The sequence below is a fragment of the Galendromus occidentalis genome, unplaced genomic scaffold, assembly GCF_000255335.2.
Source record: "Galendromus occidentalis unplaced genomic scaffold, Mocc_1.1 scf7180000077431, whole genome shotgun sequence".
Taxonomy (NCBI): domain Eukaryota; kingdom Metazoa; phylum Arthropoda; class Arachnida; order Mesostigmata; family Phytoseiidae; genus Galendromus; species Galendromus occidentalis.
This window is the reverse complement of record NW_003805419.1, coordinates 238,941-306,240: the sequence shown is the minus strand read 5'-3', so window position 1 is coordinate 306,240 and position 67,300 is coordinate 238,941. Positions and strand designations below refer to the sequence as shown.

At 52.7% G+C, this 67,300-nt stretch overlaps 1 protein-coding gene across 1 annotated transcript; it reads right to left on the bottom strand.

Annotated features, from left to right (window-relative positions):
* Positions 1-10,412: 10,412 nt before the first annotated feature.
* On the bottom strand, positions 10,413-49,557 carry LOC100900206 (protocadherin Fat 4-like). Its single transcript, XM_018639312.1, has 39 exons — positions 49,500-49,557; positions 49,129-49,289; positions 45,990-46,142; positions 42,924-43,019; positions 40,305-40,424; positions 39,505-39,636; positions 38,574-38,673; positions 36,315-36,424; positions 35,136-35,309; positions 34,513-35,030; positions 34,025-34,154; positions 33,673-33,843; positions 33,071-33,511; positions 30,973-31,212; positions 30,377-30,740; positions 27,290-27,542; positions 26,446-26,624; positions 25,539-25,961; positions 25,318-25,457; positions 24,504-24,683; positions 23,452-24,383; positions 23,058-23,277; positions 22,559-22,810; positions 21,793-22,053; positions 20,526-20,714; positions 18,630-18,804; positions 18,126-18,509; positions 17,626-17,855; positions 16,834-17,025; positions 16,635-16,751; positions 16,094-16,484; positions 14,891-15,805; positions 13,869-14,518; positions 13,366-13,757; positions 13,067-13,135; positions 12,747-12,941; positions 12,189-12,377; positions 10,844-11,038; positions 10,413-10,656 (listed from the first exon to the last, which is right to left on the bottom strand). The coding sequence occupies exons 8-39, from the start codon at positions 36,372-36,374 to the stop codon at positions 10,413-10,415; spliced, it is 9,465 nt and encodes a 3,154-aa protein (XP_018494828.1). The 5' UTR covers positions 36,375-36,424; positions 38,574-38,673; positions 39,505-39,636; positions 40,305-40,424; positions 42,924-43,019; positions 45,990-46,142; positions 49,129-49,289; positions 49,500-49,557.
* Positions 49,558-67,300: the final 17,743 nt, after the last annotated feature.

The following is a 67,300-nucleotide window of genomic DNA, read 5'->3' as shown; positions in this document are numbered from 1 at the left end:
GTGATATACTTCCGAAACAGTTCTCTAAGAAATTTCGGGGAAAGAATGGACGGCGGGGACGTGGAGAAGGGTGTACACTGGTTCGGACTGGATCAATCTCCGTAGAGCCGAATATGATGAACACGAATCTCGTCGGGAGTCGGAAATTTTCGTGCTGATAACGTTGTGGGGCAACTCGTGCGCAGCCCTCATTCTGATGCAACCCTGAGGAATTGGAAGCGAATGAGGCATGCGCTCGCCAAAGCCCTCGTAGAGTGGAGTCTGAGGCGCGCCGACATTTCGGTGCGTGGAAAACGGACGCAGTGACGAACAGATGGTTAATGTACGACGTGGCGCGGATCACAAAGCGGCTGACTTGCTGGTCGGTCGTCCGGTCGGCTTTCGGTGTTTGCAGAACATTAACGCCCTTATAATCATCATCTCAAGTCCACTCTGCGAGTCCAAGAGGGTATTTAAGTGTAATGAGCTCATATATAATTCAACATTGTCTTTTCAAGCCTGTTCGTGCCCCTCGGAGAACACGCAAGCCACCAATAGGGCACTCATGCTCACTGTCTCGGGCTGTGGAGGCGTTTTCTGAGACCTCTCGCACAGTGAGCATGGAACAGAAGACGATAGGCTGCGAAGCTTGAGATCCGAGACAAGTTCGAAAATTAGTCGTCGAGTAATGAGCGATATTTTCGCTCGAGATCCGCTCGCGTTCACCGCCCATGATTTCAGATTAGTTCTCGCCCTGATCCACGACTCGACCTCTTGGTTCGGGGCTCGTTAATCCATCTGAATTAGGCGACCGAATTCACATTGGGACGCCTAAACGCAGCTGCAAGAATTCGGACGGATCCCGACTCTCCGCCAACTTCTAATCCTCATTTTGTCGAGCGCTCGGTCAGGTTCGTGGCGGACTGAGCTCCGCAGGCTTGCACGAGCGATTCGTGGAAGGAATGACATATGATCGAGATCTACTGGAGCGGAATCGTGTCTTCGCGAGCACGGAACCAGAACAGAAGCTTGCCAGGCTTCATCATGTCGCATTAGGCTCTGCGGCGGCAGCGTGCTCTCCGTACACCTCCACACCCTCCAAACGCAGACCGGACTCGACCACCGTGAGGCAAGCTCGAATTCCATGGGCAATGTCAACAACGCTTCACGCTGATGAGCAGCACAAAGCCTCGATGGGGTATAAGGGAAGTTTCTTTTTTCATTTATTCAAAGCGATGCTTGATCCCCGGCTCGAGAATCCTGCTGAATCGTAATCCGTCGACCCCCTCGAGAGGGCTCATCATCTCGACCGTGGGCGAGTAGAATGATAAGTTGAGCATTGCTTTGACAAAGGGGGAACGATACCGACCGCTATCGTGGAATGAATCTCTTCTCCTCTGGAATAGAGGGCCTTCTCGTTTCGGTCTAATTTGACGGAGTTGAGCGCGAATCCGGAAGCCTGGGAATATCGTGGATTCCTGCGGGTAGATTATTCCCATCCGGGTCGAGCATCGAGTCGAATCGTCCAATTGCGTCCCTCATTGTCTTCCCGCATCTCTGCTATCGGAGGGGGGTTGAAGAGGGGAAGGGGCCCTTCGGCGAAGCTCGCTGTAAGGACAGATGAACCATGACGTTACCCTCTGAATGTCGCGCTTCCGCCAGCATGTCTTCGAGTTCGGGTGAGCGGAGGAGAATCCGCTCCGGAATTGAAAAGTTTCCATTCGGAACTCGCCTTCCCCGCAGTTTCCTCTCGGCGGTCCTCGATGCCGTTGACGAGCGAGTACGAACGGACGGAGGAAGATCGTAATTGATGGCCTGTTCGTCGAGCAGAAGGACGAGTAGTGAAGGATGCCTCGAGACAATCACAGCACATCTCGACTCTCGGCCGTTTTTTGGCCAGTCCCCGAGCACTGCCCTCGATCTACGCGTCCTAAATACCCGGCTCCATGTCCCACTCCATTTCGAAAAACAGTCGGGAAGACTCGCTATCCAAGCAGCCGGGATCACAAAGCTAGTTTGGTTCTAAACTTGAACTCTCGACTCCTATACGGCGCTAGAGCACGCGATCAGAGATGTAACGCGCTAATGTTGGCCAGTGAATGTGAGGCTCATGTTGGTAGCTCACCTGAATTATTATCACTATTACCTCGATTGGACTCGCTTTGAGAACTGCCTCGGATGATGAGTCCCGAGGACATTCATCCCTGGATCCCGAAGCGCTGAGCGCCGTTGGCCCTCCGATTTCTCCGGAGCCCAACTCTCTGCATGGGCGGAAGCCTCCAGGAATCGCTGATTGGCCGGTTCGCGGGAGCAAATGTCCATGGGAAAGATGTCAATAATGAAAGGAATTCATCGACGGCGCCAGTTGGCAAGTGTTGAAGTCTTGTCTGAGCCAAGATTGACGACGCAGTGCTACAGCTGGTGGCTCAGTCATATTTCTTGCTGCTGCTCAGCGCTGTTTCGGCCGTCTGCGCTTCGACTGCTACTTTTCCTCCCTTACGGAAGGGGGAGTGAGCCGTTTCTTTTGGGTAACGTGTGTAACTAACACACGCTGGCCGGCGTGCAGCGAGCTCGAAGAAAGTGGGCAGCAGGGGCAGCCACCCGTCCCAGCCATCGAATTTGCCACTGACTGAGTCGGCAACGCTGCTCGCTCCGGGGAGAGACGGAGGAACGAATCACGCTGGCAAATACACCTCGACCGGCACCAGACAAGGAATACTTCGTCGATGTTCCCTTGCACGCCGCCTCCCCAGCCTGATTTAATTCTTCCTCTCGTTCCCTGCTCTCCTCCGAAAAGAAGGGAGTCTTCCGCAGAAGCGAGAAGAGTGGTACTTTAACTGACAAGGGAGGTACCAGAACTGCCCCCTCGCGATTTCGAAGGGATAGTGCGGGATTTGAAGGTCGACTCGAGTCTAGAAAAACGCCATATGTACTTGCGGCAGGTGGGCCTTTTTGACCGAATAACTCGACCACCTTCATTCTGGGTTTTCTATTGAAAATAGCCTATTTTCCATAGATTTTCTCTATAAGCTGCCTCAAAACTCAAACCGCTGTCATGGAAGCTGTATGAATGAGCTCGCTCAGAAGTGAGACCTAGAGCCGCGACCTAGGCTTCTCGACAAATCTTACGTCAAACGCTTCAGAGAGTACAAAGAACTCAACGAGGACGCTTCCTCGAGGTGTCGAAATACTACAAGGAGATGTTCGATTTCGCGCGGGCGAATGGGTGCATCGTTCACGACCGCACGATTAGGATGTGGGCTTTGCAAAAAGCCAGGGATCTCAGATTGACCCTATTCACAGCCTCCCATAGTTGGATAGCAAAATGGAAAGCTACCTATCGAGTCTCATCGCGGAAGATCGTCAAGTTCATCACCTACAAGCATCAGAGGAAGCGGGAAGAGATCGAAAACGAAGCACTGGCTCTCATCTTGGCTCACGTCGATGAGATACACGGGGGATACGATCCGGATGTCCGGATGAGATATTCAATACGGATCAGTCTGGCTTCAGACAATGGAAGGACTTCGCCAAGAGACTCACTGAACATTGCCTTCTCTTCAACTTCAGAATCGACCAGAGGCATGACGTTCTACGGCTGCATTCGTTAATATTCAATCAGTTCCAGCACCCGGCCTTCCGGCAAATGTAGCTGTGCGGTTGGCGACTTGGAGGCTTCGAAGTACCCAAGGTCGGGTTCCCATCTCTGTCAGAAATGTTGCTCGCTTTCTCCGAGGATTGTTCCACGTCAGATTGCAAATCAGCTCCATTCATTCGATTCATTCACTGTGAGAAAGTTCTGTGCGCCCGATGTTTTTTCGTGTTATATTATTGCTGTAATCTCTTCCTCGCATGAATTGAATCCTAGTTGGAAGCGAATAAAGCTTCTACAAGGTTGTACAGTCTCCATAATCGTGGTTTTCGATATCGCGAAACTTCACAGAGTGAACAAACTCTGTAAACGACGAAAATTGCACCGAATTCAAATGGCGGGGCCTATCGCGGCTCTAGGTCACTCTTCTGAGCGAGCTTATCATCCAGCTTCCATGACAGTGGTTTGAGTTTTGAGGCAGCTTCTAGAGAGAATCTATGGAAAATAGGCTATTTCCAATGGAAAACCCAAAATGAAGGTGGTCGAGTTATTCGGTCAAAGGGGCCCACCTGCCGCAAGGACATATGGCGTTTTTCTAGACTCGAGTCGACCTTCAAATCCCGCACTATCTCGTCGAAATCGCGAGGGGGCAGTTCTGGTACCTCCCTTGTGAGTGAGACCTATTCTCTGACGAGATTCAGAGGCCTCAACTGACTGAGAGCTAGAAAAGAAAGGCTGATATTATGAGGCCAGGTCCAGAGGACGGAAAGGACGCTGAGAGCATGACGATGCGTCTCGGAGGCTGTTCCCCCTCCCCGGGGTAGACCTTCAATGAATCACAGCAGACTAGCTGTATTTCTTTTTGCCGTAGCCTGTTCGCCCTCAGTGGCTCCGCTCTCTCATTGGTGAATTGCCAAGAGCTGGCCGCTCGCTCGCTCCCGAATGGGATGCCGGGGCCTGAACGAATTAAACTTCGCGATTTCCCCCCTCCCCCGAATTTTGCGAAACCTAACAGTGCTCCCTTGATCCAATCCGATTTCCATATCGCATGGAGGATCGCGGGCCTGCTTTTCGCCATCGGTTTCTCGAAGTTTTCTCTATCGGGACCCCGCTCGCGGAGGCTTAGTCCCTGCGTGCCCCAAAATGATGCATTCGCTTGCCGTATTCCCCGGGGACTCTGCATCCGGACGTCGCTCGGGTCGGAGTCATTGAGCCAAGGAGCGTCTCTGGAATCACATGTCCTCGGGGATGGTTTCAAGCAAAGCCACTCTCACAATCAACCAATAAACTCAGACGGGACCACGAGCTTATTCTGCTCGTGCTCCCGAGGAAACCTTCCAGTTCTCCGCTGTTCTCGATCCAATCCTAACAATCCTCTCGCGAACTCCGGAGCAAAATCTGACATTTCAACTCGGGAAAACTCGCGCCCCGCTTCAAGAAAGAGGCTACCGTTGCGAGGAGAGAGGTCAGTTCCCCTCGGGCCACTGGTAGGAGAAATGGAATCCTTGACAAGTTTGCAAAAGAACTGATAAGGGACAACTTTATGATGTATGCTCCGGAGAGCCAGATATGATATTCTCCTGATGAGGGATTCCTCAAGACTACCCGCGTTCACCTCGAAGGGCGTTTTCGGAAGTCTCCATTCACGGAGAAAATCTCATCTAGCCTGAAGAGAACTCCGACCTTTTGTTATTCGAGCCGAGGCTCGAAATTCTTGATGACGTTTTGTATCGAGTCCGGACGAACTACTCATTTCAGGAGCCGAGAGAAACTTCGCGAGGAGACTTCGGGTACGAGCAATGGCTGGGATTTCGCCATGATCCTGGCGGACTTGCGAAAATCTCCCGAAATAGAGACGAGAATCAGAGGACTGAGTCTTCATTCTGGAGGAGGAAGGTCATTGAAACCAAAAAGGATCTGGGATTCTCCTATCCCGCTTCGGAGGCAGAGTCTTCCGTCGGGAGCGTTGGCCCGCTCGCCCTGCTCGAGCCGCTTGCATGGTGGGGAAGGAGCGATATGCCATAGAGAAAGGAGCACTGTAATTGCTTCTCAATCTTCTTCAAAGGAGGAAGCGGAGACGTATACTAGGTCAGACGGACCGAAAGATCGCCCGAGCGACCGAGACATGCAGACAGATGGGCGTGCGGACGACTGGAGTGAGGGAGATATGAACGAAGGAGGAGAAATTGATTGAGCTGGAGGAAAGCATCTTTTTATTCAAGTCGAGTCGACTTCTCGCCCACTTGGGTTCGGTCGGGATATGCCACAGTGTTCAATATTTAACCAACGACTTCTGCAGCGTGCGACCTACAAACTCCGCGGACTTTCCCCCGCTGCCAGTCGGATGTCCCTGCCAGCAGCGAGAATATGAACACAGCGATGAAAGTGCGCATTCAAGGGTGTAGTGGCGCTGGCGGCGGGCGCTCAAACAAATGACTGTTGTTGAGAGTTTTTATTTTGACTCTACGTTGGCCCGATCCGGCTTGTTGAGTGTAACGACCTAGAGCACTTGTACATACAGCTCAGTTCGATACTCGCCGCGCGCAAAAAATTCAGTTGGAGCTCAAATGCTCCGCCTCCTCCTGGAGAAACCTCATCAGAGTCTGCAAACAGTTAGAGCTGCATTCGTAGTCATTATCCATAATTGATCTGACATTGGAAGCTCGTGGAGTTCGTCGCGCGTTCTCGTCCAAGGATGCAATTTCAGACTCGCGCGGGCGGTCTAAGTGAATCCGAGAGGTGGAATAACAAAACGATGTATGAACAGAAGGAAAAAACTCCGGTCGAAGTCCTCTGCGAAACAATTCTTAGCGCCATATACGACGTGACGCGGTTCGTCCTCGAGCGGTGGCTTTCGAGGACTTGCACAACGTGAGACCATGCGGGGGAATCGAAGTTTCCCGATGCGAGAATGAGTTCTGAGAGGAGCCAAAGATGTTGTCGCGTGCGAGCGGTAGAATGCCCGAGAGCTTTGAGAAAACTTCGAATCAAAATTTATTTACCTCGAAGCAACGAGCGCGTTGGCGAACGATGTAACGATGAATGGATGAAGGAACGAGCGGACGGGAAGGCAGGCTCTGAGCACGGAAATTTAGGGTCTGCGTCATGAATATTTCGTCTCACCACACTCCCCGTCCGCTCGCCAGCTTGCACGATGTGGCCTTGTGTTTTATCTCAGCTAGACCGAATTCATCGTTCTACGCACGCTAAGATTCGCCCGTCGAGGATGAAAACCTGTTCGCTAAGGGCATTGGCTGCGGCGGCAGCCGCCGAAGCCGCCCGCCGAAGACTCCTTTTACGTAGTCGGTAACGAGTTTTGGACAAGGATGGAGACTTCGCATAAAATGCGAGTTTCAAGATGAAGGAATTCTCGGGAACTCAGAGCTCGCCGGCCATCCCAAGGTACATATATGTGAGGCTAGGGGTCCACACGAGCAATCGGATTGAAAACTCATGATTCGTTCACCCTTGCGTTGTTGTGGATATGGGATAAGGGAATATCCAGCGATTGGTCCCGCTATCGACCTCCCAATCAAGCGAGAGAGCTGGCAAGCATCCCAGGATCCATCGATTCAGGTTCGTATTCAGAGCCCGGCCATTCCGCAGGTTAGAGGATCCGGAGAGCGGAACGGATAATACAGAACCTTCCGTTCGTGGAGAAATATTGACTGGTCTGACTATCAGATGATGACTCGTATTCGGATCACGTCAGGATGGCGGACCGAGCGAGCGACTCGGCTGACTGACTGACTGACGGACGGACGAACTGCGGAGATAAAGCTTCGCACCTGTTCTCCTTGTGGGAGTGCACGAGAGCAAGTTTTGTTCCAGCGAGTTCTCCGGAAGCAGAATATCGTCGCGGGGAGCACATTCATGCTCAAAGGCCCTACCGAAGTCATCTTAGGGTAGCAACTCGGATCCTCGAACGCAATCAGTCACAGCCATCACGTGCCGCTCTCGTTGAAGCCCCGAGGTGCTTTGAAGGTGTTCCTTTGTGCAAAAACTTACCCTGTCCTCTCACAGACGAAGGTTCCACGGCTGAATTTTTCTCAGGAGCCCCGATGATGGCCCCGCCATTGGACACTCCGCCCCTGTGGTGAGAAAATCGAGCTGGTCCATTGAGAGCTCGCTTCCATTGATGGGCTAGCGAAATCCGTTCATTGAAGATGCGACCGAAAGAGAATCGCCATGTTTTGTCGAAATAACTCTTTATTCAAATTTGTCTCTCGTAATTTATCTCTCACTTCTTCTTTTCGATACACAATTTCCGTCAACGGGCAGAGTTACAAAATGTCTGACTTTTTCCGTCAGCAACTTTTTGTCGGCATCTTCTCCGATTAATTGCTCCGAAACGATTCGTATCATTATTCTCTCATGGGTAGATCTCTAGTTGTTCGTCCGTTTACTTGCTCTACGCCGCACTGCTCCCACTTCAAACAAAGAATTGTGACTCCTTTTCGAACGACATGCTCGGGAATCCCAGAGCCTCGTCCTCGATTTCCAATTCTGAAGTGGGCCTACGGTACTCGATCGATTGTTGCTCTCAAACGATCAACCGGCCATCATCGTCGTCAATATTAAAATTATCCTCAGAAGTGTGTATTTCCGATCATTTCACGAAGTGTTTAGCAAAAATATTTACAAAATCACATTACACAATTACATCATGATGAGTTGTTATGAGTAGGCATCACGCAATCTTAGAGACGGTAGCACACCTATTTCTCTTTTCAAGTATTTTTACAGCCCGTAACGAATACGCCAACGACAGACAGGCAGAGGCAGCGCTTGAACATGCAAAAACTGAGGTAATCATGCTTTTTTGATGGCAAAAAGAAAGGTGGGTCACGGACAGCTGTATCAACTCGTTCTGTTCCAGTCGTTGCATGGATACAGCCTAATTTTCTCTATGCTGGAGCACCTCCTAAAACGACTATCTCTATTACGAAATGGCAAAGCTGACAGCAAGCTTCATTGGCAGCGGTGAAGGAGTAAGATTATTTGCTCATTCATCCATGGTTTGTTTGATTTCCGTGTCAATTATGATTGTAGGTAATTAATATTATAATTATTATCCTTGTTTGTTTGTGCCAGCGTCAGCAGCGAGTTGCGCGAACCCAGTCTCGAAGGCTAATTCATCAAACAGAACAATCACTCGCTCCGAGTTGAATACCTAAATTCGTGAAATTCGATGGAAATGGATCTCGTAAAACAAGAAAACAAAAATAAAAGAAAATAACAAGTCAGGAAACGAGCAAGTCAGGGTTAATGAGCATTTCCCGAAGCTTTGAGCGTCTTCCTTCTGAGTATCGCCAGATGGATTGCATTCGGCCCTTGGCATCGCAGGTTGGAAAACTGCAAGCATCCATCGAAACGCATGGATTCATCGCTCGATGGAGCGACGAATGAGCTCGATCTCGCAATTCCTTCGCGAGGACGAGAAAAATGATCAGGAAATGTTCGAGCATCGTAACGGCCTTGACGAATATATTCTCATAAATAGACTGACTCTGACTAAGGCGGCCGCTTGCTGATGAGTCAAATCCCACGCGGAGTGGACACCTATTCCACCAAACACGCGACTTGTGGCTCTTGTCGAGAAATCTCTAAGATGAAATGCTATTACAGCATGTGACTTCCCATCCAGATGTCGATGACCAACAGGCGGTAGTTTAGGTGCGAGCAGGAAATGAGTAGGCTTGCGTGGGAAATCACTCGACTGACCTTGCGGTTCATGTGTCCAACTGAATATACTCATTCTTCTAATCATTCATCAATTCATACCTCCAGAAGTTCAGAACGTACTTCTGATGTTGACACGGGCTGGGTCTCTTCGTTCATGACAAGCGCTGCGACAGCGGATGAAAGAACAGACCCTGGGCGGAAGTTTAAGGGTAAACGCCTCCCGAGGAAGCGACTATAGTTTTCTACATTAGTTCACAAATCACGCCGTCGTATACCGTCGTCTCCGTGGTGCTGAATATCTTCGCTTCCTACGTCTGTGTACATCGACCGGTACTAGCCGCGTTGCTGAACTCATCGGAGCCCTGTATCTTGTCTCTCGAAGCTTACACAAACTTTAAATATTGAGCTGGTTTAACGGTATTCAAATCATGATCATCATTATTGTGAAGCTTCCGTAGAGGTAGAAGCGAATTTCCGCATCGGCTCCGATTCCAGTCCTCGGGATTGAGAACAGATGACAATACAGTCAGCGAATGCGACGGATCCGGCGACTGCGTTCACAGTCAGGTCTATTTACAGAACCTTCGAGAACTTCCGGATGGGGTTCCGAAAGTTTCCTTGTCATTGAGAACCTTCTCGGAGCGATCTACGCTGGCTGTGGATCGGACAGACCCGAAGGGACACTCCTTTTTTGATAAAGATGCTGTATGCGACACAGTGTGCCGGTGATGAAACAGTAGCGTGACAACTCATCCGCCGTGAGTGCACGTAGGGACGATGAGCGCGTGACGCTTGGCGATGGATTTCGATCAGAACGATGGTCGCCATCGAAGAAGGACGCAATGTTTAGAAGGCACTTGACCGACGAAGACGTCGGCTCGTCGGACGACTCGAAACGCCGGTAGAGACCCCGGAAAATCTTTGAAGCGATGATGAAGTTGATGAAACCGATGAGCGACGCTGCTCACAGTTCTGTCTGTTCACGGCGGGCGCGTTCCCATGACGAAGAATATTGACTCACGGACTTGCTGTTGGAGATAGGCGAAATCAATAATGATCTGTACAGGTAACGAGGAGCATGCGATTTCACGATGCTTCCAGGTCGGTCACGATGATGACGCTCTTCTGTCGTCTCTTCTTTCGTATAAAGAGAATTCTATGAAGGATCCCCGCCCGCTTGCACCACGAGGGGTTGGGCGATCGCGATTGGGGCCAGAGGCAACTCTACCATGGCGGGAATCGCTCGCAACGCTGGAGGCAGCGTCAATACTCTTAAGTGCAAGTTACGCAAAGTATCCGGGAGAATGAGAAACAAGATCGCGTTTACAGCGAGGGCCATTACGAAAACCGACATCGCGTACACTGCTTCCGAGTCTAAGTGAGCGCCGGACACCGAGTCCCTGGTATGTTTGAGAATTTTCCGAAATGCTAAAGTCGCATTCTTTCTGAGTTTACGGATCGGTGTAGAATCGACGCGAGCTACCGATTGCTGAACTGCGACTGACTGGGAGTTAAGTGGAACGGTGTGAAATTATTATTAGTGAGCGAGAAAAAGAAAAAGGGAAGAGTTCTTACATTTTGACTTACTTGTCTTCGTCCTCGTCCATCCAACCGTCATCGTGACGACTACCGCCATGCTGCGAGTAGCGGTCGTAACGGGGGCTTCGAGGACGATTCAAGGTCGAAGCTCCATCGGGCGCGAAGTTGCGCTTCATCATTCGTGGGTTCCCCCGACTGGTCGAGTAAACCGTCCCGGCGATGCTCTGTTCATCGTAGTCCATGCTGTAAAAGCGTTGCAAATGATACATCAGCTTTACATTGGAAGTGAGATAGAACTCGAGGTTCACCGATCAGAGTGAACTTGATTCGAATGTAAAGCATGCGTTGATCATTTCGGAGTTGCCAGCAACTGAAGCGTTCGATTCGTTATGGCGGAAGGCCTTAGCGCGCTCATTCCCCTCAGCCGACTTATCAAGACCCTCCGCGTAGTGCCGGGAATACGCTTACGATCCTACGCGATTGGGCGTATAATTTTTGAGGCGTCTGCTTTTTCAAAGTGGCGATCGAGAAGTCTTGCAGTTCACTCCCGACTCGAATTTCAACCCTGCAGAGCGGAGTCCGCGCGAGTCGGCAAACTTCTTCGGACGGGAACGATGTTCGCGTCCGGCGACTGTCGCTATGCGAGCATTCCCAAAAAAATCCAGCCGAGGGTCGGTCCGTCCGTTCGCCAACCGCGCCGCCCGCCCGCTCGCTCGCTCGACGGTCCGACCATGGGAGTTTGTCGCGGAGGCAGAAATTTCGAACGGGAGAGCAGCTCCAAATTTAAGCTTCTGCGAGCAAAGCCGCGTCAAGTAGGCCTGCTAGTCAGCCAGCCGACAGTTAGACGGAGGAGCCACTCAGTCCAAGTGGAACAAGCATAATTTCAACCGCTGGCGCTGCTCGTTCAAACCAAGCCGGAGCCCAAGCCCGCTACGGGCCAAGGGCGGGGGACTCAGTCAGAGATATACATCCACTCGGTCAAAATCTCCGTAGCGATGACCTCTGGAAGTTTCCAGAGGCCTATTTTCATACACTAACTAAGCGCTCAACTTCTGACCATGCACTCCATCGTGGGCATACAGGGGAGTTGGAATTCCCCGGCTCTCTAGAGAGTTGGCGAGCTACCCAGCTCCTTTGATTTCCCGACTCCGATGTCAGTTCGTATATTTTCTGAATAACAGATCGGCGCGGGCGGCGGAGCGAGTATTTCGGGAGCGAGCCGATGCTCCGGAATAGCCAGAGCTCGTTTCGATCGATTCGGGTGAATCGTCATCGCTTATAATTAGTTTATCGTGCGCGGGAATCTAAGCGTTTCGGGAGTTAGGTACAGATTCCGAAGCAGGGAGGCGGAACAGCGAACTTGAGCAACTACTAGAATGAACACATTACGTACGGAGCATCGTCGTGGTGTACGAACTGCATATGCGACGGAGGTCTGGAGCTTGCGATAGATTGACCAGTGCGCGACGCTGTTCTGTAGCCGGCTGGAACCATTCCAATTTTCGGAGGACCAGTCATCATGGGGTTCTTGATGCTATAGAGTCGTTGTTGTTCCCATGACTTTTGACGTTTGCGCAGTTTCCTGTAACATCAAACCATCAAATGTCTAGACGACGTGCACACAAAGACCGTAATCTGATTTCCTGCTGGATCCAATGGCTCAGTATCCTTCGGCCGTTCCGGGTAAGTTCACCAATCTTTTCATGCGTCGTGTTCTTTCCCGTTACTCCGTCGGGATTTCTCCTCTGTCCGGTGCCATATTCGAGAATGATAACGATGACTTTTACGTGTCTGGGACACGCAGAGCCCGAAAGCGTTGATTTTTCATCGCGTTCCAAGAGCAGGAATTCCCGTTTGTCCTTCATTACGACGAGATTACGCCTCGCTTCTTTGAGAGAGAAGACGAAGGGAAGAAGATGAACAATCCTAAGGTTGAAGGTCAAGAACTCACTTTCTCTGGCACGAAGAACACAACAGAACGATTCCGAGAACCGCGCCGAGGAAGATGACGCTACTGAGCGCAATGATGGCAATCTCCGTGGTGCCCATCTGAGAAATTTTCTCCTGTACAGATACGCCTTGAATTCGTCGGATACGGAATGAGTCCAAGTATCTCACAATGACTTGGGAGTTCTCGTTGAATGCGCTGGAATGGACAATCAAGAAGTGAATCCCCGCAAGAAACGTATGAACTAGCCCGTATACTTCGTCTTTTCCATCTGCCTGACGATGCTGCGAGGGAGGGAAATGGGTCGTATGGGGGACACTTACTTCAACAGCGTTTCTGTGTCCACGATTTCGTTGGTGCTCTTGTCGATTGCGTAGAGGAAGAGATCCGACCTGTCGGGGACAAAATGCATTGAGCTCGATTCAGGGTTCAGCAACTCCGATCACAAGCGGAATCGCGGACCAAACAAGGTAGCGGATGAAAGGCGGAATCGAAGCAAGAACTGAGTGGGCACGTCCCGAGATTCTCGGAGCTCGCAATTACTCCAACCGCTCGGGTTTGGAGCTCTTCCGAACTCAGGTAAGCACGAATTCACAGGGAGCCTGCCTAGAGTAACACTCACGAGTCGGGGTGTTCTGTGTCCTCTTCGTGGTGAGGCTCGAGCTTGGCCATCTTGACCTCGTAATTAGTTATGTTCCCTAAATATCCGAGGATTCGGTCGATATGTTGCTCGACCAACACCGGTGGGGTGTCCGTGACGAAGAGGACGAGCTTGGTTTCCGGGAGAACGTAGACCATGATCGAGATAATGGCCGAGTTTCCACCGTCGGATCCATCGCGGTCGGTGGCCTTCACGTCGAATGTGTACATTTTCCCGCCATCCAGCGAGAAGGTCACAACCGATCGAATCACTCCCGTGATTGGATCGACTTGGAATTTGGACGACGCATCTTCTGACCTCTGGACGATCTCGTAGCGTATGTTCCCGTTGGTTCCCGTATCGGCATCTCTGGCCTGGAGAGAATTCGAAGGATTCATTATCGTCAGGCCGTGCCGAACGAAAATTGCTCGTCGGACAGATATTGGTCAGAAAAAGGGTAGGGGCTCGATTGTCGAGACATTTACCTGGACTCGGGCGACTTGGTACCCGAAGGACGCCTCGAGTGGAACGGCAGCGACGATGGGTTTGCCTCCGTGCTCGAATACGGGCGAGTTATCGTTCTCGTCTCCGACCTTTATTGAGACGACGGTCTCGTCGAAGGCGATATGCTGCATAACATCGAAGTCTTCCTCCTTCTTGTCTTTCCGTTCTCGGATAGATCTCTTGCCTAGCGACTTAGATGCGCGCTTGCCAGAGCTGACCTTGACTTTGATCAGATAACGTGCTTTGGTTTCGCGGTCGAGGCTCGAGGTTACCGAGAGGTGTCCGGATTCCGGTTCGATTGAGAAGAGACCGTTGTATCTGTCGTTGACGATCTGATACTCGACGGCTCGGTGAGATATCTCGTCGGTGGCGTTCAGGTCGAGGATGACTTGGGGCGCGAGCTGATTCTCGAAAACGAGGACCTCGTACATTCGAAGTGGGAACAGACGGACCCCCTGTCCGCTACCGACGATAATATTCACCTCGGCCGAATCAGATCTGGGCGGATCTCCCTCATCGCTGGCTTTCACCACGAGTTTATAGTGCGAGTGCTGGGCGCTATCCAAGGGTTTCGCCAATCGGATTTCTCCCGTGTTCGGTTCCACAGTGAAAGTGTTGTCCTCGTCAGAAGCTGAAAGCAGAATTACGCTCCGGTCGTAGTCACCGATTTCGTAATTTTGCGAAGCTTAGCCCTCCGTGTCTGAGCACGCAGAGTAGTTCCGTGGAGAGAGGACGCGAGCCTGCTTCCGCCAACGAGTTCTGGCCGTGAGATTACGAAAAGAGAATAAACTCGGATCTTTCGAGCCTCTCTCGTGCTAGTCGCCCTCCCCTACGGACTCAGGTCGCCTGAGTTGCGAGAAACTTCGAGCGTGGGATCGGCAACGACGTCGATCGAGCGTTCGTTCGTTCCTGAGGCTAAATTCGGAACAAACGTGCAAGCTGTCTAGCAGGGGGAGGGAAGAAGAAAATGTCAAAATGAAAAACATTCCGAGGAGCTACTTACTGACTAACGAGTAGTGGAAGTTCCCGGATCCAGCGTCGAGGGTGAAGACGACATCTCCTACTTTGGTGTTCTCGGCGACTTCGAGTGTATAAACGGACTTGGCAAAATCGGGAATGACGTCATTTCTGTCTGTAACTGTCACCCACAGTTTGGCGGTCGCACTGAGACTTGGCTTTCCCTGATCGTAGGCGATCACGGTCATGTTGTAGAACTCTTGCTGCTCGAAATCAAGTTTGCTCAGAGTCCAGACCGTGCCATCCTTCGAATCGATGTAGAATCTGTTGTCGTGCCCACCACCCAGCTTATAGAAGACGAGACCGTTCTCTCCAGCGTCCGGATCAAAGGCTCGAATCTGAGTGACTTTCTGGCCGGGATCCATGTTTTCGGGAACTTGTGCAAGATAGGGATCGGTGAAGAACTTGGGCTTCTCGTCGTTGACGTCGTCGATAACGATCGTCACGTTGACGGTGGAATTTTGAGGGACCTCGCCGTTATCGAGCGCGAGCACTTGGAAGAGGTACTTGTCCTTGGTTTCGCGATCGAGAATACCGGTCGCGAAAAGTTCTCCGGTGTGCACATCGATATGGAAGGGTAGCTGCTCGTCTTTTCGCACAAGGAGGGCATAGTCCACAGCGCCATTCTTTCCTTTGTCTTCGTCCACGGCTCGAAGAACGCCGAGGCGTCGTTTGGTCTCGCGGTAGTTGCCTTCCTCGATATTGAAGTTGTATTCGGATTTCACGAACGTCGGTTTGTGGTCGTTAACATCGAGGACGGTGATGTTCACTTGAATGACGTTGGAGAGCCCTTTGCCGTCAGAAGCGGTGATATTTAGGTTGTACACCGATTCGGGCTTAAGAGTTCCTACAACGAACAGTTCTCCACTCTGTCGATCGATCCGAATGTTTCCGGTCCCGCCTGAAAAGGCCGTCGCACATCATTGTTACAAGCTCGAATACGATCGCGATGATCATCATCATCATCATAAACGTCGTATTTTTCGTCAATGGAACGAGTTTCTGACGTCGCATGTGCGCTCGCGAGGGAAGAAAAAAAACTGCCCAAGCGATCTCGCCAGCACATCCGGGGGCAGAACGAGTGCACTCTATCCGAGTCCTCTGACGGAGAAGGGTCGGCGATCTTTCCAGTTCATCCACCGGGGGTAGGGAAGTCCCTCGGCAAGGGGAAGAGTGGGGTTGTACTCACCGGCAGTTATAGAGTAATCCACCTTCGAATTAGATCCCTTCTCATCGATGTCGATTGCCTGAACCTGTGCGACCCGCGCACCCGGTCGAGCTGTTTCCGGCAGGAGAACCTTCAGCGGTCCGTGCTGGAACACCGGTGCGTTGTCGTTCTCGTCTTCGACCTTGATGGTGAGATATGTAGACGAGCTGAGGTTTCCGAGATCTCGCGCAGTCACCAAAAGCTCATATTTGTCTGTGAGTTCTCGATTTAACGTCGATATCGGGCTGCCTCCGGTGAAAATCACAGCACCGTTATCCAGGATGGAGAACAATTCAGAGCCAGGACCCCCGAGCGAGTATGCGAGTATTGAATTGTTTCCTGCGTCATTGTCCACAGCGTGGATCTGCGGTTTCTGCGAAAAAGGAAAGTCATGAGCCTCGCGCGTTTTCCATTGCACCTCGTTACGCTGAGCGCTCTAGCGTTTTGTTCCGCCGTCCGGACGCAATCACACGGAAGTTTGAGGCTCGAGCGACTCAATGAACGACTCGAATGAATTACTCACGATCGTGACCGTTGTGCCTGGCGGCGAGTTCTCTTTGATGACTCCTTGATAGCTTTGCGAGAACGTCGGGATTTCATCGTTCACGTCAACAACATCAACGCTGACTTCACTGACCGTCTGCGAACGCCAACGAGAGTGTGAGATAAACGAATGTCAGACCGAGAATACCCCATCAGAAGCGCCAGGAGAAAATACTCACGACTTTTGTTGTCGGTCGTCTCTCCTCCAACATTACTGTGAAGGTGTATTTCGATCGCTTTTCGCGATCGAGCCCGACTTTGGTGTAGATCTCTCCGTCTTTTGTAATGTTGAACAAAGTGCGTACATCAGTATTTACAATGGAGTATCGCATTTGTGAGTTCGCGCGGGTCTTCTTCGATTGCAGTTCCACCTGAAACGCGTTCGGACAGTGTGCTTATTCAGAGCGTACGCCCGCCTGAGCTCGATAAAGCTCTGGTTGAGTGTCGAGTTTTTCCAGAATGACAACTCAAAATGTAAACTCTGTCCATGTCCGGATAAGTGTCTGGAGTTTATTGATCCCGGACGGGACGAAGCACACAAGGATTCCATGCTGGGGAAGGATTTGGAAAGGAATAACCGAGAAAAGGTGGAACATATTCGAGGGTCCGGCACGCGAGTCGATACGCGCCGCAAGGGACCACGGCGTCCGGCTAGGTCCCGGGGAGCCTCGGAACATAGGGAACAGGTTGGTCCATGCTAGGAGATCGCTCGCAGATGGCGCAATCAAGTCACAGGCACATGAGCTGCTTACCGTTTCAAAATTCGTCCTATCTTGCCTGCCGTGGAATTCTAAACACCTTCCATCGTTCAGGCTGTGTATGCATGTGAGTAGGATACAGTATATGAATACATGACAATAAGCTCATAGAAAGTTTCCCTAGGAAAATTATCCCCGACGTCCCTTCGATCAAGGCTGCCTGAGCCTGGCAAATTGTATTCTAGAGAGAGAGAGAACGATCGCGGAACTAACCTGTCCAACCACAGCTCCAGCGACGTTTTCCAGAACAGAAAACTTGTATGTATTCTGATTGAAGCGAGGATCTCGCTCCTCTGCTTCGTGCACGTAGATCTTCATCGTGGCCTGAGCATCCCACTTTCCGTCACTCGCCACGAGAGTGAGCGTGTACTCCTGAGACTCGGAAATATCAAGATGCCGTGTGACGTTAATCGCTCCACTGACCGGGTCAATCTCGAACGGTACTGGAAAACGAGGACCGTTATCCTTATTTTCAGCACTGTGCCGTTATTCCTTCCGCGCTAACGGATCGACCACATGCGCAAGAAGCATCGTCTTTGCGAATCAAATCAGACAGTCGTGAAATATCTTTGAGCACTCGAGGCGAGGGCACGTGAGGGGCCTCAGCGTCCTAATCAGCGTCACCGATGGGTGAGCCAGAGGGGACCAAACCTTCAAATTCCCCAAGCCAGAGCATTCGGACTGTGAAAGGATGCGAAAAGTAGACCACTCACTGGTAGGATCGTTTCCGGCGAATCGGTATCTCATCCTTGTGTTCGCCGCCGTATCGGGATCTGTGGCTTTCACAGTTTCCACCACGGTGCCGATGGGAGCGCTCTCAGAAATGAACTGGTAATAAGCCTCTCGCTCGAAAGATGGGGGACTGTCGTTGACGTCGTGGATTACGACAGCCACCGTGGTTGTACCCGTTCTCGAAGGGGTTCCCATGTCTCTCGCAGCCACTATGACAAAATGGAGCGCGGTGTCGTCCACCTTGTATTTATCTCGATCCAACTCAGAAACAACCTTCAGCAGAGCACCATGTTCGTTGACGCCTAGTCGGAACTGATTCTCATTGTTTCCATCGACAATGTAAAGTTCTACTTGGCGATTGATACCTGAAAGGAAGCCACAGGTGAATTATTGGTTCCGCGAAAATCTTCTGCCTCCTCCAAGATGTAAGTAAAGGAACGAGCTTGGAGTATTCGTCTGGAGGTGGGTACGAGCAAGAATCTCACCGTCATCGTAATCGGCGACGGGGAGTTGAACGAATTTGTTCAAACTAGGTCTTCCTTCCGTAACGTTCAGGAAGAACGTGTCGTTGAGGAACGTTGGCGTCCAATCGTTCATATCCAGGATCTTGACGTTGATCGTCGCACGTCCCGTGTTGTTCGCCGAATCGATGGCCACAATCTATGGAGAAAGGAGACGACTTATTTCCGCTCAGAATGACTAATGGAGTGCTTCTCCGACGGACACTGGAAAACCATCCGTCATCCGAGCCGGCACAACGTTTGCGGAATGTCGTTCGGCGACGACAATCAACAATAGGACTCCCGTCGACCTTGTGAATCGTGCGGGCCATGCTGAGGCACAGTACATGAGCGGGATTCGAGATCGACAATAAGCGATCCAGCGGAGCACACGGAGATGGCTGCGTTTCCTCAGACTGTTCGTGTCCTTGTTGAACCGACCAGCCCCGGCCGTGTCTGTTGGCAACAGCGGAGCCGATAATCGCTCAGTCGGTCCACGACGCTGTACGTCGAACGACTTCGACGTCGCTCGTCGACGGTGTTATTTTTTCCTTCTTCCATGATATCGGGCCTCGAACGAAATTAAAGCAAAGTTTTGCACAACTCAAGCAGGGAGCCTGATCGAAAGCTCGATCAATCAAGCAATCTCCGGAGCAGCAGCGAAACCATCGCTCGTCCTGGTCGACCTTCCTTCCCCTTATTGTTGTTCCAGCGCGCCGCCACGATACGATCAAACAAATCCACTGAACTTCACCAGCTATCGCGGAAAGCCAATCGGAAAGCTCGTCTCCCTCGGAAATCCGTCTCCGCTCCATCTTCCCCAAGATCGCGCGGAATGAAACAGGAGTAGAGCTAGGTAACGCTTCGGCGTTGACTTGCCGAGACAGCAGGTCTGGAGAAGTTCCTCTCATGCCGTCAACGGAATTGAAGCGAGCGGTCGCATCGATCTAGGAGCATTCTCGCTTTGAGTGACACTTCATTAGGGAGCTTCATGTGTTGACGAAGTTGATTAGTGGGGAATCTACTCTCGAGTGCTCAAGTCTCTCCAGAGACTACTCTCGACGATATTCCTCGCCTCGATGCGACAGACGTCAGATGAGCCCGAAGACACGAGTCACGGTTGGGAACCCTGAAGCTATTAGAACCGGAAAAGAGTGTCCACTCGAGCGTTCCGAGACTTTCTCGAAACGGTTCGCGATCGCTTTGCATCGAGCGACGGAAAAAAATGGATCTTTCATTCGGATCGGGATCAGCTTCGGAAAAAAATGTTTTGAAACAAACTGATGATTCTCAATGCGCTCGAGTGCGTCGCTTCCCGGCGTGTTTTCCCCGAGTGTTCGCGTCGTGCTGCAGTGACTGCGTCTAGGTGGTCGTTTGTCTGTCCCCCTGGCTCGCTCTATCGCCGACCGGCCAGGCTGGGCCGGGCCGCCCGCTCGCTCACTCACTCCGACCCAGGAAGCGGCTTCTTCGCTGGCTAACAGATCGCTATCATTTCCTGGCAGTGAGCCGTCACCGAAGGAGAATAAGCGACTGAAGGCAAGACTAGGATGGGGGACCGATGGCCTCTAGTGGATCCGTCTCGCCCCGCCTCCCGGCCTTCTGCCAGCGCCGTAAACGGAAGATTGGCTACTGGTGCGGGCCATTCGATCCGATTCAGCCGCTGTCAAGAGCTGCTGCCCTACAGCGAATCTAAACTGCAATGTACCTCGTCGAAGTACGATAGTAATCCTTCCGCAGGAATCTGGTCGACTGCGGGGTCCGCGACGAGCGAGGGTCCCCCTCCGGGGGAAATACGCAAACCTCCGTCCCGTAATGAGGGCAGGGCGATTGTAATTGGCCGACGTTCCTTGCTCTCATCATTAATCATGGGGATATGCTCACCTTCAGGCTGTACGACGGAGTTTTCTCTCTGTCGGGAATAGTTTTCACCGAGAGAATTCCTGAGCTTTCGTCCAACGTGAATTCCTCTTCGGAGTCTCCCTCCATGATGTAGTAGCGCAATTTGTTTGAGTCGAGTCCGTCCCTATCAGTCGCGGAAACGTGAACGACGACGTGTCCGGGGGGCGTGTTCTAGAACAAAGGAAAAAATAACGGTTGAATGCAGTGAGTCGTCGTCAACAGTCAGCTGCTACGCGGCAACAACTTGCCCACTTTTACTACCATTGCTTGTTCCTCACGTCGTAAATGCAAAGAGCTTGTAAGAGCGGGTAGACAACGAGCGTGTAAAGAGGAAAACCGGCGGATAAATCTACCGCAGAGGAATTCTTCCGTTCGTTCCGAAATCGGTGCGAACGACCGACGACGATCGGAATCGCTCTCCGGGAGTTGGCCGTCACGTAAATGACTCTAGAAGCTCAACGTGAATCCCCTCGAGGTTCCGTCGGAGTCTGCCGGAGTCCTCCGTTTGCGTCTCGGGCTCCGCGCGAAAGAATGACTAGTTTTACTAAACGAGGCGCCGGAACAGGTGAGGCAGAACGACCGCAATCACAGCACGTCACGAAAGGAAAGAATTTCTTTCATAGATAGTTACCATCAAGAGCTCGTCTATCGCTGAGTCCTACAATTTCCCTCAGACCATTCCGCGACGCAGCGGTGCCATTCAGAATTCTTGTCACGTCATTTTCGCGAAATTCTTGAGAGTGTCGTAGCAACGGCTTTTTTCGCGGCGAGCCCGTCTACTGCCGCGGAATTGAACGAGCGGCCGTAATGCTCTTGGAAACGGAGAATTCCCTCCCTTTGAGGTTCTAGCCGCTTAAGCAACCGGAAGGTGACTCAGCATAGGAACGAGGGAATTTATTCAACCACGAAACAAAGTGAAACCATCCACGGCCTCTAATGAGATTCACTTCCGCGCAGCTCTCGCAAGGCGATATCGAGTCCGACCGACATGGAGATGCTGTCCCACTCGATTTGCCAGGCGATCTGCAAACGACCTCTCCTCAGCCTTTGGAAATCGACGAGGCTGTCTGACCGCCGGCGGGCGATGCCGGCGGCGCGGCGGGAATCGAGTCAGATATCTTGACCTTCCAATTTTAAGTGAGTTCGTCCCAGACTCTGACTGAGAGTGACGACCGTCGAAATTTTTCCTCAGGCTGTGAAGGCAACCCACGTCTCCTGCCGCCTGATCTGACCCGGCTACATGACTTACCTCTTCCAGTTCAACATTGTACTCGGACTTGTCGAACACCGGACTGTTATCGTTGACATCCTCGATGTGGATCCGAACTCGAGTGTTTCCAGCACACTTCGAGTTCGAGGCCGCAACGGTGAGCGTGAACACGCCCTGCAGAAAAGCGGGCATGGCGTCTCGATCGACGGGTTTTTTAACTTTGAGAGCAACAACATTTTGCGACGTGTCCAGGAAGAAGTTGTCCTGCGAATTGTCCTCGGTGATTTGATAAGAGATTTGCTGTAAGCGATAGAGAAGAACAAAATTAGATGACTCGGAATCCATCAAGGAGGAAGATCCTCAAATTATGTCGATTATGAGCGTCCCGTTCCTCGGCGCAGCTCGAAATGCTAAAAATTCGTCCTATATCGACCATCAGTTCTGGGAAGCCCGGGGACCTGGCCTCCTCATTCGAGCCGGAGAGCGAGAGAAAAAACGTATCCGAGTCGGATCCGTTTTTGTGGACACCGGGCGCCTCGGAATCCGCTCGTGGACCTGGGAATGGGTCTTCGCAGATTCCCATGCGCTCACACCATGAACTCTTATCGGATTCGATTTTGACTGGATTCAACTATCATTCCCCGACTCATGAAGAGGTTAGGGGTATTAAATTGTATGCCGAAGCCATAATATCTGGCCAGAGCTCGACGAGCCGAACTGTGATCCGGAACTTCTACGGAGCGCGAGCGATTAGGGACGAACGTGCAAAGTTATCTTTCTAGATGAGCAGAATAAGTCAACCAACCTTCTCGAATTTCTCGGCATCTTCGGCGTGCACATTGGGGAGGACGATACTGTCGGGCGGAGAGTTCTCCTGGATAGAGGCAAAATATTCCGAGAAGGGGAATTTCGGACACTTGACGTTCTTGTCCATCAAGCGGATTACCACCCCGGCTTCTGTGACTTCGGCCGGGTTCCGGCGGTTCGTCGCCAAAACCATGAAGTGGTAGAGAGACTGTTTCTCGGCGTCCAAACGCGAGGTTGTCACGATGCGACCCTGGTGATAGACGACGGCGTTTTGCGTTATTACCCCGAGATCGCGCGACGCGCACAGAATGCTCTCTGATACAACGAATTGAATGGCGTCCCGACCGCAAACGTATCGGTTTCCGTCTGATGCTGTTGGTGATGTGCGGTACAACGGCAGCCGCCTATTCCACGGCAGTTATGCGGAGGCTTGCTGATGCAAGCGACCAGCACAGCTTCCCGATAGCTACGTGCCCGCTGGCGAAAGCATGGCTTACCGTTTCATGATTGATAGAAAATTTCCTGACGTGGCTTCCGTCGTCACCGGTGATGTTGTACCAAACAGCCGAGCCGTCCGGAATAGTAGCGCGCGCATCTAGAGCCGTTGCTCCGGCTTCGAGGACGCTGTTTGTGTCGATCATGTATTGCACCGAGCTGAAGGCTGGGGTTGGATTGTCGATACTTTCCCGGAATACCTCGATACGCATCTGTACGTTGCTGTGAACGACAAGGATAAATTCAAAATGACCGTACGGTGTCCAACAAGCACCTTATAGGATACCGGGACATCGGAGCTTGTCCCGATAGAGAGTTCCTCGATCAGTCGATCCAGATACGTTTCCCCGTTCTCCATGCTTCAGCTGAATTCATGTACAGCATCCAGGTACTTACTTGGCCAAAGGATACGTGGAGCTGTCAGTCGCAACGATGCGCAGGATCTCAGCGCCGACCACCAGCGGCTGTGTGGCGAATATCTGTCCCGTTTTCGGGTGGATCGAGAACCGCAGCGAAGGCGGATTCAGCTCGAATTTTATCTCATTGTTCCCGCTCATCGAGGAATCGAGATCCTGAGCTTGAACTTTGTAAACGATCTCGTTCTGAGCGGTCGACACCGGCACTCGGAGAACCCGCGGCAGCGAGAGGAATTCGGGAGCGTTGTCGTTCACGTCGTTCACAGTCACTTGGACGACAGTCGTCGCGTACTGCTGTTCTTTAGCGTCGTCTCTAGCCTCGACAAAGATTTCCAGATGTTTTGTCTTTTCGTAATCCAATGCCTGGACTAGAGTGATCTTGCCTGAAGTCTCGTCGATCTTGAACGCGCCCTTCATGCTCGATCGTACGATGCGATAGAAAACTTTTCCGGAACGGCCTTCGTCTTGGTCGCTGGCATGGACTTGAACCAGAGGAACGTTTGCGGCGTTTTCGTCGACGAACACGCTGTAGGCGAATCGCTCAAAAACAGGGGGATGGTTGAGTGTGTTCGAAACCCTGACGAAGAGCATCGAGCGACCAATGTTCGAAGTGGCTCCGTGGTCTTGTGCGAAAACCTCCATTTCGAACGAAGCGTTATTTCCCCTCCGGGCGTTCAACAAACTGGAGGCGAGTCGGACCAAACCGGTCTTCGGATCGATTTCGAAGATGCCGTGAGTGTTCTTGATCCAGTAGGTGATTTCACCGTTGTTGGCTGTATCGAGATCGACTGCATGGAGTTGAATTACCGAGCGACCCGCCTGGGAGTCGGTGGGAATGGTGACCACGTAACGCTCTTTCTCGAACTTGGGCGGGTTGTCATTTTCGTCGGTTATTTCCACCGATATCGGAACCTAGAAGAACAATTATCACGGCCACGTTACCGGTGTTCCTCGCTATAGCTCGGAGGTCCTCCCTCGACGCGAGCTTATGCCGATGAGGGGCTCAAGTTTAGCTGCTCGGGGTGTGCTTACCTTAGCATCGAACTTTCCATCCTCTGCCGACACAGCGAATTCATACGAGTCCTTGAGCTCTCGATCGAGAACTTTGGCCGTGCATATATCGCCGGTCTTCGCGTTGATTGTGAATGGAATATCTTTGTTCAGGATCTTGTAGTTCAGATGATCGACAGAGTCTCCGGACGTAGCCGAAATCTGAGGAAAAATAGAAATGTCAATTCATCTCCTCTGGTCCAGATCCCTTTCCTCTGATCTCGATCCAGAATAAATAAATGTCGAGAGATGGCAGACTCGAAGAGACTGGAAGATTACAGAGTTCATCCATTTCACGCCCGGTTGGAGCGCCTGGGACGGTCGGTGGCCCGGGCGAGCGCCAGAACAAAAAGCCACTGAGAGCGGAAAATATTCCTCGCTGATCCCGGACTGTTGGGTCATCGAAGCTCTAATCGTTCGGAAAGCACTTCGCTCTGCCTGCTCCTCTTTCTGTGTCGTGGTTGTGCGATTCGCGTTCTGTCGCTCCGAGCCTCCCGTGTTTCTCATTAAGCGACTCATTTCGCTCCCATTCAGCTCATGCTTCAATGCTCGGCGAGAAACCGCCCTTTCGGCTATTCTGCTTATTGTCAGGAAGCACAGAAATTTATCACGGGGGGAACGTCTTTCCGAAATCCAGAATGAACATTCGTGATCATTGATAATTAATTCGAGGGAGCGGAGACAGGTGGACGATCGCGACCCGTCACGGGCCCTTTGCTGCACAAGTCGTCAGACTAGGGCCTCGCATGAAGAACAATATTATCTGTTCGTGTATCGAGCAAGGTCGGGAACTTACGTGTAGGAAACAGTGGCCAGCTGGAAGATTCTCCGGGAGGGAAGCAGAATACGCGGTTTTCGAGAAAACAGGCGGATGATCGTTCGAATCGATGACGTTGATCGTGACCATCGACAAACCGATCAAAGGAGTCAGGTGAGCTGTAACGGGGGGAGCGAGTCACGTAAGTTCGTTTCCATCATCCCGTGACCGGATATCCACTGACAGAAACCGATACTCACAGTCTTTGGCCTGGACGAGCATGATGTAACTCTTCTTCCGATCGTAGTCCAAAAGATGCACGTTGTCCGGATTGACCCGGATTTCGCCTGTCACCGGATCGATCATGAAAACTTGGTCTTCGTTGCCGCTTGTTATGTCGTACGTTATGGTGTTGTTCTGCAAGTCGAGATCGGTTGCGTGCAGCCGGATCACGACCCGGTCCGTGGCGAATTTCTCCAACACCGAGCCCTCGTACGACTGGTGCGAGAACACCGGAGGGTGGTTGTTAACCTCCCGGACGTAAATGGTGACTTTCACGCCGAGACTACGGTTCGACGGAGCGCCGTCGTCGGTCGCCACAGCGACAAAGTGGAAATGAGTCCTGGATTCGAGATTTTTCTTTACGAAAACCCGTCCGTGATCTCGCTCGATGCCGAAGAAGTCTGAAAGCCAAATGCGATTCTCAATTCAGTCGTGTACCGACGTCGTGTACGGTCGTTCGTGTTTTCAGCCGAACGAGTGGACATTGAAAGAGCTCTCAAAGAGTTTTCAGGAACAGGCTCTACGATCCGAGCACGGGTATAAGAAAAATATTTACAACGATGTCCTTTCTGCAGATTCAACGAGCCGAAAAGACATATGTGACCTCTTCTTCTCTAACGCAACTATCACATGGGGGAATCGAGGGAGGCTCTTCTGAAGAAACCTTCCTCCGATATATTCGCAGTGGCTCGCCGTTCTACGAATGATAATCTTATTTTCTCGGACAAGATTTTCCACTCCGATACAGAAGGCTCCATTCCGCTCGTGTAGAATCCCGACATCGGGATCAGTACAAACGGAGCTACGCAAAATTTTTTTCAGAGCCGGCTGGGATTTCCTTGCAAGTCCACTTTGAACGCCCGAGCTTCGGATCTCGAGGCATACCTGTATCTCCCTCGGCGAGCGTGTAGGTAATTTTGTCTCCATCTCTATCTGTGGCCTGGATGTTTCCGACGCTTGTGCCTTGCGCGGCGTTCTCGGCAACTTGGAAATTGTAGGGCAGGCCCACGAACTCCGGGTTGTACTCGTTAATGTTCTGCACGGAAATTACGATTGTGGCCGACCTGGAAGGCGCAATTGAAAACGAAGATCAGACCCGGCCTCGCGTAAACACAGAAGAAAACACTTCGAAAGGGTATTTCGGGAACGGAGCCTGTCGCAGCCGAGCACGAGAACTTCCGAGCCTCGGGCTGCCACGATACGCGCTCGGAAACCTCCGCGAAACGGCAAGACTTTACGGTAAATCTCCGTTGGGTGCTGCGAAATCGAAGTGGAGCGTCGATTTCCGACGACTGCGATCCGTTCGAGAACGGAAGGGAAAAATAGAAAGCGATACGAGAACTCCATCCGTCTTGTCTTCTACTTTCTAGCCCACTCTTCCCCCTGAGCTTCTCTGATAATAAGAGGCGACCCAACCCGAACATGATCTCATTACTCGCTCGCGTTTTTTCCCCGCGAGGCGGTCGACGTCGTCGACAACGACGTGGTACTGAGGAGCGGAAGCGATAGTGTCCTGTTCCTGGAGCTTCAGAGGCGAATGATCAACGATAGCTCGCAGTCTCGGGCGAAATCTCGGACCGGTGGCCGGTTCAGCGCCGACGTCGGGGAAAAGACCAACTCGCCGCTGCGCTCGCTCAACGGTTGCTCCTGTCGTTTCCCTCTCTGCCGGCTCGAGCCAGAAGAGGACCAAAAGTCGTTACTTATTCGAGTTAGCGGCAAACCCACTTACCCAGTCCTTGGCGGAGTCCCTCCGTCAACGGCCAATACGATGAACTCGTGCGATGTTTGCGTTTCGTAGTCGAGATCCGATATAAGCATCAGGGCTCCGGTTTCATTGTTGACAGCGAACTTATCCTCGCTGCCGTTGATCATGAACTGGACGAGGCGGCCGTTTTCGCCGGCGTCGATATCGAACGCCTGATAGAACGCAGGGAGTTCAGTCCCCGGAGGCAGGGATTCCGGCAGTTCGAGCGCGAATTTATCTGCAGAAAAAAGTGCTCGTTGAAGGAACTTCATCCGAATATTGCGTCCTGCAATGATTACTGATGGCTTCTTCGTCGCGTCGAGGCCTGCAGGAGACCATGCTCAATCATCGTGAGGGTCGTCACGCCAAATGAATCGAGGGACGAATATCTTCGGATTTTCGGGGCTCCCGCTCATCAGTTTCGGCAGATACCCCGCTCGTCGTCATCAGCAAATGACCGCCGAGTAGGAGCCCCTCGCGCGCGACCGCCCGCCTTTTCAGAGCAGAAAAATTCAAACAGACCACCAGCTCGCGGGATGACAGTCGCGAAACGACGCCGACGATTACAGAGCTTTGTTGCTGAGTAGACGGCCGACCGACCGACTGACAAAGTGACTGAATGACCGTCAAAATGATGACTGTTGAGGCTCCTCATAAAGCAGCCCGGCCCGCATGTGCGTATGAGCCCACGAGAGCGCTGAGCGAAGGATCAGCGCTAACTCTGTACGCAGTAGGTGAGACATCCGTGATCGTCGTCGTCGTTATCTTCGACGTCACCGTCATCATCGCCCTCTGAGCACAATAGAAGCGCTACCGTTGACGACAGATACACAATGTTCGCAGCCTTCCATTGTCTCACTCGCTACTGGTCCTGATCAATCCGTGTTCCATCCCGTCGTCGGTAAGCACGACCGCCGTCCCCGCTGCGGGTTCCCCTACCCTCGAGTTCGTTCGTGAGCCAAGTTCTCGGTGACCCAATAGACCCGACCGGCGGGGCCTACACCGACTAGAGAGATAATTCGCGGGCAGCTAACGAAGGCACCGGGCAACGAGAACACCGCGGAGAACAAGCTCGCGGGGGAGCGAGCGCACCACCGGTCGTCCGGCCAACGAACTTAGGACAAGGGATATAGCAGTTTGGCGGGCGGGCGAAGGTGCGCTGTCCTTGCACCCTTCCGGACGACGGGGAAGGCCACCGCGATAGCAAAGGCTTCATTGTGACCCATTCCTTTCGAAGTTTTATTTTCTGGTGCATTCATTTTGTTGTTCGCGTTTGCGTACAATTTCCTTCGCTCGATCGAGCGCCCCTCTGCCCCTCGGAGCTCTCCCGCCGCATCGTCAGAATCTCAATCGCCGAGATCGAACAGGGACAATCAAAAATGAGCATCGAGGGAAACAGCTCTACCCCAAACAGCACAGCTCATGGATGACCTCCGCAATTCACGCGGAGTGGGCGCTGACTCGCGAGGTAGATCCCGGAGAGATATGGAATTTTCTCGCATTCGCCCACCCGTTCACCGCCCGGCGGGCTTTCATTTGAAGATCCGTGCAAACATAACAACGACAAACAGAGGAAGACCCAGGTGGCGAGGAACTTGTGCCGTTCCTAGCTTGTGCTGAATTATTGATCCGGGGCTTAGACGGAGGACGGAGCGATTCAACGAAAGAAGGAACGAGCTGCTACGAGAATGGAAGAAGCGAAGGATTACACACTTCAGCTCGCTGCTTTCCTGCCCGCCTGTCTGCCGACTTGCATCGCTGCTTGCCTGGATAACCGGCTGGCTGCAAGACCGACCGCCCGCCTGCTCGCCTGCCTGGCTGACTCGTAGGCTGGCTGACTGCAAATCGAGTGGGCTCTCGACTTGAGCGGCCCGAAGACCAACACGTGCAGCCAGTCACCCAGTCAGTCAGTCAGCGGACGAACGACTCCAAGGGTTCTGGCAGCACCTGTTCTGGCTCGCTTAGCTCGTTCAGACAGTCATTCAGGAGAATCACTCGAGCTGTACATATACAGGCAAACTCTGGGACGGGAAGACTGAGAAGCCAGGAGTAAAGCCCGTCGCGAGTACCGGTCGTTGCACTGACACGTGCATGAGAAACTCGCGACCGGGTGGCTCTCGGTTCGGCCCGTTACGTCGACGCGGTCGTTCTCAAGCAGTCGACAGGTGACTGACTTGATCCTTGGAAGAATGACGGAAATTCGAGCTTGACCGTCGTGAGCTGAGCAGTGACGAAACGACGCCACTGGTCCTGACCGAGGATTGACATCATGGCAACCACAAACCCCTCCGCAGAGGTCCGTGTCACAAAGTCCGCCACGGACGCGATAACGAGGTGTCGGCCTGCCCAACTCGCTCTGACGTTGAATACGCGGGTGCCAGAGAGAACTTGACGGACCGGCCGAGATATTATTTCTCCTCGTTAAGCAGATTCCGCTGTCGCAACTATTTTCGCCCTCGCGACTTCAGTCACGGAGCTTCGCGTCCCGTTGCTCTTGCGCTCGTCGAGCGCGCTCGCGATACAGCTTGGGCAGCGGGCATGGCTGTTCTTTCGTTGCGGGAATGTTCATGAGGGCGAGCAGGATCATCCTCCAGGCACCGGGTATCCCGGCCGCATAACGTTTTGGGCTCAAAGGCCCAGCAGTCGGATACTGGATATTCGGGATCTGGCAGCGCTATTTTCACCGCTCTCTCCCCATAGACCTGGATCGTTCCGAGAATTCATCAAAGTATATCTCGAGGGTACTAACTGGTCGTAATCTGAACGCGAACGGGCCCTTCGTACGCCTTGGCTAAGCCACGGAAGACCATCGACACCAGCGGCGGCGGCAGCAGGCCAGGGTTCTGTTTCGCCAAGCTTCACCGCGTTTTCTCCTCTTATCTAATCCCGCATGGGTCGATGACGATCGTCTGCGTTTGGTGAGTACAGCACCTCACCCTATCCCACTTGAGCCCTCAGGGGGCGAGGGAGACGTTTCTTTGCTGACTCCCTCCTTCCCCGCCTCCACAACTTGAAATGTCGGTCGGTCGCTTGGGCGCGCTCAACTGATATGTGAGTGTAATAATGACTCACCCTCGCCGAACGATGGCGCGTTATCGTTGATATCAATTACGTCGATGACGACCGGAACGGAGATATTCAAATCGCTAATAGATAGCACGTCTCTCGCGAGTACTTGGAGAGCGAACTGTCTCTGACTCGCGGGAGGATCCCGATCGACTTTGTCCATGAGCACCAGCTCTCCGGTTTCGGGATTGATCCAGAATTTCCCGGCGTCGTTCCCGTCCCCGATCCAGTAGGTGATCTGCTGGTCGTTCTGTGCCCGAGAGGGGCTTGAGGCGCGGATGTATCCGACAGTTTCGGAGCGCGTTGTGTTCTCCAAGATGCGGAAATGGTACTGCGTGTGCTCGAAGAGGGCAGCCTCATCGTTGACATCCTGCGAATTCGAAGAATTGAGTTTCTCAGAAGAACAACTCCGAACGGTTATGCCGCCAGCCGGCGTCGCAAGCGGGGCGAGCTCAACAAGTTACCTCGAAAAACTCTACTTGGGCCCCCACAATGGCCGAGAAAAGAAAAAACGGAAAAGCGTTCTATGGGGTGAAACATTTAGAGCCTGTCATCGTCCTCTCGCTTGCACGGTCGCTACTTCGCGTCTCTTTTCTGCTGACCTGAATCTTGACAACAAGGTTTACGACCGGATTTCCGAGAGTGGAGGCGGTAGGCCCTTGGAAGGGCTTAATGTTGAACGAGGCGACCTGCAAAGAGTACTCGGGCTTCGTTTCGTAGTCGAGTTTCTTGGTCGTGTACACAACACCGGTGTCCTCGTTGATTTCGAAGTTCTTTTCTTCGTTGCCTCCGATGATTCGATACTTCATGACCGCATTATCGCCTTGATCGACGTCTTTGGCCTGAAATAGAATCCAGCTTTGAATCTCTTCGTTTGTCAACTTCTCCACAGCGTCTGCTCGCCACCTCCGCCTCTGCTGGACGTTGGCGCCCTATCGAGCTGCCCATTCACCCATCAACCCATTCATCTCACAGCATTTCAGCTTCGACTCGGAACGAGACAAAAACGTGTTCCGCAGCGTAACTGCGCCCCCCCCCCCTTCACCCTCTCCGACGACGGTTCACTCGCGTCCCTCAGAAGCGAAATGCTCGAATTGCCGGGTCTTGATTCCGACAAGCCAGGCGTGCGTCGGCCCTCCGATCCGTCCGAGTGAATGGAAGGACGAGGACATGTGGAGACGCATGGAAAACATGCGGTTCCCCGTCAAGTGCCGCCGTTTGCCAAATTGGGCCTGGGACACATGGAAACAGAGAATTGACTTCGCGTCTGTCAATTAACGTCAATATTCGATCAGTAGCTGCGATTGTCGTCTCGCCGTCGTCGTCTTCCCTCTTCGACGTAGAATGTCGAGGTCGTTCGTTCGCGCGCCCGGTCCACGGCTCGAATGCCGCGTTCCTCGGTAGGTTTGTCATGGAGATCTCATCAGAAGCTCGCCTTTGTTCGTTCGCTCGTTGGATTCGGCCTCGCAGGCCGCAATGCAAACTAGCTTGAATTCTGCATTGGAAGTGTGGGGGCACCGAGCCGTCCGTTGTCCCGCGCGCTCGTCTATCGTTCCCTAATGAGGGTGTCGAGGATCACGAGGAGTATGTGCGTGTCTCGTAGCGTAAGAGGAAGAACGAAAGGAAGGAAGGCTTTGACGAGGAGCATCAGCCGCCTGTTTTCTTTTACAGAATTTGCATGCTGGCATTCAGTCCCGCTCATTCGGTGTCTGTCCCGGCATTCTCTCTCCGACGGGGAATAAGGAAACCAGCGCGAGGAATAAGGGATGGGGGAGTGGGGCAGACAGAGCGTCCGAGAGAGAGAATGCCAGACTTCGTCGTCGTCAAGAGGAGGAGGAGCAGACAACGACGAAGGAGAAGGGAATCCGTGTAAGGATCGGATAGCGGGTTGGGGAGGTTTTAGAGAGAGCGAGAATGGCGGAACAAAGCACGGGAACGGGCGGACCGTCGGTCGACCGTTCGAACTGAATGAATGAGCGCGCGCGGAGCAGCCGAAACTTGCTTACAGGACGACAGAGGAGGTAGGGAGGAAGAAGGCGTCTTATTTATCCTCTCTCTGCTCAGACGACTTGACAGTAAGAGAAAATCGACTCTTCCTTTCTCGCGGCCGCCGCCACCGCTTCTCCTGCTGCCATGTGTCTCTCTGTACGCGCGGGCGTGCGTCTATTGTGATGCTGATGTTAATATTCGATCAAGGCTCCACTATCTGCCCCCTTTGTTGGAAAAGAATCTCGTCTCGGTCCGCAGGGAAACATCACTTTTCCACAATGAGAGCCACAAATCGTCGTCGCGCGCAGTTGTCGTTATCGTCGTCGACGCGTTTGTCAGATCTCCCTATCCCAATGGGAGCCGGATACAACATCGTTCCCCCCTATTGCCTTCACAATCGATCGCAATGGGTAGAGCTCGAATGCTCCGGATTCTCCTCTCTGATTGTCCGGCCGCGACTCCGTATCGGAATCTCGCGGACAAAGATAGTATCTACGAGCTATGTCGACGCTATCGGACATGTCGAAGGTGTTGAAGGTCGTGTCGATGGCCTGTCGCGATCGGAAGCCTTTCCCGTGGAAGCATAACGCGAAAAACGCGAGCGCCCCCCGAGGTTTCCAGGATGTTTCCAATCGGGAAGGTTCCCCTTTCCCCGAGGAATCGACGGAACCAAAATACGAAAAAGTCGGCAACCTAAGCAAAGGTGCTCACCTCGAGTTTGTAGACCTCTTTCGGCGGATCAACTTCCTCGGGGATGTTCACGAAGAAAGTGTCGCCCTCGAAATAAGGCGGGTTGTCGTTGATATCCTCTACGCTCACAGCAACCGTGGTCGTTCCACTGAGCTGTGGGACTCCGCCGTCGTAGGCAATCACCAAGAACTCGGTCTTTCCCTCAACTTCTCTATCGAGTCTTCGTCGCGTCACGATATTTCCATCGTCGTCCACGACAAATGCGTCGTTGGCCTGATCGCCTAGGATTATGTATTGGATCTCGGCGTTCACTCCGGAATCACGGTCGATGGCCTTGATGGTCCCCACTGTGGTGTTTTCAGGCATTTCTTCGACGACGGTGAAGTTGTAGTAGTTATGAGTGAATACGGGTTGTTGATCGTTGATGTCCACCACGTGGACAGTCAGTGGTGCGACGGCGGTCTGTAGCACGGGGAGGAAAGGAACAAAACTCGTTTAGAAGCTCTTCTGATAGCTCGTTCCCAATCCGGAAGGTATCAGTACTTGACGGATGATCGGAAAATGAGAATGAGCGCGTGAATCTCAACGAGTCGATGACGACCGAATTCGGCGACTGTACTCACGTTGAAGCCGTCTGAGACTTGAACCAGTAGATCGTAGGCTTGCTTCTTCTCGAAGTCCAAAACTTGGAGGGTGCTGATAGTACCGGAGTGTGTATCTATGCGGAACAGTTCGTCGTCGTTGCCCGCTATGAAGGAATATTGGAGCAGGGAGTTGGCGTCGAGATCCTTCGCCTGAAATCACGCGTAGAGAAAAAATCAGTAATTAGAGTGATGAGAATACATAGACACTGACCAACCAAGTAAGCCGGACCGGTAGAACGATCGACCGATCGATCGATCGATCGTTCGTCTGACCGAGCGAGGTCCGAACTCTCGGTGGCCGTCGTTGCATAATAAATGTCAGCCTACTAACCTTCACTTGAGTAACGAGAGCTCCGGCTGGCAAGGATTCGCCCACGTGAGCCTCATATGGAGCATCGACGAACTCCGGCACGTTATTATTCACATCCGTGACGTCAATGTGCACGACAGCAACAGCCGTTCTGGATGGAAGGAAAAGCAGAAGAGAAAAGCGATGATTAGCGTTTCGCGCTCAATGACACTCAATGTCAAATGACCGACTGCCAAAACAAACGAGCACTCAGCGAGAACGTTTTCAATTTTGGTTACGCGGTCTCAGCTTCTTCGCCACGATGATAGTTGTTCCCGAAGGAATGTGCATAATTTGCTCGTTTGTGCTGTTTGGCATCGCCGGCCAGGACTACGCGACGCGACAGGGAAAAGGGAAACGAGAAAGCAGCTCTTGACGACCGAGCGGTCCCAACAGCGGCCCCACGCACGCACGCGAGCACCGGGAGATTGGACGGGAGTCGCGTGTCAAATGAGCAAATGAGCACGTACCTTCTCTCGTGGGGGTTTTTGACGGAGTCGGAAGCGATCACGAAAAACGTGTATCTATCCTGCTTGACCGGGATCTGCGTGAAAGCGTTGAGCACGTAAACGGATCCGTTAAGAGGATGGACGTCGAAAGGAACTCCGTGACTCAGCGTGTCGTTCTGCTTGAAGAAAACGACTTTGCCATTGTCGCCCATATCGGGGTCGATGGCGACCACCGATCCGATAACTGTTCCAGCCGGGTCGGTTTCCGTCACTCGGAATGTGTAAACTCCTTCAGGTACGAATTTCGGGTTGTTGTCGTTGGCGTCCAGCAGGTAGACGATCACCTCAGTTGCACTCGCTTTCGCGTCCGGAAGCACGTTGGGTTTTCGTTCGAGAGCCAGAACTTTCATGATGACCTTGTCGGTCTTTTCCCGATCCAGCTTCGCAGGATCGCGGACGCTAATGGCCCCGGTCTTGTCGTCGATGCTGAAGCCGCCACTCTCGTCGATTAGGTGATAGACGAAGTCGGCGTTCTCACCCTACGAAGATCAATGGGCATTCATGAGCGTGTCGGGGTTGAGAGCGTGAGATATCGAGACATAAAAAATGTCCAGCCATCTGGGATGAGGAGATTATTCACTCACCGAGTCCTTATCGACAGCATTAACTTGGACGACGGTGAAACCGGTCGGGAGATTTTCCATGACGGTGATGTTGTACATGTCGTAGTCAAAAATGGGGATGTTGTCGTTCACGTCCTGGACAGTGATCTCAACCTTCGAAATCGCGTACCGCAGAGCGTTGTCCATTTGTGTTGCCTGTATCCGAGAAATTCCCATTCAACAGAAGCAATTATCGCGGAAGGAACGTCGGGAAAATTATGGGGAACTGTACTGGATCCAAAGGAATTTCACGCCTGGATCGCGAGCTTATCAGCTGTGCTGGATCAACTCGAAGAAAAAAGGAAGCCACCATTTCGCAAGCCGCGATTCCGCACTTGAGATAGGCTCGACCGCTCGAAGAGATTGGATTTTGCAAAAGTAAAAGCAGGCGCGAAACTTGAGAACCTCAGGCGCCGAAAATCTCAGAAAGTGTTGCCCTGACCAGTCAAATTCATCACGCCGATGGACGAGGCGGAGAAGGGAGCCCCCACAGTATTCCCTCGATCCCGATCAAGATGGGGTTTCGAATTTCATTCTTCAGTTTAGTCGCGCCTACCCACGCGACCGCATCGAGTTTTTTCGGGCAAGTTTCGAGTTTCGAGTCTCGAGCCACATCAGGAGCCGTCTATTCAATCTCCCTCTCCGTATCAGCAAGTTTCTCTGGGAGAATCTGATACAACTGCAGGAACCACAATCGAACTCTGCTCCGTCTACTTCGCGCACCGATATCTCGGTCGGTTGCCCGCACGTGCAGAAATTTATTCGACTTGGAGAGCTGGAGTCTCCGAGACGAGCTCGGTGGGCCGGAAGCAAACAGAATTCCCTCCATCCCCCGTCTAAGTGTCTCTGCTTGTCTGGATTGCCCCGGGTCGAGTTCTAGCTGTGCGTCAACCAAAATCTCCGCTATCTCGTCGTGCGTCCGCGCCGCGGAAAACCGATTTCAAAGGAACTTGCGGAGCTGGTACGGAAAGTAAGTCGGGCGGGGCCGCTCTCGACTCGCGCCATAGTGCCATTCCATCTTTGTGTGCGTCTCCGCATCGAACACGTCCAGCCCGCGTGGGCGGGGCGGGAGCGAAACGATGGAACGACATCATGGGCATCAGAGAAAATACGCGAACGGGGTACCCAGACAATAACATGCGTGAATACACGGAAACTCACCTGAACCTGGAGCGTGATCGTACTCGAGGGCAGACTCTCGAGATCGACTTCACGAACCATGAAGAGCTCGGCGGTGTGTTCATGGAGTTCAAAAATACCGAGTTCGTTGCCTGGGGAGTGAAAAGAAAATACGAAATCAGAGAAAACCTTCGATCGACTGATCCAGCCAGGGCGAATACTGGGTGTCCCTCCGACCCTTGTCGGGAATTGTCGTGCGTAAATTGATTGCTCGATAGCTCCGTCACTCGCCCCCGGTGGTGAGAGCCATTCTCCACAGCGTTTGCTTTTCTCTAAGGACGGCCGGTCCTCCGTCTTCGGCCTGCGTCGTCGTGTGTTCGTCATATTTCCCGCGGTTATTCCTTCAGTCGCTGTTGTCGTCGTCGGCACGGCGGTAGTGGTCGTTGTCGTTGTTCTATTTGTTCAGGCTTTGCTCAGGCTATCAATCAACAACACAACGATTCGCTCTCCACCGAGGTCCTTCTCATAGCGGTCGTACTCGGGCAAAGAGCCGAACAAGCATATTTTTCTCCGGCTACCTAGTATGTACAGAAGACGCTCATCGACGAATGACCTGTGGACGGACGGACGGACGACCGACGAAAACACTGACCGACTCGATATCTGAGCTGTCTTCTCTCATCTCACTGATATTTCAATCTTTGCCGTGATTCCCCGCGGCGGGGACGACGCGCAGCGATTCGGCGTAAAACCGTTCCATCTATTTTCGAATGCGGACAAACCGCACCGATGTCACAAGATGATTAGAGAAAATTCCCGCGGAGTCAGGAGCCGATCGGCCGTTCTTGGACTCCTTGGCCGGCGAGTCAGTCTATAGAGCGAGTCAGTCTAGTGCTCAAGATACCGCTCGGCCCCAAGCCGACGGGTCGCTTTCAAGGCCATACTCTCACTTCCGCCTCTTTTCCTTTGTGACGCCCCCCTTCCCGACCCGGTCACTATCCGCTCGTTTTCTTGCTCGCTCCAGATCTCCAGAGCAAAAACGAACACCGTTTCACCGGGGACCGACATGGAAAATACATCATCATACGTCCTCCTCAGCTATCCCGCGAATGGCTCGGCGAGGGTCTCTAGCTATCGCTGACGTGGTCCTCGTCGACGCCGACTTCTTTGTCTAGAGACTTCTTAGCAGTCCCAAGCTTGATGTGTCTCGTCGTCGTTGTCCTTGTAGTTTTTTCCCTCGCTGCTTCAAGAGACAACGAGAGGGTCGGATCGACATTGAAGTTCATCGTTGCCAAGCGAGTGAGTAAAAGGGTGAGGGAGTAAGCGAGCGAACTCGGCCCCATCCACTCGTTTTCCCCTCCGGTCCCTTTACTACTCGTTGCAAAAGAACACGCGGCTTGAGAAAGCTCACGATCCGCGAGAGGATAGCGGTCGCCTCTCGACGACCGTAAACTGATGTATCCGATCGGCGAGAACTTATTTTCCTCACTTGACGGAGAGCAGTTTCAACAGCGGCGAGCCCCGGGCCTCGGCATCCGGGAGCATAAAGGAGTCGGACAGGGCGAAAGCGCGGAAAAAACGGATGAATATCTCGCAGGCTCATGAGCGGACTAGGCATTTAATGCGATGCTAATAAATTCACAAATAATAAGAAAAGGAAGAGATTTGAATATCTGATGGCAGGCATACCCGAGACCAAAGGAGCGGCCTACGAAAATATGCTACGGACCCGCTTTCAATACGGGTCGGTGGCCAGATTTGGCTTCCATTTAGAAACGCAGCCGCTGGCCGCCCTCGGCAACGAAGAAAAAGCCGATTAGAGACCACAATGCCCGCGACCGCTCCCGACTGCCGCTAGTGAGGCCGTCGACGTCGTCAGTGGCGGCGGCCGCGGCGATGTTGCCCCTGTCTTTGTCAACGGACATCGTTCCATCACATCACAGAGCCATCAACACTGTTTCTGCTTCTGTCGTCATTCGCAATTTCGGTCTCCATTCGATCAAGGTTCCGCGACGCGAAGATGGCAACGCTAGAATATTTGTCCTTATTCGGCCCGTTCTCTCGGGACGCTTCTCGATCGGGTTCGATAGTATCGACTCTTCTGAGGCCGTCGTCGCAATCGTTCTCGACGGCGACGTCATTCAGAGCGGCTTAGAAATTCTTCACTCGGACGACGCCGGCGTTAGGACCCGTAGACCTCGGACAGGCCTGGCTTCGACGGAACATTGCCGACGTGGTCTGATGGAATAGCTACGATCAGACGAGACTGGAGCGCTAATTACGTTGAATTCGCTCGCTCACCATGAATTATAGAGTAGCGAAGCGGGGTGTTGATTCCCAAATCCTGATCGAATGCGTGCACTTGAGCGTCGGTTTTAACCCGATTCCGCAGTCGGGCTCCCTGAAATTTCCAACATAGGTTAGACGAAAGGGCTCCGAGGCTCTCGACGAGCTGCATAACCGGCTGAAAACTTTTCCTCGGAAGCGATAGATTTTCGACACAGTGATCTATACGATCCTCCGGAATCGTGGAAATTTCCACGTGGAGTTTTCTCGCAGGATTCCTATAGATACGCCTCCATTTAGAGAATCGAGATTCCGTGTATCAAATCCATCATAACTTCGGAGCAATGAATCAATAGAATCTATGGAGACCAGTCCGACTGTATACGCAGTACGCAGACGGCGAGCACATATTTTGCTTTGACTGGAAGAATAAGTCTCCCGGAACGCTCAGGGCCGTCGAGTGGACTCAACGAAGTTCACGGGAGTATCGCATCAGCAGTCCACTGGGAGCTGCGAAGATAATCAACGAAGAATCGTTTCGTCGAGCAAAGAAGAAAAAACGAGAAGTGAGTGCCTCGCCAGGCAACCGCTGCACAACAACAGACAAAGTGAGGAAGAGGAAAAGGGCGAGAAACGAAGGAACGTTGCGGAAGAAGTTGTTCCAGGCGACGACTCAGAGTTTCCAGCCACTCCTCCTCCTCCTCGTCGTCGTCGTCGTCAGCCGAACAGCAGCAGCCGCAGCAGACAGCCGGGGAGACGGGTGGCCTACCAACTTAGATGACTTCAGTGTGAACACTTCTTTGAGTCGGAGCTCATTATTGCTATACGGTGACGACGGCACGAGCCTTCCCGACGAGTGGGGCGGCTAGTTTTCACGATAATTGGCTCCCTGTTTGAGCGGCTGTCTCGGAATCGGTCACTCAACGTATGGCCGTAGACCACTTACGGTTATCTGGGCCGACTCGGTGACATTTGCATGGTATACGGGTTTCGTGAAGACGGGATTCTGGTCGTCAGCGTCCTTCACTCGGATCGTCGCCTCGGTGTTTGTCTGGAAACTTTCGGGCGAGCCATGGTCCTGCAAGGAATTCCGAATGCTTATCATGAACACGAAGCACAGAACTTTCCCGATCGACGTCTGCATGAGCAGTTGAGCGCGAAAAGAGAAACTACATAGCGAAAAAGAAAAAAAATACGACGGTTTGAGGGCGCTGTGGACCACCACGCAGGGTTTTGCAGTGCAAAAGCGTTTTCCGAATGAATGATTCGATCAGTATTGGATTATATCCAAATTCGATCGTGGATCAAAGCACGGCCTGAGTGAGTATCTTAAGGCGGTGCGTCTGTGGGTCGAGGGAGCGGTTTTTGTTCCTCTTTACCGATTCTATCTGCTTCCATGTCCGTTGCGAACATGACGAACTGTAGTCAATGGGGCGGCAACGCGAACGAGCATCACGACCGCTAGAACAATCGATTGATACACCGTCCCCACAGACAGACGAGCGAATGAGTTATGTAAGAGCTTTTTTGTTTTTCTCTGGGCCAATCTGATTTCAGCATTTTCTGTTGGTTTGGCCACACAAACACGAATTCGTACAGATTGCAGCCGACAAAAAATGTTCCGAACATTCGCGAGGGCGCGAACCCATTCGTAGCCGATTCCGCTATCGGACGGAATCGGTTCCGAGCTACATGAAGCTCCCGAGATTGAAGTCTGATTTCTGCAAACGAGAGCAACAAACTCACTCTGGCTTGTATCTGGAGTTTGTACACCCGCGTTCCGTGGTCGTAGTCCAAAGGCTTGTTGATAACGATGATGCCCTCGAGAGGATCCGAGAGCGCGAACGAGTTGTTGTCGTTTCCGCCCTGCAAAACAAGACGGTCATTTTCCGTTAGAGCGCGGTCCTTCTGGAGGAGAAATTGAATTCAGCAATCGATCGGCGACATGACAACCAAGCCAGCAGAACTACCAGGACTCCTTGGTGAGCAAGTTTTTCTCTTGAGCCTAATTCAGGTGGCTGTGAATACCGACGTCTTGACCCTTTTCTTTGACCCGGAATAAAGGGCGGAGAGGCCGTATCCGATGAATCTCGATAATGAAACGAGAAGACCTTCATTCCGAGCCAAGGACCGCATTGTATGAGCCGAGAGTTCCTGTTCACCGGTATTTACCGCGGTGCGACATTACTATATCGTGATAATAATTCTAAGAAGGCTGTTTACGATTCTCTCAGTAAACGGAGGGTAGACGAGCGGTCAGATGGACGATGGGGAGGCCAGGTAAACATACGCGCTCCATTGTTGGATAAGAGAACGAAAACGACGACAAAAAGACCGAGCCGTATAGAGGGACCGCGACATCGTTGTTAGTCAGCAAGCCTTATTGTGGTCTAGCAATGTACATCGCGCTGTTCGTTCGGCCGCTGGGAACGAGCGAAGGATGGAAGGAACGAACGAACGAGAGCGAATGTATGTAGGTGGCGGAGCTGCTCCTCTCGTGGATACCTGGCTGGCTGCTCAGCAGATCAGACACTCGTACAAACCAGTCCGACGAGCAACCCAACGAACAGCGAGCAGGCTAAGCAGTCAGAGAATGGAGCAACGATCCATAAAGGTAGTAGGAACTGAGTAAGCAAGTCGGACGAGTATTACTCGAGTTATTATTGTGGAGGAGAGGGAGACGAATACCGAGGGATGAAGAGAGATGGGAAAACGACAGCCCGAGATGACGGCGGCAAACAAAAGTGCGAACGAAAGCGCCCGCAAACCGTCCATACCTATTACCGGCGTCGTTCGTCCATAGCGCAGGCCGTAATCCCCCTTCCGATAGGTTGATCATAGGAATGAAAAAGTAGAGGACGGAGGGGATGGACTCCGGGAACCAAAAAGACTCCCAAACCCGACAGCCCAGCGGTTTGCAAAACAATTCACCACTGTCACCGAGCCAGCCTGTCACGGCTTTCTTCAACACCAGCCATCTGAGCGCGCGCCACATCGGGGCTTCCGTTGGTATCGTAATTCGGGAAAAGCGACTCGGTCGGGAGACCAAGCAATGCTCTCTCCCCTTGAGTCGATCGCTCCTCCTGAATAAGGTGGTCTGGTTGAAAGAGGTGGGAAGGATAAGGAGATGCTTGAGTGACAGTCGAGGAGACGAATGCATGAAGATCTGATGCGAGGAAGAAGGATCGCCACCAGGGGAGGGCATCGAAGCCGCCGCTGTCTTGGTCCTTCCGCTCTCCTGCTCGCGCGTTACTGGCTGCCCGATCACGGGACAGGTCGCTATCGCTCGCTAACGAGATGCTCCACGGACATACTCGGATGTCTCATCGAAGATTCTCATCCTATGCCCCAATCTCTGGTGAGCCTCATGCGGTCCGGCATCGTTTGAGCACGTAATAGACAACTCTTCCCAAACGTCCTGAAGTTCCGGGACAAATAGGGGTTTTGCTTGCTCGGAGAAACGAAAACGCGAAGAGACACGGACTCCGTGGATAATAATATTAATGATAAGGAATCATTCGATTGTCAAGCTGACAGCTGCTCGAGCGCGGTCAAACATATTCTGCTTTCATGGTGGACACCGCTTATTACGATATCAATCGTATGTCTCTCACGAGCGAAATAGATGGTCGCGAAGAGCGCAGAGAGTGGGGTAGCTGAGTCGATGGGTAATCGCGGCCGTCCCCAACCCATTTCGGTGCCGCGAGACCCAGGAGTCAGCGGCAGCTGCGAAAGCCGGGTAGGCTTCCGCTCCATGCAATTAAGGATCAGGACCAACGGTCCGCCGTCACCCCTTCCCGGAGCTGTCGTCGACGTCGCTTCTTGAGATGCGACCATTCTGATTATAATACACAACTCGCTTACTACACATTTCCTCCTACATCTTTTACGCGCTGTTATGTATGCGCATAAAATGAACTGCTTGGTCTCCAGTCGCATCTCCCGCTAGAGCAAGCGCCGGTATCCGTGGCGTTGATGGGCCTGCTGCTTCCTCTTGCCTCCCCTGCCCAACAGGGGAGGCAGCAAGGAGATCTTATCCAGAGGGCGTTCTCAATATGGACACCAATGCTCGACATCTGTTTTTGGCCAATTAGTAATAGCTAGCGATAAATTTTGATTCCGATCCCTCTGGAGTCTCTCGATCCACGCTCACGCCAAGCCCAATCTCGGACGAACAATAAAGGTGCTACCGAACGTCTGTCGCTCGGACGAGCGGCGGCAGACTGTCAAGCTCCATTGACAGCCACATCAAGGCGGCCGATGTAAATTTTATGCGTCGCAGAAGTTTGCTTCCGCTCCACGTCGAAAGTTCATTCGGGCATCGGAATCGCGTGATTAGAAATCTCTCTCGCCGCATTCACTCACCACAATGGCGTAGGTGACGTCGGAGTTCGGCGTGTTCGGCTTATCCCGGTCGACGGCGTGAATACCTCTGAAGATCGTGAGTCCCACGGGAGTGAGCTGAAAGTGAAGACGAGATTCAGTCAGAGAGGCAGAACGACAGAGGACAGATAAGACTGACTGAGATACCGAAGAACGCTAGAACGCTGAATTGATTAGCTGTTCCCCGCATCGCGTCGGGGGCCGTTTCACGGTGCCCTTCGGTCCCGTCCGTTCGATCATCGGCTCGCTCGGCCGGTACACCCCCGATCCCACATACTCAGCGATCCAGTTCAAGCACAGCTATCCCCCTATCCCCCTATAGAATAAAGCAGTAATGTCGGTCCGTCATTGTACCAAATATCGGGGTTATTTGTCTGTCAAAAGACTTCAAGTTACTTTGACTCGATGCCGAATCATTCCCGCTAGCGTAAGAAGTACTTTTCCACTCGATCAATCGCATCGTTCTCGAGTTATTCCGGAAAATTATCAAGTTTTTCTCCAGTGTTCGTTGGAAACGAAATCCTCTCCACCACTTCTCTCCACATGATGCCACGACCGTTCCGGCAAGGCGCGCGATTCGAGAGACGTCGCAGCAGCCTACTAATTTCAGCATGATCTAATTTGATAATGATAATTTCTCCCCCTATAGAATAAAGCAGTAATATCGGTCCGGCATTGAACCAAATATCGGGGTTCTCCACTCGATCATCAGAGGAGAATCGAGAGCTACGAGATCGAACGTAATGCTTTCCAAAATTTCTTCTATAATTCTTTAGCGTATCTGATAAGCGATGCCCATATATTTCACCTGTTTCATTACTGTGCAATCATTTCTCCTGCTCCATGGGAGCGATGGGAGAGTCCGACTCTGCACCCATATATCTTTTTGAACTCCAATCAGAGTTTTCTGTCGTGAACATCTTCGACAAAAAGAACTTTGGGACTCACGCGCGGTTTGCCTACATTCTTCGAGAGATTCAGTGACAAGTACGAGAGACCTAAGCAGTGTTTTTTTGTGATCTGTGGAGTTTCGTCACGAGGCTCAGAGGTCTCCTCATTGAATTCGCCATGCCCAAGATAAGTCGGAGGCGTTGCTTCAATTCGCCCGCGAATCGACCCGTGAATAGAGATTCCAAACTGTAAGCACAGTTGTGAATGCTCATGCGACGTGCTATCATTCAGATATCAGATAGGCATACATCGGACAAAGGGAATCTCCATATCAGATATTCCTCAGAACAATAACTGCCGATTACTCACGACAAATTCGTTCAGGCCTGCGAAAGCATCGCATCATTTTTCTCATGCTAATTCATGTGTTCATGCTCTTTGGTGTCGTACTCATTCATTGCGAATCGGTATCACGCTTTCCGTCGTAATCACTCGACAAACTCGCTCGGGCCTTGGATAGAATCGCATCCGGCGTGCGGGCAATTGAGCCGCGAGGGCGCGGAGCGCCCTCCCGGCTCGTTGATAATAAAAGCCCAGAGTTTCAACCCGGAAGAGGACAGTCCGGAGGACGACGACCTGGGCGATAGATTGCAAACGGAGGAACAAACTGGCAAAACGAAAATCTTTTCATCAGTGTACAGAGAAGATCTTGTCCGGAGGCGGATTCGTTGCTGCCGCTGATGGCCAACTAACAAAAGAAGTGATAATAATATGGCACCGACCAACGGCGCGGCGGGCCAACCGATTGGACCGAGCGAGGATCCCACGAGTGGACGGACGGTCGGACGGACGGACGGAGAGACGAACGGACTGACGACCGAACAAACTGGCTCGATGGTCGAGCGACCGACCGACCAACCGACCGAACGACGGACCGACTAGCTATGAAGCAGTACGACGAAAGGGTCTGTAACTGACAGCGGTTTCATTAAAGGGAACCCTAGCCGAGGCGTCCAGGTTCACCCCGATTGGACTTAGCAGCAGCTGGCCGGTGGTCTGTCCCGACTGAATAGGAGCTCAGAATCATCCCCTGAATCCATCCTACCACGAAATCTCCGACCTCAAGCGGAACCGATGGGGAACCGAGGGCCCTCCTCTGGAGACCACGAGTAGCTTCCACAATCCGCCGTGGACGACATTAGCGGATTCTCGCCGAGAGCAGATAACGAGTCAGCCCCGGACCAACGGTAGGAGAATGATGATTTCGAGCATCCCGCAGTTGTCAGAGCACCGGCCGAGCCGTCCAGCCAAGACTAAGTGGTCAGAGTGGCGAACGAGAAAGTTGTGGCCCGGTGCCAGGTGGTTGCTACATGAATGGACTCAATCAATGCTCAATACGGCCACCACGCTCGGAGACGAATCCCAAGCTGTGTCTAATCTACGTTTTCGCATCTTCTGCGCGGTCGGGTGAGAACTCGACCGTTACCGCATTGGTCTACGCGATTCGCATACGTATGCGGCCGACTCCACATGCCGTTGAGCAAACATCTCATTCCTTTCTATTCGCGGCTCCGTCGGATTGCGTGAGCGTACGTGATTGCACAAGGAAACCATCTCTGGAGATATCTGCCGTAATAGACCTTGTGGAAAACTAGTCGCAAGGTCAGCCGGACTCGAGCCGCTGGGGCGCGACCACCGCAACGCAAAAGCGAGAGGATGGCGGTGGAAACGGCCGTTGCCGGACGTTACGTCGGCGAGAGCTCGGTCGAGTCAGCGAACGGACGGCGGGCGGGCGGACCGGTCGGCCGACCACGTGGAACAAGAGCCAAGTGTTCCCTCGTGAGCAATCGGCCACGACCTCAGGATCTTCCGTGAGAGCCATAAGAGCTCCATTCCAGGACCGTCTGTCTGAAAGTCGGCTGAATCAACGGAGCGTCGACGACGAGCGCGGGAAAGCGCTCACCGGCTCGACGGATCACGTCGGAACTCGGCAGAGAAGTTTCAGCCGATGAGCTCCCGCATGCAAATAATCTTGAACCTCTCCGCATATTTCCGAGTTTACCGATGACATATCCAGGGACACAGATCGACAAAGAAGTCCAAAACCCTGGACGACGGGACGGCAAGTCGCTTAGCAGTCGATGATGATTTCCTCACCTCGTCAACTTCAAGATGATACGGCGTGTTCTGGAACTCGGGCGCGTGGTCATTGACATCCTGCACGTAGACGGTCACCGGCAGGAAAGCCTCTTCTGATCCTGACGGTCCTTTGCAGGTCAATTTGAATTTGAGCACGCTCTGGGGATCGGGCTGAAATCAGAACGGTGTCTCATTAGAACAAAATACTTGACATATTTATTGGGGAAGAAAACTTGGTCCCGCTCATCGCAGGACATCTGCTCGGAATCGGTACTCGATCAGCTGGATTGAGCGGAGCAGGCATCAAGCGAGCTGGCGATGAGAACTCTTATCCAACACACACCGCTCCAGGTGGGAGTGTTAGCCGAAGTGCATTAGCGGGAGGTGACTGGAAAACAAGCTTGCTCCTTCTGAGTGAGAACAGCCTTCTGTCTCGCTGCCTTTCTCGGCTGCTGATAACGACCACTTATTCGACTTCCGGTCAACTTCCGTCGCCTTCGCTGGCGTCGGATGCCTGGGCCTCTGTCGAGCCTCGAGGAGAAGGATCATCACCGACGGGAATTTTCGACCTTGGTAATAAGTGTGCGAATAAACATTCGCCTCATGATGTTCACCGATGTTTTCGTTGGCACACTCGTCAGCAAGGAGGTTCATATTCTTGTAGTCTCGAGAGTTCGGCGGTCATTTCGCATAAGTGCTTGGGAGGGACGAATCTCTCAAGGGCTGTTCCTTGAAAATGAAAAAGCCTCCAAAGTTGGCTTCACAGCCTCGTTGTCGTGGTCGTCTCCATTCAAGCGAAGCGCAGAGGTACTTCAGCACCACGGATTCCGTCGCCTTCAAATGCGTTGTGCTCGAAGCGTCGGACAGCCGGGTTGAAGCAGAGCTACGTGAGAGGAATAAGGCGAAAAACACCCGCACCCGCGGGTGTCAGGCAAGGGCCGTAGAGGGCAGACTTTCGGAGAGGCGGCGGGACCCGACTCAAGTCAAAGGACGATGCGACCCAGTAATCATTACGGCTTAAAGGATACGGAAAAATCTGCAAATGAATTCTCTTCGGCACAGAAGCCATCACGTCGTCCGCGGACAGTACCGACCTAGGCCGCAACCGCAACCTCCTCTCAGAGATTCGGTTGTCGAGCGCTCGAATCGGCAGGATGCTCGAAAGTGTTGCATTCCGCGGAATGGGGGCACCATGAGCTTCTCCATCCTTTTCATGAAGGTCGATCGAGGGGGAACCGTGCCGTCCCCTTTTTCTTCGTTCCGAATCCCTTTTCCTTCCCCGTAATGACTTTGAGATGTCTTGCTCTTGCTGAAGCCGCGACGCACATATCGTCATCGACCTTGGGAAACGACACTCTCCGATTCCGCTATTGATTCCTGACGCGAAGACGGGAGCGCCTGCAAAGGTCGCTCATCGATGTTTTTGCTGACTTTCGAACCTCGGCCAAGGCTCGTGTCTGAACGGGCAGGAATTGACCCGCCTGAAGTCACTCGTGCCTCCCTGAGGAAGAACGAGCGTACTCGCACGTGCGTATGCAGTTCCGCATGATTCTTTATGCTCGGTCAGACGACATTGCTATGCAGTCTACCGTCGGTCGATCGGCGCTAGACAATATACCGACCTGTAAATATCACGAGCAATGCATAAATCGATTCGGGCCTTTCGCCGACAAGAGCTGTGCCGAGAGCACGGATGTAAATATTCCACCCGAGTCAAACTGTTTTATTCGTGGTCGCTCACCGACCGCTCGCTCTTCCACCAACTGTTCACCGAGCTCTCGTGCCGGGTTCGCGTGTTTCCAATCTCACTACACGAGAATTACATGGAAATGCTTCTAGAGGCGGATCGAATAAGACAGATCGGGACCCTCACCGGATCACCGGATGTCGGAGTTCAGTTCCCTTGAATAATTTCCCATCTGCAGTCGCCTGAGTCGATGAGGGTCCTCAAGTTCTTCCCTAAATGCATTCAAGCACGTTGACGGCGGCAAAAAATCGCCCCCCCCTCCATCCGATCAGAGCTCAGAGGCGATTGGGGCGCGGAACAGCGCGCGGCCGACGAGCGCCGTCATCCGACGCGAGAGGGGAGACGTTTCCCTCAAGTCGAAACAGTACTCGATGCCAACGTCATCGTAAAAGCGATTTGAGTTCGACCATCGGAGTTCCGGGACCGGCCTCCGGGGCCCTGAGATCGGCCATCGAAGAATCGGGATCCACCATTATAAAGAGCCAAGGTCGCCCGAGCCCAGCTCGAGCCGCGGGCCCAGAAGAGGAGTTCCGAGACATTGATGCGCGACGAGAGGGAAAAGACGATTACGACGAAAACGCCGACAATGCCACTGGTCTCCTCGCCGCCATTCCGAAGATATGGTCGATGACTTTCCGATTCGTTTGGCAGCAGCGGCGTTCTTGTTGTTCCTCCGATGGCTGGAGATGGGCACCGTCGCTGTTCGCATCGAATCCGACTCGCTCCGTGAGAGTCGTGCACCGTTCCGTTTGCAAGTTGGGTGGTCCTGTCTCCATTTGCGCTCCTTCATCAGATTAGTTCCGAGCCGTGAGCGGCACCACGGCTCGACCACGCCATTCACTTGTGGTTTTTGCGATTACCGCTCATTTAATTTCCCGAGTCGACGGCGAAAACATCGACGACTCCATCAAGCTCGTTCCCCGCTCGTCCATCAGACCAAGCCTGGAAGAGCTCTCTCGCGAGAGCAGTGGGAGCACTTGGTTTCCCGACTACCGATCGGTTCTGCTTCTGCTCTCGTTGGTCGTGTGTCATTCGTTATGCATCATAACCTTCCGTCCTCTCGGGAGATTTACTTCGAAAGGCTCTTCGCTCGTCTGTGGGACGACGTGTGCTGCGGATGGCCTCGTGAGTCAGCGGGTGAGAGGCCCCGCGAGAGTGTACTCTACTTCTTCGAAGATGGTCGCCGAGAAAATCACCGCTAGAATTTCGATCAGTCCCAAGCCATGTCACCTATTGTCGACGACATTACGCTCCACTGATTATTCTTGCTCCGAGAAGTAGTCCGTTCGAGGATGAGCTAGCGGCAGACACTTAGCTCGGTGGAGGATTCTCTTTGCGAGAGTTCTTTCCGCGAGACGGGGGAAACTCCTCAAGATAAAAGACAGGCGGAGAAAACGCTAAGTAACTCACCCTGTCGACGAGATCCTCGAGCGATTTCGACACCTTAATGGCGACGGTCTTGTCGTCAATGTCGGTGACTTCGAAAAAGTTGGTGTCGGACAAGGAATTATCGACTGCGTCAAGCCGCAGCTGACTGCGCGGATGAACTTCCACTCGAAACACTTCTTGTCCTGCAGACATTAAAGAGAACCTTAGCTCCACTTCCCGTCTCTTATTCCCCCTCCCCCCATATCTGACCGGACCCGAAGGGTCTGAAATAAGCATTCCGACCGTCTGCTCGATTCTCGAATCGGAGGATTTCGAGCGACTCTTCTTGAGAAATGTATCCGACGCTTCCATCGTTGAGCTCTCGGAGACAGAGGATCAACGACGTCACTTACCGACTTTGATGTTCTCCGAAACACGTTCGAATCTTCGGTTTTCACCCAAAGGGTAGAACTGGCAAGCTGGAAAGATGAGAAAGAAGAGCGGTTAGGTATCGATAAGAGCGGGGCGGAGGGATAAGGTATACGGCTTCGGCTCTAAAGCCTGAGTCCGACAGCTCGCAATTCGAAGGACATTTGTTGGTATCCCCGGACGTTTGGCTCTTCCCCTAAGTTGCGGAATCGCAAGGATGATCTCACGGCGGTCTTCATGAATAAATTGATGACATGGAGGGAACCGACGAATAAATGAATAATGAGAGCACAAATGAACAGAGGTATGAATGCATGAACAAGTTGGGGCCCCTGTTGTCCCCGAGTCTCTCTCCGTCGTTTCCTCACAAAGCTGGTCATATTTCGGCTGTAATCATTCGTAGCTCGGCTCTGCTTCATCGCGCACAACGCAACGAATGGATGCATCTCCTCATTACTCGTCAATTACGATCTCTTCGTCCTCGGCGTCCCCCGTTTCTCCGGCGGCTGCAGTTCGTTGGGTCGACGGTTCGTCCCGCGACTTGCCTTGTTCGTCCTGCAAGTCTGACCGTTCGTTTGTCCGTCCGTGAGTCCCGACGGCTGACGGGCAGGCTGCCGTCGCAATTCTGCCAAATGCATACAGACGAGCAAACGAATGAGAGCCGGTGCGAGCAGGCCGGTGAGGAGAACAATTAACATTGAACGAGACGACGAAACAACTATTAGCATTCTCAGCCAGTTTGTTTGCTCGAGGGTTGAACGGCGGCCGCGACAGGAGAACGAACGATCGAATCAGAAACGAACAGAAGAAAGCGAGAGCGAGTGAAGAGAGCTCACTTATGAGATGTCGTCTTCCCATTGCTCCGTCGTGCTCCTAGTGAAGCCTCACAGATCGGATGCCCATAGAGTCCGTTCGCTTCGAGCTTTGAAATTTGGTCGAATCAAGATCACGAGGTACTGTTTCTCTACGTGCCCGATTCGGGATCCATGTCGCTGACGCCCGCCCCTCAAAATAGATTTTCTTGTTCCTTCACTACAAAGCAGAGTGGAGTCGAGCGGGCTCCGACTTGGTAGAGAGCTCACGTGCGAACTTCGGGCCTCCTCGGAAACTGCATAAAATCTAAAGGAAACGAATCGAGTTTTCTTTGGAATATGCGTGAGCACTGGAGCGTTTCCTAAGAATTCTGGGACTGAAGTGTTCCCCGAGCACGAGCCAGAGGTCGAGGGACAACCTCCGTATTTTCCCCTCCTCCCTCCATCGAGCAGTCGATCTCTGCGGACGGTCACGGCCGAGGTAGGCCTAGAGCTGATTTGACGCATCTCAGTCGACGAAAAATAAATACAGAACAGCTGGCGAAAGAAAACGTGTGTCGAGCAGCTTGCTGACCGCCCAGCTTGTTTTGCATGAGAATTAGTCTCGCCAGCTGTAAGGGCAGAGAACTCGTTCGTCTAGCCATTCGGGTGGGCTTCCCCCTCTGAGCAGAGTTACATAACACGCCCTCGTTCGGTGCTCGAGAAGCTTCCTTCCGGGGGAACGTCCCCAGTTGGAACCTACCCCGTCGACCTCTCCCCGTGTCCGCCATGCGAATCGCATCTATTGCCCCCCCCCCGCTCTGCGTGTCCACGTGTGCCAGGATTGTCCACGATTCCAACTGCACGGACCGCCGGCCCCGAGTCAAAGGATTGAATAATGAACGAATCTTGTACTTCTGATGAATAGGGTCATTGCGTTTACTCACTCGTTCGTGTTGAGTGACTGACTTGCTCGTTTCCTCTCCCCATAGTTAATTCCGCTTGTTGGTGAACGAGTATCGACAAAAACTGCTGCTTGCACGGCACCGCTGCCATTCAACTACATACAGAGTAGTCGGTTTGTTCCCCCACTCGGCACCCTGACGGCCGGAAAAACGAGTACTACGCGAGAGAGCGAAGGGGAGAGCCCGGAGGAGCGTAGGGGGTCGGACGACGATGCGAAGGAAAAGTCCGGGACGGAAGGCAATGGGAGTGCCATTAGATGACTACATGCTCCAGCTAGTGGGTAATTTCTTGTCCGTTTTCTTCCCTCCCGTCGTCTCGACAAGTTTCGCTTACGACCGCTTGACGCTTCCATAACTCTTCCCGCTAATGAGTCCGACAATTCTGAGCGACAGCCGCCTCTCCCGCGGTTCCGCTGCCGTCGCCGTTGACCGCGACTCCGAGGTGCCGCTACAGAGGAAAGATAATTTCCCGTACCGTTCATTTCCGCACCGTTAATTCGTACGCGGATCCAAGAATAGACACATCGAGAGCCCGCCCGCCCGCCGGCCGAGGAAGTCTCAGTCAGTCACTGTCCAAGCGAGCGCTGACGAGGTTTCGAACGAATTCTATACTGATTGAAGAAGCCTCAGACATTGGGCGTAAAACCGAGGGAGCGACGCGCCCGCCAGCGGAGCTGAACCAATGGCGCCCTCGACATGATCTCAAGATAAGAATTTATCGCTTGAAACATCACCTGTGCGCGTTTACTTCCGACTGATTGAGAATAGCGCGAGAGCTTCTGAGTTTATGGAGATCGTAGAACTTTTATGAGCTATACCACGAAAGAAAAAGGAGCACTCCAAGCTATGAAGAAATATGAAGCCCTCAGAGGCTGGTTCACCACCGTGCGCAGATTTTGCTGATTGTATCCCTGACACGCGGGTTCCTCCGCAAGTCTGCTTGTTAGGCACACAGTGACGCCACGAGGACCGCCGTCGCCATCGAAGAAGAGTAAGTACGCTTCCCCTCCCCCTGCCCCCCTCTCGACTCGATGACCACCTAGGGGCAGAGGAGATCCTCACTCACTCGGTCAGTTTTTCTCCGCATGCCTCCCGCGCAGGATGCGATGCAGCTGTTGACAGCTGCCCATGAATAGCTTACGCGGCCGACAACGCAGAGCCGACGATGCTGCGGTCGCTACGGCGGCCGACAACGAATACGATGCTCGCTTTCCCTCATAACGCCTCCATCTTAAGAACAATGAGGAAACTCGGCGACGAGGGGATTCGTTTCTTCGTTCGTTCCATCGCTTGCTCGTAAAGACGCTCGTTGTCACGCGAGATAGCATGAGGGGAATCAGCTAGCCAGTTAGCTGCTTGCCGTCTGTTCGTCCGCCCGTCCGCTCGCTTCGAGCGTAAGAATGACTCGCGAGCTCACTTGATCGCATGCGAGCGAGCAGGGAAAGAGTCGCGACAGGCGAGAGCGTGGATGAGGCAGCGAGAGAGTGAAGGGGCATGCTACTTGTTTATGGTACGAACTTCTTAGTTAGGGACAGGCTTCGTCGCGGAATCCTCCGTTACGCCCCTCGCCGAGAGCTGATTCTTAATTGACTGAACAAGGGGCTGTCTTCCAGGCCGAGAAATGCGGCGATTCGACGTATTGCTAATGACCCGGCACATTAGCAGGATGCATCCGTTGAATTTTGCGCTTTCTCCTCCCAAAACCCAAGGAGCTGCCACTTCATCCGAGTTTAAAAAGCCGCTTCGAGGATCGTGTTGGGAAAATGAAATCAACGAGATCAGCTCCAGGCTCCAGGGGCCCGGGAGAAATAAAGCTGCCAACTTTTCCCGCTGCAGAAGTCGTTTTCGTTGTTGAACTGCCGTCGCCATCGTCGCTGCCGTCGAAAGCAATGTTCGGTTGGCTGGCGAACGGCTGCGCTTTCCCCTCTTGCGTTGTCCTCCTTTTCCCGACGTCCCCTTCCTTTCTCCTTCTCCCTCTTGCCAGACGCCAAGCCGAGTCTAACCGAAGCGACTCCCGAGAAAGGAACCACTTTACGACATTCTTTATAAGCTTGTCGACTCACTCGGAGCTTTCCGTCTCGTGTTTGCGTCGCGGAAGCTCTCCACCCGTTTTTCTCACCGTCGACCCCATGTCCCCTCCAATTTTCTCGGCACCGATGTGTTGACGTTTCCGAGTATTGATATTTCTCCGCGGTGTTGCACTTCGTTCTCCTCGTCTTCCGAAAAGGTGGAAACGCGACATTGCGGCTCTCTCAAGACATCTAATCATGTCGTAGTCACCGATTCTCTAGTTTCAGAAAGACGTAGATTGATGTTGTCGTACCTGAGTCTCAAGTGAACCTAAGTTTTGCGATTCGAACCATGGGAGCTGATTGGAGCTGTCGGAGTGCAACACAAACTCACTCGTTCTGCGGGGAGGCATTAGGCGGAGCTCAGTTCGATGCAGAAATTAATTCGAGATTCGAGCGGTAGATATCACGGAACTTGCCGGGAACCCTAAGTCGACGAGGTTCCCTATTCCAGGGTCGAGCTCGCTCCTCGGTCCCATATCTGGCACCGCCGAATTCAGCGGCAGTCGAGGGTGCCTGCCCCAATCCGTAACTACCCTGGATGCGATTCTGAGCATGTTGACAGCATAGAAATTCTCCCGCTCCCAGAACCCAAGCCTCACGACTTCATAGAGTTTTCTGTTCTCGAATAATTCTTTGTCGACCCTAGCTTTCAGGCCTCTTCTTGGTCAAATAGAAAATCCGATAGCTTCGAAATCGACGTCAGCGAGGACGGCAGAAAGAGTGCAGCCGGGCTCGTGTAGAGAACTCGTCTCAAATTTCAATTTTTGTCGCGACAGCGGAAGTACATGCGAGCAAGAGGTCGGAAAGAGGCGGTGGAACGACCGTTCGGAAGCGTCCTGAAGCGCATCCGGATTGACAAACCTCTCGGTCGCCACAGTCGCAGATTCCGGTGTCAAATCGCGGCCACCCATCCCGACCCCGATCCCTATAGCTCCGGGTTCGCCTGTGTTTTGAAGTTGAAGAGAGGAACGCATCGGATCGCGAGCTAAGGATTCGTCTGGGTTTTCCGAATTCGATAATTGATGCCTTATTTCGATTCATGCTCGATGATGAAATCATGATATCCAGAATCATCTGCCGTCATTTCAGTCGGTAGAACAGGAATGGTCTCCGACTGGCGACCCTGAGCCGGCGCATCGGGATCTCACACAAACCTTCGCTGGCTCAAACCCAGAGAACTCTCGGAGGCCGCTCGAATACACGCCATATGTTCGGTGGTTCGGAAAAGAATTGTAATTTTCTCGGCTCGCCGATAACTAGGATTTCATTAGACAGGGCCTGATTCGTCGAATCACGGTCAGGAGATGTAAGCAACGAGTTCTCCGGGTCGTCAGGGATTTCGTTCCAGCCTAGAGATGATTCTCGAGACAATCGTCGGAATTCGCTGATTGGAGAGTTGTCGTTCGAGGGTGTCGGGAGGGCGTATCAATGGAGAGCGGACGCGTTGAGGCCCCCGATCGACAAGTTAGACGAATATTCTTCCAGGTAGTCATCAAGGGAAGCGAAAGCCGATGGGGCACAGAAAACGAAAAAATCATCGGACGACATAGAAAGCCTTCGTGAGAATCGGGCTACCCGCATCCTGCCCGCACGCTACCCGCACGCTCGTGAAAAGTCCGTGACATTTGTGTGTCCACTGGCGATTGTTTCCCCGTGACTACGGAATGATGAGCGATCGTTTCACTCCTCCGGAAAATCAAGAGTTTGTCGCAACCTTAATCAAATCAGTCTTCGTATGCCGCTAGCCAGAAGTAGTTCATCCCGATGGTCCCACATTTAATCCGACCTTGCTGCTCCGCCGCGGCAGCTTTTCAATTCACGACGATTCCGGGGCATCTCTTCCCGGCCCCAGTGTCTGTCGCGGTCGCGAATCTCGTGTCCCGGCTTCATTCAGAACAGAAAATTAACACTCGGCTCTTTCTTATGCAGATCGCAAGGAATGTTCGGAAGATCCCGAGTCGAGGTCCCTTGACGGATTTTCTCTCATCTCGAGCACTTCCGTTGGCGAAGACGATGCTGCGTGCCTTCGAACGGCGAACATGTAGCGCAGTCAGCTCGCTGCTCAGTCTGTGCGTCTGCTGTCGAAATCCTTCAGATTCCGAATCCCAGAAAGCGTGAGCGCACGTGCCCCCGTTCAACAACGTTCCGGCACGGTCCTCGTAGGGACGACAGCGAGTCGTTCGTTGGTCCATCTATCCGTTCAGTTTCGAATTCCGTGCATTCCGCTGTTCCTTTCCAATAGCAACCCAGTCGACGCTCAGTCGATGGTTTGTTCCTACGGCTCACTGGCGGTTGCTCCGGTTCAATACATCGGCGTCGCTCGTCACCGATTTGTTGTCAGACGAAGGCGTTTCCGAGGCTCGCGCCAGGTTTCAGGCTCGCTGGTTCCTCCACCTTCACGAATAAACTCTTCTTCGATCTGCATTGCTCGTCAACGCTCCGCAGACAGCTCGAAGTCGATCGTGAAATCGAGAACCAATGTGGCCAAGAAGCTTTCCCCTGCGTCGATGCCGCCAAGTGACATTCCGATCAATCTGTGCACCGGTGGAAGTAAGGTTTCAGAACGACAGACATCTAAAGATTTGTCCCGGGAAGAATGAACCCGAAGCTGTCCTAGTCGGCGGTCGTAATCAACGATCGGTAATGACCGGGTTACAAGCTGACTGACAGAAGAGCAATGGATGTCTCTTCAATTCAGCCTATGTCCTCTGTCGGCGTTCCCCACCGTAACCTCGCGACCGCCAAAGTCGCCACAGCCACCATGTCTCCGGAGAGATCCCGGGGTCATTCCCATCTTCTCCCCCAGCCCATCGACGTCGTCGACAAAGACGGTGGAGGTCCCGACGGAGAGATACCGGAGGTCATTCGGACTCGAGAGTTAGGGGTGAGCGCATCCTATCCTGGAGAGTAATTGATATCTCCTTCCGGTTCCTCTCGCTCTAGGGCGGGGGAAAATTACTTGCCGCCGTGGTCGCCGAGACCGCTGAGACCTGCGGGAGCACTACCGTTGCACAGCTGATCATTTTCATTAGTCCGGAATGTTTCCTTTCTTGCTCCGAGCGTCTCGAGAATCACGCGCGTTTGCGGCGAAGCAATCCCAGCCTCCGACTTACTTGCTTTCTTAATGGAGTGAAACTACACATACGGACGAGAACATTCTCAGTTGAGCCATAAGCGGAATTTCTCAAGTGAAGAGGGAAATAGCCGCCGCTGGGGCGACGAATGAACTCCAAAATGACCTCTAGTACTCTCATGGAAGATGTTCAATCGAGCGGGGCGTGGTATTCGTTTAAAGCCTTAGGATGCGTTTGCGTCTCGAGTCGACGAATTCGCAGATCAGACCTCCTAAATTGGAACTCGGAAGTCGATCACGAGCCGGAGATATATTGAATTCATATGAAACTGTGTTTGAAAACTGGAGCTTTCTTCTTGTTGGGGATCCATCGCCCCCCACCCCCCCCCCTCTTGTCTTCGGTATGCTATGGGAAAGTCTTCGAGTTGTCAGTGATTCGACACTCGACGACGAGCATTGACGGGGTGGAAGAATTTCCCTCCGGGAAGACAGCGATGCCACTCGAAGCGCGAAGAGTCGCGGAGCAGTTGGTTTGGCATTCCGTGCACATTTTCGGAGGAATTGCGTGGAACAACTTCACAGAGCGAGAGCGACGGTCCGGGTTGCAGACGATGCTGAGAAAACCCTTCAAAAACTGCCATCGTTCACGTGCTGCTCGCGCTCCACTGTTGCTGCTTTCGCGCGCTCGCTTTTCCCTCCGCACGCACGCTCTTCCCTCTTCCCACTGCACGAGCGAACGCTCGCACGAACGTTCATTGCCGGCAGCTAGCGACCGCGCGTTATTCCCCTCCTTGTCCAGCCGGCGACCGCAGCTCTCGGCGAGCAGACAGAGTAATACAATTTACAACCCGACGGATTTTCTCCGGAACAAGTTTTGATAGAAGGGAATGAGCAGAGAAAGACAGCCTTGCTGAGGGTTCGGGAACGCAGCAGCTTGGCTCGAAGTAGCTCAACTTCTTCAGTGGGAAAATTCGATTATTGTATCAGCCTCCGATATCTCATTTTCCTCCGAGACGTCCTGATTGATACTTCTATTCCTGGATGAGAGCTCTGAACATCACTGCTCGGATAACATCGAGACCGTCGAGGACTTGTTGCTATTCGATATCACTCGGAGGGAGAACGCCTTTTGACTGGAATTGAGGAACTCGAGGCTCGACGATCGTGTCCCGTAACCTAGAGATGCCGCCGGCCGGCTCCGGGTGTAGCTCGCGGGGATCCGTTGAATGTCGCCCGCACGCTCTCTATGGAGAATCATTCCATCGGGGCTCGAAACTGCAAACCTCAAGATGCCACGCAGGTATCGAATCGGGGCAGTGGAGCAGACGCTTAAGCCAATTGATACGACGGCCGTCAAAGAACTCGTTACCCCCAGGAAAAAAAATTCACATCACCCGGACCGAAAGGAGACGTTCTCCGGTGGACCGACCCGGTCTCGAACGTCACCCCGTGCTCTGATTGTCTGAGCCTCTAACTCGGGGATCACTTCCGCAGGAAGAAAGACACTCGGAATCGTTGACGATGTCTGTCATCCGAACCCGATACCCCTCTGCTCCACATATCGCCAGGGAGACTCCCGATCTCATGGTCCTCAGCCACGCATCCGATAGGTCGCGCGAGTCCCGTGTTTGGAGGGGGTGCAAACGTCAATTTAGGCTCACCTGGAAGGACAAGAAACTCTCTTAGTTCAAGGGAATTCACCCGTCGCAGCGAGAGCAATTAAGTGCGGAAGCGCCTCCATGAAATGGACCCGACTGCAGAGAACCCTTGAGGGGCAACGGCATGAAGAGGAGCACCGCTGCGACAATGCGGAGCTCTTATCTAAATGATGGTTCCATAAAAATATGATTAGCCCCCAGGTTGTTTTTCTTTCGTCGTCTTCCCTTACTCTAATAAGGGAATTAGGGGTCGGACTATCGCTCCCCCGCTCCGCCTCTTCATGGTCTTTCACTTTCGCTGCTCCATATCAGTCTCACTGAAGCGTCCCATAACTCGCGACGTTCAGAAGTGAATATTGAAACATAATACCCAGTCAGTGGGCTCTTCAGCGTTCCGAGCGTTTGGAGACAGGCCGCAAGAGTCTAGTCTTCGGCATGAGAGAACATCCGCGCGGTGGATTTTGCTGGGGAGCAAGTTTTTCTCCCTAAAATTCAAATTTCCGACTGCCATCTTCTTCGATCATCCTTTTGAACAGGTCATTAGAGGCACTCAAGGGATGGGAGTACTTCCTCGTCGTCGTCGACGTCATATGTTAATCCATTGAATGGCGTTCATGAATATTCAGACAGTTGATAAGAACTTTTAAAAATTCTTCTCCCAGCTCCGGCTCTCCCGACCGCGTCAGTCGGACGGTCGCGAGTCAGCACCAAATGTGAACGTGCGTGCGGAGCACCCGCTGCTCCGGTCAGTTCAGTCATTCGATCCCGCTGGGCCAACTTGATTTTCTGTCGCCAAGAAGACAAGAGCCACCACCCCCACAGCGACAAGCCACCAGCCAGCCAGTCGACGAACCGCTTTAAATGACGACCTTGCTTCGTTTCCTCTCGCGCGGTCAAACTCCCACTCGTCGTGGTCGTCGTTGCAACCGCCGCCGCCGTCGCCAGGGTGGTCGTCAAAGGTCCGTTGCCACCAATCGGATTTCAGTGCTGCATGTGCACATCAGACACGTCGGAAAATAAATGTCGTGGGAAGTCTGTTTAAGGCTGTCAAGCACAGTCGTCCAAAGTGTCGAGCAAGGTTAGCGGTCGAGAAATCTACAGCGATTTCTGGCGTCCCCCGTCGCGTACGGGGTTCGCTCACCCGCTCCCTCGGCCGTTCGGGGCGCTTTGCGTGATTAAAGCCAAACAGATATCCCAAGCGTATGTGACGGCGGCATATGATATCTCGCGTGGCTCTCGCTTATGGTAATTGCGAAAACGATGCCGCTCCATTGACAAATTTCCGCCGTCGCCCGCTCGGCCGGACTTCGCCTCATTCGGCGAGCTTGGAATGCATGCGGACTGCGAAATCTCTATGATATATTCGCCCTCGCAGAGGCTGGAGATGCTCATGGCTTCGCTCCGGAGGAATTTCTGGATTTAGGTCGGTCTTCGTCTCCCATCACCGTTTCCTTCGAATGGCATGCAGAATTGTTGAAGTTGGTTTTGGGTTGAAATCCCGACAAGGGATCTGAGACGTCAGAACGGCGTCAGGTGACGAGCAGGACGGACTGGGGAAATTCATGTGATTTTCCCCGGTGCGCCTGGGCTGGCAGCCTTCCCAGTTTGACGGTCGGGAATCCGAGCTCGAGCTCACGGAATCCAAACAGCGCACCGTCTCACCCCAACGATTATTCCCGTCTTTCTGTACCGCTAATTAGCACTTTCCGTCTTTGAGATTCGAAAGTGAAGAAGATCTTCCGGGGCCGACTTATTCTCCGGACTTGTCTGGCGCTCGACGACGCCCATCGCCCGTCACGCTCAATTGCTGCGCTGTTGGAGAAGTGTACTCAGCGAGGTATTTTTTCACTCTTGCGAATGTCCGGTTATCTTCGGTTGTGTAAGGACCCTAGCCCCGAGCACCCTGACCTCGTCGTCGTGGTGTCAGCTGTGACGTTTGCGGCGACGTGTCGGCGAAATTTCGTTTTTTTCTCAAGCACCATGTTCACGCTACTGGAAGCTCAGCGAAATCGGACGGACCGGAGAGCGAGCAAATGAAAGAATGATGGAGGCTTTGTCTTTGAGAATATGTCGCTAACGCTCATTACAGCCGACGAAAACACTGATGTCGCATGACGACTTGACGTTTATGACATGCTCATTCCTCGCGATGACCACGAAAGGCTCCGTTGATGACATGTTCGTACATCCGTTCACTCAGTCGCTAGTTCACTTGAATAGCTTCAGAGAAGCTCTCAGGGCTCTCGAACGAACTCCGATCCGGATTTTTTCCTTCATCGATGAACCCAGTGAGCGGAGAGCTCGCATCGTATTCTCGTTTTCTGTCTTCGCCTCGCTCATATATCAAACAGGAAGCAGGGAATCGACAGAGTCTCGTGATCACGGCCCGCAGACGGCTGCGGCGGCGTCGAAACCTATCCGAGCGCCGAGCTTCCCCATCAAAGAGTCTCTGCGAGTCACTCTGGCTCTGGTCCGTGACCTTGATCCTCTCACAGGAGTAGCAGCACCGCGATAAAAACAAACCGGGTATCGCACGATCGTATCGTCAGGACGAAGGAAATGATGAGACGGCTCACGGGGCCCGGGACTTTGGAAGCGACTCAACAATTTCTATCGCGATCGCTTGAATTGGCCGAAGGCAAACTACTCGTCTATACCTCCCAGCTGAAGGTTCGATTGATTCCATTTTATTTCCAAGCGGACGCCGACGGTGAGAATAGCCGATAGAAAATGAAGTCAACTTATTCTTCACTTGAACTTCGTGAGTCAATCGCGACGACCTTGGCTCAAAATGAACTTAGAGGTCGGTAGGTATTTCATCTGCATAGTCCTCCTCAATTGGCGCACGCAGCCGAACAACGGATGCAATGGTTTCGCCACGGACTGACTCGGAAGAAATGAGTCGGATTCTTTTCTTTATTTTCTGTCGCGGTCATCGTCAACATGAATCGGATCTGGAATCTGTCTTGACTCGCCGAAGATAGTGAAAGTGTCAACCGGGGACCAGCAGCTTTCCATTGTGATGACCATGCACACACGATTCTTCGGGAGAGGTCACAGTGCATGGTGCAGCCGTGTTGAAGGTCATTTGACACCGTGTATCATCAACATCGAGGCTCGTTATTTCCTCCACTGCGGCAATGATGTAATTCCTTGTATGAACTTGTTACGGCTTGCATCAGTCAAGCCCGTCGGGTCATACTTCTCCTACAATACAGAGATTGGGACCTCCCACCGAGCATGACAGAGGATTGGATTTTTGAAATTACAATATTCCGCCATCGCGTAAGGTTTGCAAAAACTCCCGGAGAATCGAAAAGCTTCCGAGAAATCTGTCTCAACCTTCCTCATATTGGTCGAAGGAGGAATTGAGCCCAGAGTCAGCGCTTGAACATCATCGATTCGTGGGTATCGAGGCCAGGTCTCAGCCGTGCATGGTGAGACACGAGAATACCCCAATTCGAGTCTGTCTGCTATCTGCCCTCGCTCTTCTTCAGTCGAGATCCCATCTCCGCGCATAAGCGAGAAAATCAGGAGACGGGGTATATTCCATATCCGAGATGCCTAGCCGGATCTCTGTTAGGGAGATGCACGCTCTCCAGCTCGCAATAATTGTTTTCCATTGCGGCTGTAACTAGAGATGCTCGAGCATTTTCAGGGCGAACGAACACGGAGCGAGACAGCCCTATCCGAGGAAGACTCAGGCAGACGGCCGAGATTCTGACCGAGTACGATGAAAGCGGCCGTGTACGAGTGCTGCGACAGAATACAAAGAAAACGTCGGAGCAGACAGCCCGCGGAATCTAGGTGATGAGACATTTCTACAGCTTGTAGCTCGCTGGTAGTCGGTGAGTCTTCTACAGTGGAGAATGAGCCTAAAGACTCAAGGAATCTCATCTCCGTTCCGTACATCACGGTCGAGCGTGATTGCGGCTCAGAATCGTCTCAATTCAGGCCTCTGTCAACATTCTTGAGACACATGCCATAGAAGTAGCCTCGACGGCTTCAAATCCTAATACGTTTTTACTTCAATTTCCTCCCGCTTCACTGTCAGACAGATTCCGCTATCTCCTGAATCAATTGCCAGTAAACTCCTGCCAGAGAATGTTGATCTCTGGTGATTTTTCCTTGCCCTTTTTCCTCCGAATATAGTACGGCTTCTCGAGAAAGAGCAAATGAACTCCTCCTGGGCAGAAGCAATCCATGAGTGAGTGATAAATAGACGCTAGCCGAGAAGCTCCACAACCTTGAAGAGTGCAGCTCCAGTCTAGACTGCGAGCATGGGAAAAGGCAAATCCAACGACAGTCGCAGCAGCGGCAGCCATATAAATGAAAACGGCCGTCGAGAGTGGATTGCCACAGTGCTACCGTTGCGTTGCTAGCGGCGCTCGCGTTGCAGTTGCATTTCTCTTGCCCTGCTTTCGTCTTCTGGACTAATGAAACTCAAGAATCGTTTGGGCGCTCACCGGGGAAGGCAGCCAGCCAGCCAGGCTGACTGGCTCCCCCAGCTGGGGAGACGAGGGGAGAAATGGAAAAGGCAGATGGGGTGGGGAAAACGAGGATTACGGCGAGTAAACCCAGACGAGTTGAGAAACGGGGCTCTGCCACCGAAAACGGAACGCGCGGCGCTATAGCAGCAAAGGAAAAGGAGGAACGCTCCATTTCTGCTAAAGAAACACTTGATATCGTTCCTCCGAGCAGCCCGACGCCCGGCCGGTCGACCGCCCGAGCTCGGGCTCGATGAGGAGATGTCGGATATCATTCGTTGATTGATGTTCCATTAGCGCTCATTGGTTGTTCATTGAGAGGGAACTCCAGCCACCGCGTTCGACCGCTCAGTTCCCCTGGAGCGGCTGCTGACTGAGTTTGATCGCGAAAGTTGAGTGGGATGTACATAGCAAGAGTTCGGCTCAGGGAAATGGGCTAACAATGGGGAAACGGAAACATAATGAACCTAAGTCAAACATTCCCGTCATCAGAACAACGGCTCATTCAAGATTCATTGCGTTCCCGCTCGAGTTCAATACTGTTCTCCATCGACGTATACGTCACGCACGGCTGGGGATCCGTGGTGGGTCGGAGACGCCTTCAGATCGGTCTGATCGCATGCGTCGAACTTTGCTTGCTGCATGGCGTCAGGGGGAACGACAACGATAACAACACCAATAGCAAAGGCAACAAAGGAGGACGAAGTTATTGACATCATCACCGGCCAGAAAACTTCGATCTTGAAAGGGGATCTGGAACGGTGGAGCTCCGGAACGCAAAAGCAAAAGCGAACGAAACATCTATTGTATTATACACCTGACCAAAAATACCCTTGCTCGCTGCCATTGCGCAGCACCGTTGCCCGCAATACAGCCGGCGACAGCGGCAGGTCGTCGCCGGCGTCGTACGTTGTGCGTAGGCAGCTGCATTTATCTTCTTTTTCCGTCTTCTTCTCCCTCGCGTTCATTTTGACCGCATCAAATGGCATTGCGGCAAAATTCAATACACGAGCTTGCCAACGAGTCAGACAATGCATCGTTAGACAAAAAAGAAAAACGAAAAAAAGCTACGTGCTCCCCAGATGACTCAGTTGCCGGTACGCTCCGCACCGCCTTGGTCGGTCCTCGCGATAGAGCAGCGTACTAAACGACGGCTCATTGGACGGACCGACAGATGCGCCGACAGGCGGATTGAGTGACATGTTAACGGGTTCGTTTGCGTTTTTCGGGCTCGCTCTTGGGCGGAGACCGCAGTCTGTCTCGAAACGATGACAGCGACGTATATGCGGAACGTTGCCGAAAATGATTCCGCATGAGCATTAGGAGCAGAGCAAAGCGGACGATCGGCATCTCCCGCTCCGTTCGATCGCATTACTATCGCGGAATTGAGATACTCCCCTATTCGGCCAGGGCATGCATTGCAGCGGGAGCTAAGGAGAGCCACGACGCCAAGGAATATCGCGCGAATCTATCGGTCCCGAATTTCCTCTCTTCCGAGCTGACCGTTCCGGTGGAAACGGGCAGGCTCCGACCTCTGCAGATTGTTCCTCCTCTGCCGTCCCCGTCGTTCTCCGATCCTATCCAAGCGTTTCTTTATCTCTTCCTGTTCAGAATGTTTCGTTTTTTCGTTTTCTCCGGACGGACCTTTCCGCTCTCAAGGACCTACGGGAATGTATCGGCAAGGCCAAGTCACAATCTAATGTAGCAAATTTCTTCCTCTCTCTCGTCCTCCTCCGGTCCCGGTTTGCCGGCGAGGTCCCGTCCCCATCGACGTGGGCGGTGATGATTGAATCGCTCCAACGGAGAGCATTCAGGGCCGCTGAGCAACGGTTTGGAGCGAAGCTCTCGAAGAGAATGTCAGCTAGATAATTACAGAAGCCCTTTTTCACAAATTCATCGCCGAATGGAGCAGCGTGCAGACAGCGACAGGCACTCGAGGCTTCTGAACGAAATAACTGATGGAAGGATCGAGTGATTTGGAGCCTTCACTTGCCTACGGCGGGACGAGACGCGCCGTGCCGGAAGGAGCTTCGTCTGAGAGAATCTGCGAGCCCGAAAAGCAGCCGAAGACCCAGAGAAGCATCGATGGATGATCGGTCCTTCGAGATCTCGCTCTCGCCGGGATCTCAGCTGAAATTAGAGGAACAGGGCTCTCACGTCGAGCCTCACGAACAATTGAGTCTGTCCCGCGGTGTTTCACAAACAATCCGTTTTGTGTGCGCCTGTTATTTGGCCAGTCTCTCTCGTCCAGTGACTCGGGGGGGGGGGCGAAACTCTGCGGGGCCGAGTCGCCGGCAGACGTATAGGCGTGGTTTGAACGGGTCAGCAGGCGTGTAGGCAACCAGACAGGCGACTAGACACACAAACAGGAAGAGAGACGGACGAACAGACAAATGGTGGTATAAATAGAGAGGAGGACGAATGGTCAGCAGGACGAACGGACACACACTTAGATTTACGACCGGAGTGACGTACGACCGAACACCTCCCGGTGAAGAAGCTTCTGCCGTCTTCCAGCCGAGAGATTTCGATGGATAGATGGATGGATGGTCGGGGTACGAACGACCAATGCGGCAAGAGGGCCGTCGCCGGAGCGGAGCTCTATTGCGGGGAACTTGATTGCGCGGAGCGAACGACTCGTAGATATTTGTACAATGACCGTATGCGTGTGCAGCCGCAAACTGCGAAGCCAGACGATGAGTGCGAGTCTGCCTGTTCCCATGCGTGCACTGAGAGCTACAGTGGTATCAGCGGGGCTATTAGAAGGATTCATTTACTGCAGCCAACACACGAAGCCACACGAATCGGTCGACATTGTGCCGCGACTGGTTCTCCTTCTCGCTGTGTGCCGTGATTGAGCGACTACAGCTCAGGCAAGTCAGGTGGAGAGCTCGCCAGTCAATCAGGACGGAGAATGTCCTCTCCGACTTGGGTCACGACCCACGTGCGGCCTGAGGTATTCATGCGACCGAGAGGAAGCTTCACAGTGCAATGCTTCACGCCAATAAGAACAGAGGCGCATTCCCTGGAGCAGCGCCGAAATCGAGCATGTCCGCCGATGTTCCTGGGGAACATCTTTCGAATCGATCATATTCCAAAGGGAAAAAAACATTCGGAGTTCCATTTCACCGGAAGAGCGAAATTTCGATTGATCATCTGCTCGATATCGCGATCGTTCCGTTACGGTCCTCGGTAGAATCCGGCAGCGTGAGTGAAATCTGCGCAAAACGAATGCTCCACGGACATTTCGGTGAGGAAAAGTCCGGGTCAACGACGGATTGTTCCCCACTCAGAAAGTTCCCTAGAATTTCCTTTCTCCTTTTTCGACCAGAAACACTTTGTGATCTAGATGTCTCGAATTCCAGTTGATATTACCAGCTTTCCGAACTATTCAAAGCGGAGTGAAAAGCGAATACCGTTGCCACCAGGTATTCGCCGAGCCGACCGATGCGGCCTGGATCGGGAAGACGAGCTGGAAGCGTGGATAACAGAAGAAAGGTGGAAGGAAACAACCGCGAGCAAGGCTCTGAACGATTGGTCGACGACGACAGGGAACTGCCACCAAAACTCGTTTGGTTTGTCTGAGCTGTGAGAACCTTCATGATCGGACCTCCCGCATGCGGAAGCTAATCTCTCGACGGTGGAAATAATAATTATTGTGGATAGATATCCGTGGACAGAGTAAGCTTCACCCGTATCGGCTTTCGACTCTTCCCGCGAATAAATATATGTAGATCCATCATAGTATCGAGTATTGCGATCGTCCTTCTCGTTAGAGGGAATCTCCGCGGATTCAGAAAACTCAATCGGAGAAAACGTGATTAGGGAATCTCTGAGGAGTCGTACGAGACTAGTCGGTCCTCGAGCTCTCCAGGACCCTCTCTCTCCCCGCATCGATTCCTCAATCGGTTTCTGTTTCAGGAACGCCCGGGTCGGTGGAGAGGGGTTAACCGCTCGTGTTTTTCGGAGATTTCGGCTCTTTCGTATACATTTTGGCTCAAATCAGAAAGAACCACAACGGGTCGAGTGTGGGAAAGGGAAAACTAATGATTCAATATTCATTTTGACCCACCCGCTCGGTGGAGGGAGGGGCAACATTGGACGAATGACCTCTCGACTGCACACGCCGCTCATTGCAGACAGCCCGCGATTCCACCTGCATATGTTTGGAGCTCCGTTCGCCCGAGTCTTTCCATTACTACGATTGAAGGAAGGCAACAGCTGCTGCTGCGCGTTATCGGTCAGCACTTCGACGTCGGGGAGTCGGGGAGATGGGAGCTTCGAGCGAGCCGAGGCTCGATGGGTGATTAAAGTAGAGTTCGCCATATCACTCACTCGGTCGCTCACTGAGTTCACGCTGTCGATGCAATATATGTGTATCCGGGTCTCGCGGAACAGAAAAATGGGCGAGCTCGTACGGTTCCTCCAAGCAGTTCCTCTTTCTCTACCGCTTTCTTCGTTTGGTGCTCTCTCATTTTCGAGCGGTCAGAACAATCGTTTCATCATCTCGTAGTTGTACTTGTTCTCCCTTTCCCCGTCGTCCCCCTTATGCTTTTGAAACGATCGAATCGCTCGGCATCGCACTCCAATGCTTCCTCGGGGGCAAACACTAGCGATCGCCTTATTTATGAACTTCAATAGGGTTCCGGGATTTATTGCCGACCCTTCTGCTGTCAAACGTCAAGTTCGGCACTCGCTGATAGTCTCGAACGAGCCGAGTATAAACAACGGGTGCATTT

Excerpts from the sequence above, each read along its gene's own strand:
- LOC100900206 (XM_018639312.1), bottom strand. The coding sequence starts at position 36,374 with ATGGTTCGTGAAGTCGATCTCGAGAGTCTGCCCTCGAGTACGATCACG. Across the intron at positions 16,485-16,634 it reads CAGGCACAACGGTCACGATC|AAACCGCAGATCCACGCTGT; the intron begins GTGAGTAATTCA and ends CCTTTTTCGCAG. Across the intron at positions 12,942-13,066 it reads GACACAGAAACGCTGTTGAA|CGCATTCAACGAGAACTCCC; the intron begins GTAAGTGTCCCC and ends TGTCCATTCCAG.